This window comes from Triturus cristatus, chromosome 5_1 (genome assembly GCF_964204655.1).
Source record: "Triturus cristatus chromosome 5_1, aTriCri1.1, whole genome shotgun sequence".
Lineage (NCBI taxonomy): Eukaryota > Metazoa > Chordata > Amphibia > Caudata > Salamandridae > Triturus > Triturus cristatus.
The window spans coordinates 131,309,687-131,381,775 of NC_140587.1; positions in this window are offsets into that span (position 1 = coordinate 131,309,687).

Below are 72,089 nucleotides of genomic sequence, written 5' to 3' on the forward strand. Positions count from 1 at the left end.
GAAGGTGCAACTTCATCCTCTTGAAGCCTAACACCTACAAAAGTCACAAGTATCAATAAACTGGTGCCAGGAGGCTGGAAGTAGGCCCAAGGCCTTGCAGGCCTTATTCTGATACTGTAACGAGCTAAATACACTTTCCTGAGTATGTGAAGTGTGTTATTTCCACACCTCCAGCCTGGGGTGAAGCCTGAAATCTTACCCTGCGCGGAGTTCCATAACCCTGGGTAGAAGGTGCAACTTCACCACCTTGAAGCTTAACACATCCAAGTGTCACAAGAATCAGTAAAACTGGTGCCAGGACGCTGGATGTAGGCCCAAGGCCTTGCAGGTCTTATTCTGATACTGTAAAGGAGTTAAATACACTTTCTGGAGTATGTGAAGTGTTTTATTGTCACACCTCAAGCCTGGGGTGAACCCTGAAATCTCACCCTGCGCGGAGCTCCATGACCCTGGGTAGAAGGTGCGACTTCATCCCCTTGAAGCCTAACACCTGCAAATGTCACAAGTATCAGTAAAACTGGTGCCAGGAGGCTGGAAGTAGGCTCAAGGCCTTGCAGGCGTTATTCTGATACTGTAAAGGAGTTAAATACACTTTCCTGAGTATGTGAAGTGTTTTATTTTCACACCTGCAGCCAGGGGTGAACCCTGAAATCTCACCCTGCGCGGAGTTCCATAACCCTGGGTAGAAGGTGCGACTTCATCCCCTTGAAGCCTAACACCTACAAATGTCACAAGTATCAGTAAAACTGGTGCCAGGAGGCTGGAAGTAGGCCCAAGGCCTTGCAGGCCTTATTCTGATACTGTAAAGCAGCTAAATACACTTTCCTGAGTTAGTAAAGTGTTTTATGTTCACACTTCCATCCAGGGGTGAAACCTGAAATCTTACACTGCGCGGAGCTCCATGACCCTGGGTAGAAGGTGCAACTTCATCCCCTTGAAGCCTAACACCTGCAAATGTCACAAGTATCAGTAAAACTGGTGCCAGGAGGCTGGAAGTAGGCCCAAGGCCTTGCTGGCCTTATTGTGATACTGTAAAAGAGTTTAATAAACTTTCCTGAGTATGTGAAGTGTTTTATTTTCACACCTGCAGGCAGGGGTGAACCCTGAAATCTCACCCTGCGCGGAGCTCCATGACCCTGGGTAGAAGGTGCGACTTCATCCCCTTGAAGCCTATCACCTGCAAATGTCACAAGTATCAGTAAAACTGGTGCCAGGAGGCTGGATGTAGGCCCAAGGCCTTGCAGGCCTTATTCTGATACTGTAAAGGAGTTAAATACACTTTCCTGAGTATGAGAAGTGTTTTATTTTCACACCTCCAGCCAGGGGTGAACCCTGAAATCTCACCCTGCGCGGAGCTCCATCACCCTGGGTAGAAGGTGCGACTTCGTCCCCTTGAAGCCTAACACCTGCAAATGTCACAAGTATCAGTAAAACTGGTGCCAGGAGGCTGGAAGTAGGCCCAAGGCCTTGCAGGCCTTATTCTGATACTGTAAAGGAGCTAAATACACTTTCCTGAGTATGTGAAGTGTTTTATTTTCACACCTGCAGCCTGGGGTGAAGCCTGAAATCTTACCCTGCGCGGAGCTCCATGACCCTGGGTACAAGGTGCAACTTCATCCCCTTGAAGCTTAACACCTTAAAATGTCACAAAGTATCAGTAAAACTGGTGCCAGGAGGCTGGAAGTAGGCCCAAGGCCTTGCAGGCCTTATTCTGATACTGTAAAGGAGTTAAATACACTTTACTGAGTATGTGGAGTGTTTTGTTTTTACACCTCCAGCCATGGGTGAACCCTGAAATCTCACCCTGCGCGGAGCTCCATCACCCTGGGTAGAAGGTGCGACTTCGTCCCCTTGAAGCCTAACACCTGCAAATGTCACAAGTATCAGTAAAACTGGTGCCAGGAGGCTGGATGTAGGCCCCAGGCCTTGCAGGCCTTATTGTGATACTGTAAAGGAGTTAAATACACTTTCCGGAGTATGTGAAGTATTTTATTCTCACACTTCCATCCAGGGGTGAACCCTGAAATCTCACCCTGCGCGGAGCTCCATAAACCTGGGTAGAAGGTGCGAATTCATCCCCTTGAAGCCTAACACCTGCAAATGTCACAAGTATCAGTAAAACTGGTGCCAGGAGGCTGGATGTAGGCCCAAGGCCTTGCAGGCCTTATTCTGATACTGTAAAGGAGTTAAATACACTTTCCTGAGTATGAGAAGTGTTTTATTTTCACACCTCCAGCCAGGGGTGAACCCTGAAATCTCACCCTGCGCGGAGCTCCATCACCCTGGGTAGAAGGTGCGACTTCGTCCCCTTGAAGCCTAACACCTGCAAATGTCACAAGTATCAGTAAAACTGGTGCCAGGAGGCTGGATGTAGGCCCAAGGCCTTGCAGGCCTTATTCTGATACTGTAAAGGAGTTAAATACACTTTCCTGAGTATGTGGAGTGTTTTGTTTTTACACCTCCAGCCATGGGTGAACCCTGAAATCTCACCCTGCGCGGAGCTCCATCACCATGGGTAGAAGGTGCGACTTCGTCCCCTTGAAGCCTAACACCTGCAAATGTCACAAGTATCAGTAAAACTGGTGCCAGGAGGCTGGATGTAGGCCCCAGGCCTTGCAGGCCTTATTGTGATACTGTAAAGGAGTTAAATACACTTTCCGGAGTATGTGAAGTATTTTATTCTCACACTTCCAGCCTGGGTTGAAGCCTGAAATCTTACCCTGCGCGGAGCTCCATGACCCTGGGTAGAAGGTGCGACTTCATCCCCTTGAAGCCGAACACCTACAAATGTCACAAGTATCAGTAAAACTGGTGCCAGGAGGCTGGAAGTAGGCCTTAGGCCTTGCAGGCCTTATTCTGATACTGTAAAGGAGCTAAATACACTTTCCTGAGTATGTGAAGTGTTTTATTTTCACACCACCAGCCAGGGGTGAACCCTGATATCTCACCCTGCGCGGAGCTCCATAACCCCGGGTAGAAGGTGCGACTTCATCCCCTTGAAGCCTAACACCTACAAATGTCACAAGTATCAGTAAAACTGGTGCCAGGAGGCTGGAAGTAGGCCCAAGGCCTTGCAGGCCTTATTCTGATACTGTAAAGGAGTTAAATACACTTTCCTGAGTATGTGAAGTGTTTTATTTTCACTCCTCCAGCCTGGGGTGAAGCCTGAAATGTTACCCTGCGCGGAGCTCCATGACCCTGGGTACAAGGTGTGACTTCATCCCCTTGAAGCTTAACACCTACAAATGTCACAAGTATCAGTAAAACTGGTGCCAGGAGGCTGGAAGTAGGCCCAAGGCCTTGCAGGCCTTATTCTGATACTGTAAAGGAGCTAAATACACTTTCCTGAGTATGTGAAGTGTTTTATTTTCACACCACCAGCCAGGGGTGAACCCTGATATCTCACCCTGCGCGGAGCTCCATGACCCTGGGTAGAAAGTGCGACTTCATCCCCTTGAAGCCTAACACCTACAAATGTCACAAGAATCAGTAAAACTGGTGCCAGGACGCTGGATGTAGGCCCAAGGCCTTGCAGGTCTTATTCTGATACTGTAAAGGAGTTAAATACACTTTCTGGAGTATGTGAAGTGTTTTATTGTCACACCTCAAGCCTGGGGTGAACCCTGAAATCTCACCCTGCGCGGAGCTCCATGACCCTGGGTAGAAGGTGCGACTTCATCCCCTTGAAGCCTAACACCTGCAAATGTCACAAGTATCAGTAAAACTGGTGCCAGGAGGCTGGAAGTAGGCTCAAGGCCTTGCAGGCGTTATTCTGATACTGTAAAGGAGTTAAATACACTTTCCTGAGTATGTGAAGTGTTTTATTTCCACACCTCCAGCCTGGGGTGAAGCCTGAAATCTTACCCTGCGCGGAGTTCCATAACCCTGGGTAGAAGGTGCAACTTCACCACCTTGAAGCTTAACACATCCAAGTGTCACAAGAATCAGTAAAACTGGTGCCAGGACGCTGGATGTAGGCCCAAGGCCTTGCAGGTCTTATTCTGATACTGTAAAGGAGTTAAATACACTTTCTGGAGTATGTGAAGTGTTTTATTGTCACACCTCAAGCCTGGGGTGAACCCTGAAATCTCACCCTGCGCGGAGCTCCATGACCCTGGGTAGAAGGTGCGACTTCATCCCCTTGAAGCCTAACACCTGCAAATGTCACAAGTATCAGTAAAACTGGTGCCAGGAGGCTGGAAGTAGGCTCAAGGCCTTGCAGGCCTTATTCTGATACTGTAAAGCAGCTAAATACACTTTCCTGAGTTAGTAAAGTGTTTTATGTTCACACTTCCATCCAGGGGTGAAACCTGAAATCTTACACTGCGCGGAGCTCCATGACCCTGGGTAGAAGGTGCAACTTCATCCCCTTGAAGCCTAACACCTGCAAATGTCACAAGTATCAGTAAAACTGGTGCCAGGAGGCTGGAAGTAGGCCCAAGGCCTTGCTGGCCTTATTGTGATACTGTAAAAGAGTTTAATAAACTTTCCTGAGTATGTGAAGTGTTTTATTTTCACACCTGCAGGCAGGGGTGAACCCTGAAATCTCACCCTGCGCGGAGCTCCATGACCCTGGGTAGAAGGTGCGACTTCATCCCCTTGAAGCCTATCACCTGCAAATGTCACAAGTATCAGTAAAACTGGTGCCAGGAGGCTGGATGTAGGCCCAAGGCCTTGCAGGCCTTATTCTGATACTGTAAAGGAGTTAAATACACTTTCCTGAGTATGAGAAGTGTTTTATTTTCACACCTCCAGCCAGGGGTGAACCCTGAAATCTCACCCTGCGCGGAGCTCCATCACCCTGGGTAGAAGGTGCGACTTCGTCCCCTTGAAGCCTAACACCTGCAAATGTCACAAGTATCAGTAAAACTGGTGCCAGGAGGCTGGAAGTAGGCCCAAGGCCTTGAAGGCCTTATTCTGATACTGTAAAGGAGCTAAATACACTTTCCTGAGTATGTGAAGTGTTTTATTTTCACACCTCCAGCCAGGGGTGAACCCTGAAATCTCACCCTGCGCGGAGCTCCATCACCCTGGGTAGAAGGTGCGACTTCGTCCCCTTGAAGCCTAACACCTGCAAATGTCACAAGTATCAGTAAAACTGGTGCCAGGAGGCTGGAAGTAGGCCCAAGGCCTTGCAGGCCTTATTCTGATACTGTAAAGCAGCTAAATACACTTTCCTGAGTATGTGAAGTGTTTTATTTTCACACCTCCAGCCTGGGGTGAAGCCTGAAATCTTACCCTGCGCGGAGCTCCATGACCCTGGGTAGAAGGTGCGACTTCATCCCCTTGAAGCCTAACACCTGCAAATGTCACAAGTATCAGTAAAACTGGTGCCAGGAGGCTGGAAGTAGGCCCAAGGCCTTACAGGCCTTATTCTGATACTGTAAAGCAGCTAAATACACTTTCCTGAGTATGTGAAGTGTTGAATTTTCACACCTGCAGCCAGGGGTGAACCCTGAAATCTCACCCTGCGCGGAGCTCCATAATCCTGGGTAGAAGGTGCAACTTCATCCCCTTGAATCCTGACACCTACAAATGTCACAAGTATCAGTAAAACTGGTCCCAGGAGGCTGGAAGTAGACCCAAGGCCTTGCAGGCCTTATTCTGATACTGTAAAGGAGTTAAATACACTTTCCTGAGTATGTGAAGTGTTTTATGTTCACACTTCCATCCAGGGGTGAACCCTGAAATCTCACCCTGCGCGGAGCTCCATAACCCTGGGTAGAAGGTGCAACTTCATCCCCTTGAAGCCTAACACCTACAAAAGTCACAAGTATCAATAAACTGGTGCCAGGAGGCTGGAAGTAGGCCCAAGGCCTTGCAGGCCTTATTCTGATACTGTAACGAGCTAAATACACTTTCCTGAGTATGTGAAGTGTTTTATTTTCACACCTCCAGCCTGGGGTGAAGCCTGAAATCTTACCCTGCGCGGAGCTCCATGACCCTGGGTACAAGGTGCGACTTCATCCCCTTGAAGCCTAACACCTACAAATGTCACAAGTATCAGTAAAACTGGTGCCAGGAGGCTGGATGTAGGCCCAAGGCCTCGCAGGCCTTATTCTGATACTGTAAAGGAGTTAAATACACTTTCCTGAGTATGTGAAGTGTTTTATTGTCACACCTCAAGCCTGGGGTGAACCCTGAAATCTCACCCTGCGCGGAGCTCCATGACCCTGGGTAGAAGGTGCGACTTCATCCCCTTGAAGCCTAACACCTACAAATGTCACAAGTATCAGTACAACTGGTGCCAGGAGGCTGGATGTAGGCCCAAGGCCTTGCAGGCCTTATTCTGATACTGTAAAGCAGCTAAATACACTTTCCTGAGTGTGTAAAGTGTTTTATGTTCACACTTCCATCCAGGGGTGAACCCTGGAATCTCACCCTGCGCGGAGTTCTATAACCCTGGGTAGAAGGTGCGACTTCATCCCCTTGAAGCCTAACACCTACAAATGTCACAAGTATCAGTAAAACTGGTGCCAGGAGGCTGGAAGTAGGCCCAAGGCCTTGCTGGCCTTATTGTGATACTGTAAAAGAGTTTAATAAACTTTCCTGAGTATGTGAAGTGTTTTATTTTCACACCTGCAGGCAGGGGTGAACCCTGAAATCTCACCCTGCGCGGAGCTCCATGACCCTGGGTAGAAGGTGCGACTTCATCCCCTTGAAGCCTATCACCTGCAAATGTCACAAGTATCAGTAAAACTGGTGCCAGGAGGCTGGATGTAGGCCCAAGGCCTTGCAGGCCTTATTCTGATACTGTAAAGGAGTTAAATACACTTTCCTGAGTATGAGAAGTGTTTTATTTTCACACCTCCAGCCAGGGGTGAACCCTGAAATCTCACCCTGCGCGGAGCTCCATCACCCTGGGTAGAAGGTGCGACTTCGTCCCCTTGAAGCCTAACACCTGCAAATGTCACAAGTATCAGTAAAACTGGTGCCAGGAGGCTGGAAGTAGGCCCAAGGCCTTGAAGGCCTTATTCTGATACTGTAAAGGAGCTAAATACACTTTCCTGAGTATGTGAAGTGTTTTATTTTCACACCTCCAGCCAGGGGTGAACCCTGAAATCTCACCCTGCGCGGAGCTCCATCACCCTGGGTAGAAGGTGCGACTTCGTCCCCTTGAAGCCTAACACCTGCAAATGTCACAAGTATCAGTAAAACTGGTGCCAGGAGGCTGGAAGTAGGCCCAAGGCCTTGCAGGCCTTATTCTGATACTGTAAAGCAGCTAAATACACTTTCCTGAGTATGTGAAGTGTTTTATTTTCACACCTCCAGCCTGGGGTGAAGCCTGAAATCTTACCCTGCGCGGAGCTCCATGACCCTGGGTAGAAGGTGCGACTTCATCCCCTTGAAGCCTAACACCTGCAAATGTCACAAGTATCAGTAAAACTGGTGCCAGGAGGCTGGAAGTAGGCCCAAGGCCTTACAGGCCTTATTCTGATACTGTAAAGCAGCTAAATACACTTTCCTGAGTATGTGAAGTGTTGAATTTTCACACCTGCAGCCAGGGGTGAACCCTGAAATCTCACCCTGCGCGGAGCTCCATAATCCTGGGTAGAAGGTGCAACTTCATCCCCTTGAATCCTGACACCTACAAATGTCACAAGTATCAGTAAAACTGGTCCCAGGAGGCTGGAAGTAGACCCAAGGCCTTGCAGGCCTTATTCTGATACTGTAAAGGAGTTAAATACACTTTCCTGAGTATGTGAAGTGTTTTATGTTCACACTTCCATCCAGGGGTGAACCCTGAAATCTCACCCTGCGCGGAGCTCCATAACCCTGGGTAGAAGGTGCAACTTCATCCCCTTGAAGCCTAACACCTACAAAAGTCACAAGTATCAATAAACTGGTGCCAGGAGGCTGGAAGTAGGCCCAAGGCCTTGCAGGCCTTATTCTGATACTGTAACGAGCTAAATACACTTTCCTGAGTATGTGAAGTGTTTTATTTTCACACCTCCAGCCTGGGGTGAAGCCTGAAATCTTACCCTGCGCGGAGCTCCATGACCCTGGGTACAAGGTGCGACTTCATCCCCTTGAAGCCTAACACCTACAAATGTCACAAGTATCAGTAAAACTGGTGCCAGGAGGCTGGATGTAGGCCCAAGGCCTCGCAGGCCTTATTCTGATACTGTAAAGGAGTTAAATACACTTTCCTGAGTATGTGAAGTGTTTTATTGTCACACCTCAAGCCTGGGGTGAACCCTGAAATCTCACCCTGCGCGGAGCTCCATGACCCTGGGTAGAAGGTGCGACTTCATCCCCTTGAAGCCTAACACCTACAAATGTCACAAGTATCAGTACAACTGGTGCCAGGAGGCTGGATGTAGGCCCAAGGCCTTGCAGGCCTTATTCTGATACTGTAAAGCAGCTAAATACACTTTCCTGAGTGTGTAAAGTGTTTTATGTTCACACTTCCATCCAGGGGTGAACCCTGGAATCTCACCCTGCGCGGAGTTCTATAACCCTGGGTAGAAGGTGCGACTTCATCCCCTTGAAGCCTAACACCTACAAATGTCACAAGTATCAGTAAAACTGGTGCCAGGAGGCTGGAAGTAGGCCCAAGGCCTTGCAGGCCTTATTCTGATACTGTAAAGCAGCTAAATACACTTTCCTGAGTATGTAAAGTGTTTTATGTTCACACTTCCATCCAGGGGTGAAACCTGAAATCTTACCCTGCGCGGAGCTCCATGACCCTGGGTAGAAGGTGCGACTTCATCCCCTTGAAGCCTAACACCTGCAAATGTCACAAGTATCAGTAAAACTGGTGCCTGGAGGCTGGAAACACACGCAAGGCCATGCAGGCCTTATTCTGATACTGTAAAGGAGTTAAATACACTTTCCTGAGTATGTGAAGTGTTTTATTTTCACACCTGCATCCAGGGGTGAACCCTGAAATCTCACCCTGCGCGGAGCTCCATGACCCTGGGTAGAAGGTGCGACTTCATCCCCTTGAAGCCTAACAACTGTAAATGTCACAAGTATCAGTAAAACTGGTGCCAGGAGGCTGGATGTAGGCCCAAGGCCTTGCATGCCTTATTCTGATACTGTAAAGGAGTTAAATACACTTTCCTGAGTATCTGAAGTGTTTTATTCTCACACTTCCATCCAGGGGTGAACCCTGAAATCTCACCCTGCGCGGAGCTCCATAACCCTGGGTAGAAGGTGCGACTTCATCCCCTTGAAGCCTAACACCTGCAAATGTCACAAGTATCAGTAAAACTGGTGCCAGGAGGCTGGAAGTAGGCCCAAGGCCTTGCAGGTCTTATTCTGATACTGTAAAGGAGTTAAATACACTTTCCGGAGTATGTGAAGTGTTTTATTGTCACACCTCAAGCCTGGGGTGAACCCTGAAATCTCACCCTGCGCGGATCTCCATGACCCTGGATAGAAGGTGCGACTTCATCCCCTTGAAGCCTAACACCTGCAAATGTCACAAGTATCAGTAAAACTGGTGCCAGGAGGCTGGATGTAGGCCCAAGGCCTTGCAGGCCTTATTCTGATACTTTAAAGGAGTTAAATACACTTTCCTGAGTATGTGAAGTGTTTTATTTTCTTACCTGCAGCCAGGGGTGAACCCTGAAATCTCACCCTGCGCGGAGTTCCATAACCCTGGGTAGAAGGTGCGACTTCATCCCCTTGAAGCCTAACACCTACAAATGTCACAATTTTCAGTAAAACTGGTGCCAGGAGGCTGGAAGTAGGCCCAAGGCCTTGCAGGCCTTATTCTGATACTGTAAAGCAGCTAAATACACTTTCCTGAGTATGTAAAGTGTTTTATGTTCACACTTCCATCCAGTGGTGAAACCTGAAATCTTACCCTGCGCGGAGCTCCATGACCCTGGGTAGAAGGTGCGACTTCATCCCCTTGAAGCCTAACACCTGCAAATGTCACAAGTATCAGTAAAACTGGTGCCTGGAGGCTGGAAACACACCCAAGGCCTTGCAGGCCTTATTCTGATACTGTAAAGGAGTTAAATACACTTTCCTGAGTATGTGAAGTGTTTTATTTTCACACCTGCATCCAGGGGTGAAACCTGAAATCTCACCCTGCGCGGAGCTCTATGACCCTGGGTAGAAGGTGCAACTTCATCCCCTTGAAGCCTAACACCTGCAAATGTCACAAGTATCAGTAAAACTGGTGCCAGGAGGCTGGATGTAGGCCCAAGGCCTTGCATGCCTTATTCTGATACTGTAAAGGAGTTAAATACACTTTCCTGACTATCTGAAGTGTTTTATTCTCACACTTCCATCCAGGGGTGAACCCTGAAATCTCACCCTGCGCGGAGCTCCATAACCCTGGGTAGAAGGTGCGACTTCATCCCCTTGAAGCCTAACACCTGCAAATGTCACAAGTATCAGTAAAACTGGTGCCAGGACGCTGGAAGTAGGCCCAAGGCCTTGCAGGTCTTATTCTGATACTGTAAAGGAGTTAAATACACTTTCCGGAGTATGTGAAGTGTTTTATTGTCACACCTCAAGCCTGGGGTGAACCCTGAAATCTCACCCTGCGCGGATCTCCATGACCCTGGGTAGAAGGTGCGACTTCATCCCCTTGAAGCCTAACACCTGCAAATGTCACAAGTATCAGTAAAACTGGTGCCAGGAGGCTGGATGTAGGCCCAAGGCCTTGCAGGCCTTATTCTGATACTGTAAAGGAGTTAAATACACTTTCCTGAGTATGTGAAGTGTTTTATTCTCACACTTCCATCCAGGGGGGAACCCTGAAATCTCATCCTGCGCGGAGCTCCAGAACCCTATGTAGAAGGTGCGACTTCATCCCCTTGAAGCCCAACACCTGCAAATGTCACAAGTATCAGAAAAACTGGTGCCAGGAGGCTGGAAGTAGGCCCAAGGCCTTGCAGGCCTTATTCTGATACTGTAAAGCAGCTAAATACACTTTCCTGAGTATGTGAAGTGTTTTATTTTCACACCTCCAGCCTGGGCTGAAGCCTGAAATCTTACCCTGCGCGGAGCTCCATGACCCTGGGTAGAAGGTGCGACTTCATCCCCTTGAAGCCGAACACCTACTAATGTCACAAGTATCAGTAAAACTGGTGCCAGGAGGCTGGAAGTAGGCCTTAGGCCTTGCAGGCCTTATTCTGATACTGTAAAGGAGCTAAATACACTTTCCTGAGTATGTGAAGTGTTTTATTTTCACACCACCAGCCAGGGGTGAACACTGATATCTCACCCTGCGCGGAGCTCCATAACCCCGGGTAGAAGGTGCGACTTCATCCCCTTGAAGCCTAACACCTACAAATGTCACAAGTATCAGTAAAACTGGTGCCAGGAGGCTGGAAGTAGGCCCAATGCCTTGCAGGCCTTATTCTGATACTGTAAAGGAGTTAAATACACTTTCCTGAGTATGTGAAGTGTTTTATTTTCACTCCTCCAGCCTGGGGTGAAGCCTGAAATGTTACCCTGCGCGGAGCTCCATGACCCTGGGTACAAGGTGTGACTTCATCCCCTTGAAGCTTAACACCTACAAATGTCACAAGTATCAGTAAAACTGGTGCCAGGAGGCTGGAAGTAGGCCCAAGGCCTTGCAGGCCTTATTCTGATACTGTAAAGGAGCTAAATACACTTTCCTGAGTATGTGAAGTGTTTTATTTTCACACCACCAGCCAGGGGTGAACCCTGATATCTCACCCTGCGCGGAGCTCCATGACCCTGGGTAGAAAGTGCGACTTCATCCCCTTGAAGCCTAACACCTACAAATGTCACAAGTATCAGTAAAACTGGTGCCAGGAGGCTGGAAGTAGGCCCAAGGCCTTGCAGGCCTTATTCTGATACTGTAAAGGAGTTAAATACACTTTCCTGAGTATGTGAAGTGTTTTATTTTCACACCTGCAGCCAGGGGTGAACCCTGAAATCTCACCCTGCGCGGAGCTCCATGACCCCGGGTAGAAGGTGCTACTTCATCCCCTTGAAGCCTAACACCTGCAAATGTCACAAGTATCAGTAAAACTGGTGCCAGGAGGCTGGAAGTAGGCCCAAGCCCTTGCAGGCCTTATTCTGATACTGTAAAGCAGCTAAATACACTTTCCTGAGTATGTGAAGTGTTTTATGTTCACACTTGCATCCAGGGGTGAACCCTGAAATCTTACCCTGCGCGGAGCTCCATAACCCTGGGTAGAAGGTGCAACTTCATCCTCTTGAAGCCTAACACCTACAAAAGTCACAAGTATCAATAAACTGGTGCCAGGAGGCTGGAAGTAGGCCCAAGGCCTTGCAGGCCTTATTCTGATACTGTAACGAGCTAAATACACTTTCCTGAGTATGTGAAGTGTTTTATTTCCACACCTCCAGCCTGGGGTGAAGCCTGAAATCTTACCCTGCGCGGAGTTCCATAACCCTGGGTAGAAGGTGCAACTTCACCACCTTGAAGCTTAACACATCCAAGTGTCACAAGAATCAGTAAAACTGGTGCCAGGACGCTGGATGTAGGCCCAAGGCCTTGCAGGTCTTATTCTGATACTGTAAAGGAGTTAAATACACTTTCTGGAGTATGTGAAGTGTTTTATTGTCACACCTCAAGCCTGGGGTGAACCCTGAAATCTCACCCTGCGCGGAGCTCCATGACCCTGGGTAGAAGGTGCGACTTCATCCCCTTGAAGCCTAACACCTGCAAATGTCACAAGTATCAGTAAAACTGGTGCCAGGAGGCTGGAAGTAGGCTCAAGGCCTTGCAGGCGTTATTCTGATACTGTAAAGGAGTTAAATACACTTTCCTGAGTATGTGAAGTGTTTTATTTTCACACCTGCAGCCAGGGGTGAACCCTGAAATCTCACCCTGCGCGGAGTTCCATAACCCTGGGTAGAAGGTGCGACTTCATCCCCTTGAAGCCTAACACCTACAAATGTCACAAGTATCAGTAAAACTGGTGCCAGGAGGCTGGAAGTAGGCCCAAGGCCTTGCAGGCCTTATTCTGATACTGTAAAGCAGCTAAATACACTTTCCTGAGTTAGTAAAGTGTTTTATGTTCACACTTCCATCCAGGGGTGAAACCTGAAATCTTACCCTGCGCGGAGCTCCATGACCCTGGGTAGAAGGTGCAACTTCATCCCCTTGAAGCCTAACACCTGCAAATGTCACAAGTATCAGTAAAACTGGTGCCAGGAGGCTGGAAGTAGGCCCAAGGCCTTGCTGGCCTTATTGTGATACTGTAAAAGAGTTTAATAAACTTTCCTGAGTATGTGAAGTGTTTTATTTTCACACCTGCAGGCAGGGGTGAACCCTGAAATCTCACCCTGCGCGGAGCTCCATGACCCTGGGTAGAAGGTGCGACTTCATCCCCTTGAAGCCTATCACCTGCAAATGTCACAAGTATCAATAAAACTGGTGCCAGGAGGCTGGATGTAGGCCCAAGGCCTTGCAGGCCTTATTCTGATACTGTAAAGGAGTTAAATACACTTTCCTGAGTATGAGAAGTGTTTTATTTTCACACCTCCAGCCAGGGGTGAACCCTGAAATCTCACCCTGCGCGGAGCTCCATCACCCTGGGTAGAAGGTGCGACTTCGTCCCCTTAAAGCCTAACACCTGCAAATGTCACAAGTATCAGTAAAACTGGTGCCAGGAGGCTGGAAGTAGGCCCAAGGCCTTGCAGGCCTTATTCTGATACTGTAAAGGAGCTAAATACACTTTCCTGAGTATGTGAAGTGTTTTATTTTCACACCTGCAGCCTGGGGTGAAGCCTGAAATCTTACCCTGCGCCGAGCTCCATGACCCTGGGTACAAGGTGCAACTTCATCCCCTTGAAGCTTAACACCTTAAAATGTCACAAAGTATCAGTAAAACTGGTGCCAGGAGGCTGGCAGTAGGCCCAAGGCCTTGCAGGCCTTATTCTGATACTTTAAAGGAGTTAAATACACTTTACTGAGTATGTGGAGTGTTTTGTTTTTACACCTCCAGCCATGGGTGAACCCTGAAATCTCACCCTGCGCGGAGCTCCATCACCCTGGGTAGAAGGTGCGACTTCGTCCCCTTGAAGCCTAACACCTGCAAATGTCACAAGTATCAGTAAATTGGTGCCTGGAGGCTGGCAACACACCCAAGACCTTGCAGGCCTTGTTCTGATGCTGTGAAGGAGTTAAATACACTTTACTGAGTCTGTGAAGTGTTTTGTTTTCACCCCTGCAGCCAGGGGTGAACCCTGAAATCTCACCCTGCGCGGAGCTCCATGACCCCGGGTAGAAGGTGCTACTTCATCCCCTTGAAGCCTAACACCTGCAAATGTCACAAGTATCAGTAAAACTGGTGCCAGGAGGCTGGAAGTAGGCCCAAGCCCTTGCAGGCCTTATTCTGATACTGTAAAGCAGCTAAATACACTTTCCTGAGTATGTGAAGTGTTTTATGTTCACACTTGCATCCAGGGGTGAACCCTGAAATCTTACCCTGCGCGGAGCTCCATAACCCTGGGTAGAAGGTGCAACTTCATCCTCTTGAAGCCTAACACCTACAAAAGTCACAAGTATCAATAAACTGGTGCCAGGAGGCTGGAAGTAGGCCCAAGGCCTTGCAGGCCTTATTCTGATACTGTAACGAGCTAAATACACTTTCCTGAGTATGTGAAGTGTTTTATTTCCACACCTCCAGCCTGGGGTGAAGCCTGAAATCTTACCCTGCGCGGAGTTCCATAACCCTGGGTAGAAGGTGCAACTTCACCACCTTGAAGCTTAACACATCCAAGTGTCACAAGAATCAGTAAAACTGGTGCCAGGACGCTGGATGTAGGCCCAAGGCCTTGCAGGTCTTATTCTGATACTGTAAAGGAGTTAAATACACTTTCTGGAGTATGTGAAGTGTTTTATTGTCACACCTCAAGCCTGGGGTGAACCCTGAAATCTCACCCTGCGCGGAGCTCCATGACCCTGGGTAGAAGGTGCGACTTCATCCCCTTGAAGCCTAACACCTGCAAATGTCACAAGTATCAGTAAAACTGGTGCCAGGAGGCTGGAAGTAGGCTCAAGGCCTTGCAGGCGTTATTCTGATACTGTAAAGGAGTTAAATACACTTTCCTGAGTATGTGAAGTGTTTTATTTTCACACCTGCAGCCAGGGGTGAACCCTGAAATCTCACCCTGCGCGGAGTTCCATAACCCTGGGTAGAAGGTGCGACTTCATCCCCTTGAAGCCTAACACCTACAAATGTCACAAGTATCAGTAAAACTGGTGCCAGGAGGCTGGAAGTAGGCCCAAGGCCTTGCAGGCCTTATTCTGATACTGTAAAGCAGCTAAATACACTTTCCTGAGTTAGTAAAGTGTTTTATGTTCACACTTCCATCCAGGGGTGAAACCTGAAATCTTACCCTGCGCGGAGCTCCATGACCCTGGGTAGAAGGTGCAACTTCATCCCCTTGAAGCCTAACACCTGCAAATGTCACAAGTATCAGTAAAACTGGTGCCAGGAGGCTGGAAGTAGGCCCAAGGCCTTGCTGGCCTTATTGTGATACTGTAAAAGAGTTTAATAAACTTTCCTGAGTATGTGAAGTGTTTTATTTTCACACCTGCAGGCAGGGGTGAACCCTGAAATCTCACCCTGCGCGGAGCTCCATGACCCTGGGTAGAAGGTGCGACTTCATCCCCTTGAAGCCTATCACCTGCAAATGTCACAAGTATCAATAAAACTGGTGCCAGGAGGCTGGATGTAGGCCCAAGGCCTTGCAGGCCTTATTCTGATACTGTAAAGGAGTTAAATACACTTTCCTGAGTATGAGAAGTGTTTTATTTTCACACCTCCAGCCAGGGGTGAACCCTGAAATCTCACCCTGCGCGGAGCTCCATCACCCTGGGTAGAAGGTGCGACTTCGTCCCCTTAAAGCCTAACACCTGCAAATGTCACAAGTATCAGTAAAACTGGTGCCAGGAGGCTGGAAGTAGGCCCAAGGCCTTGCAGGCCTTATTCTGATACTGTAAAGGAGCTAAATACACTTTCCTGAGTATGTGAAGTGTTTTATTTTCACACCTGCAGCCTGGGGTGAAGCCTGAAATCTTACCCTGCGCCGAGCTCCATGACCCTGGGTACAAGGTGCAACTTCATCCCCTTGAAGCTTAACACCTTAAAATGTCACAAAGTATCAGTAAAACTGGTGCCAGGAGGCTGGCAGTAGGCCCAAGGCCTTGCAGGCCTTATTCTGATACTTTAAAGGAGTTAAATACACTTTACTGAGTATGTGGAGTGTTTTGTTTTTACACCTCCAGCCATGGGTGAACCCTGAAATCTCACCCTGCGCGGAGCTCCATCACCCTGGGTAGAAGGTGCGACTTCGTCCCCTTGAAGCCTAACACCTGCAAATGTCACAAGTATCAGTAAAACTGGTGCCAGGAGGCTGGATGTAGGCCCAAGGCCTTGCAGGCCTTATTCTGATACTGTAAAGGAGTTAAATACACTTTCCTGAGTATGAGAAGTGTTTTATTTTCACACCTCCAGCCAGGGGTGAACCCTGAAATCTCACCCTGCGCGGAGCTCCATCACCCAGGGTAGAAGGTGCGACTTCGTCCCCTTGAAGCCTAACACCTGCAAATGTCACAAGTATCAGTAAAACTGGTGCCAGGAGGCTGGATGTAGGCCCAAGGCCTTGCAGGCCTTATTCTGATACTGTAAAGGAGTTAAATACACTTTCCTGAGTATGAGAAGTGTTTTATTTTCACACCTCCAGCCAGGGGTGAACCCTGAAATCTCACCCTGCGCGGAGCTCCATCACCCTGGGTAGAAGGTGCGACTTCGTCCCCTTGAAGCCTAACACCTGCAAATGTCACAAGTATCAGTAAAACTGGTGCCAGGAGGCTGGAAACACACCCAAGGCCATGCAGGCCTTATTCTGATACTGTAAAGGAGTTAAATACACTTTCCTGAGTATGTGAAGTGTTTTATTTTCACACCTGCATCCAGGGGTGAACCCTGAAATCTCACCCTGCGCGGAGCTCCATGACCCTGGGTAGAAGGTGCGACTTCATCCCCTTGAAGCCTAACAACTGTAAATGTCACAAGTATCAGTAAAACTGGTGCCAGGAGGCTGGATGTAGGCCCAAGGCCTTGCATGCCTTATTCTGATACTGTAAAGGAGTTAAATACACTTTCCTGAGTATCTGAAGTGTTTTATTCTCACACTTCCATCCAGGGGTGAACCCTGAAATCTCACCCTGCGCGGAGCTCCATAACCCTGGGTAGAAGGTGCGACTTCATCCCCTTGAAGCCTAACACCTGCAAATGTCACAAGTATCAGTAAAACTGGTGCCAGGAGGCTGGAAGTAGGCCCAAGGCCTTGCAGGTCTTATTCTGATACTGTAAAGGAGTTAAATACACTTTCCGGAGTATGTGAAGTGTTTTATTGTCACACCTCAAGCCTGGGGTGAACCCTGAAATCTCACCCTGCGCGGATCTCCATGACCCTGGATAGAAGGTGCGACTTCATCCCCTTGAAGCCTAACACCTGCAAATGTCACAAGTATCAGTAAAACTGGTGCCAGGAGGCTGGATGTAGGCCCAAGGCCTTGCAGGCCTTATTCTGATACTTTAAAGGAGTTAAATACACTTTCCTGAGTATGTGAAGTGTTTTATTTTCTTACCTGCAGCCAGGGGTGAACCCTGAAATCTCACCCTGCGCGGAGTTCCATAACCCTGGGTAGAAGGTGCGACTTCATCCCCTTGAAGCCTAACACCTACAAATGTCACAATTTTCAGTAAAACTGGTGCCAGGAGGCTGGAAGTAGGCCCAAGGCCTTGCAGGCCTTATTCTGATACTGTAAAGCAGCTAAATACACTTTCCTGAGTATGTAAAGTGTTTTATGTTCACACTTCCATCCAGTGGTGAAACCTGAAATCTTACCCTGCGCGGAGCTCCATGACCCTGGGTAGAAGGTGCGACTTCATCCCCTTGAAGCCTAACACCTGCAAATGTCACAAGTATCAGTAAAACTGGTGCCTGGAGGCTGGAAACACACCCAAGGCCTTGCAGGCCTTATTCTGATACTGTAAAGGAGTTAAATACACTTTCCTGAGTATGTGAAGTGTTTTATTTTCACACCTGCATCCAGGGGTGAAACCTGAAATCTCACCCTGCGCGGAGCTCTATGACCCTGGGTAGAAGGTGCAACTTCATCCCCTTGAAGCCTAACACCTGCAAATGTCACAAGTATCAGTAAAACTGGTGCCAGGAGGCTGGATGTAGGCCCAAGGCCTTGCATGCCTTATTCTGATACTGTAAAGGAGTTAAATACACTTTCCTGACTATCTGAAGTGTTTTATTCTCACACTTCCATCCAGGGGTGAACCCTGAAATCTCACCCTGCGCGGAGCTCCATAACCCTGGGTGGAAGGTGCGACTTCATCCCCTTGAAGCCTAACACCTGCAAATGTCACAAGTATCAGTAAAACTGGTGCCAGGACGCTGGAAGTAGGCCCAAGGCCTTGCAGGTCTTATTCTGATACTGTAAAGGAGTTAAATACACTTTCCGGAGTATGTGAAGTGTTTTATTGTCACACCTCAAGCCTGGGGTGAACCCTGAAATCTCACCCTGCGCGGATCTCCATGACCCTGGGTAGAAGGTGCGACTTCATCCCCTTGAAGCCTAACACCTGCAAATGTCACAAGTATCAGTAAAACTGGTGCCAGGAGGCTGGATGTAGGCCCAAGGCCTTGCAGGCCTTATTCTGATACTGTAAAGGAGTTAAATACACTTTCCTGAGTATGTGAAGTGTTTTATTCTCACACTTCCATCCAGGGGTGAACCCTGAAATCTCATCCTGCGCGGAGCTCCAGAACCCTATGTAGAAGGTGCGACTTCATCCCCTTGAAGCCCAACACCTGCAAATGTCACAAGTATCAGAAAAACTGGTGCCAGGAGGCTGGAAGTAGGCCCAAGGCCTTGCAGGCCTTATTCTGATACTGTAAAGCAGCTAAATACACTTTCCTGAGTATGTGAAGTGTTTTATTTTCACACCTCCAGCCTGGGCTGAAGCCTGAAATCTTACCCTGCGCGGAGCTCCATGACCCTAGGTAGAAGGTGCGACTTCATCCCCTTGAAGCCGAACACCTACTAATGTCACAAGTATCAGTAAAACTGGTGCCAGGAGGCTGGAAGTAGGCCTTAGGCCTTGCAGGCCTTATTCTGATACTGTAAAGGAGCTAAATACACTTTCCTGAGTATGTGAAGTGTTTTATTTTCACACCACCAGCCAGGGGTGAACACTGATATCTCACCCTGCGCGGAGCTCCATAACCCCGGGTAGAAGGTGCGACTTCATCCCCTTGAAGCCTAACACCTACAAATGTCACAAGTATCAGTAAAACTGGTGCCAGGAGGCTGGAAGTAGGCCCAATGCCTTGCAGGCCTTATTCTGATACTGTAAAGGAGTTAAATACACTTTCCTGAGTATGTGAAGTGTTTTATTTTCACTCCTCCAGCCTGGGGTGAAGCCTGAAATGTTACCCTGCGCGGAGCTCCATGACCCTGGGTACAAGGTGTGACTTCATCCCCTTGAAGCTTAACACCTACAAATGTCACAAGTATCAGTAAAACTGGTGCCAGGAGGCTGGAAGTAGGCCCAAGGCCTTGCAGGCCTTATTCTGATACTGTAAAGGAGCTAAATACACTTTCCTGAGTATGTGAAGTGTTTTATTTTCACACCACCAGCCAGGGGTGAACCCTGATATCTCACCCTGCGCGGAGCTCCATGACCCTGGGTAGAAAGTGCGACTTCATCCCCTTGAAGCCTAACACCTACAAATGTCACAAGTATCAGTAAAACTGGTGCCAGGAGGCTGGAAGTAGGCCCAAGGCCTTGCAGGCCTTATTCTGATACTGTAAAGGAGTTAAATACACTTTCCTGAGTATGTGAAGTGTTTTATTTTCACACCTGCAGCCAGGGGTGAACCCTGAAATCTCACCCTGCGCGGAGCTCCATGACCCCGGGTAGAAGGTGCTACTTCATCCCCTTGAAGCCTAACACCTGCAAATGTCACAAGTATCAGTAAAACTGGTGCCAGGAGGCTGGAAGTAGGCCCAAGCCCTTGCAGGCCTTATTCTGATACTGTAAAGCAGCTAAATACACTTTCCTGAGTATGTGAAGTGTTTTATGTTCACACTTGCATCCAGGGGTGAACCCTGAAATCTTACCCTGCGCGGAGCTCCATAACCCTGGGTAGAAGGTGCAACTTCATCCTCTTGAAGCCTAACACCTACAAAAGTCACAAGTATCAATAAACTGGTGCCAGGAGGCTGGAAGTAGGCCCAAGGCCTTGCAGGCCTTATTCTGATACTGTAACGAGCTAAATACACTTTCCTGAGTATGTGAAGTGTTTTATTTCCACACCTCCAGCCTGGGGTGAAGCCTGAAATCTTACCCTGCGCGGAGTTCCATAACCCTGGGTAGAAGGTGCAACTTCACCACCTTGAAGCTTAACACATCCAAGTGTCACAAGAATCAGTAAAACTGGTGCCAGGACGCTGGATGTAGGCCCAAGGCCTTGCAGGTCTTATTCTGATACTGTAAAGGAGTTAAATACACTTTCTGGAGTATGTGAAGTGTTTTATTGTCACACCTCAAGCCTGGGGTGAACCCTGAAATCTCACCCTGCGCGGAGCTCCATGACCCTGGGTAGAAGGTGCGACTTCATCCCCTTGAAGCCTAACACCTGCAAATGTCACAAGTATCAGTAAAACTGGTGCCAGGAGGCTGGAAGTAGGCTCAAGGCCTTGCAGGCGTTATTCTGATACTGTAAAGGAGTTAAATACACTTTCCTGAGTATGTGAAGTGTTTTATTTTCACACCTGCAGCCAGGGGTGAACCCTGAAATCTCACCCTGCGCGGAGTTCCATAACCCTGGGTAGAAGGTGCGACTTCATCCCCTTGAAGCCTAACACCTACAAATGTCACAAGTATCAGTAAAACTGGTGCCAGGAGGCTGGAAGTAGGCCCAAGGCCTTGCAGGCCTTATTCTGATACTGTAAAGCAGCTAAATACACTTTCCTGAGTTAGTAAAGTGTTTTATGTTCACACTTCCATCCAGGGGTGAAACCTGAAATCTTACCCTGCGCGGAGCTCCATGACCCTGGGTAGAAGGTGCAACTTTATCCCCTTGAAGCCTAACACCTGCAAATGTCACAAGTATCAGTAAAACTGGTGCCAGGAGGCTGGAAGTAGGCCCAAGGCCTTGCTGGCCTTATTGTGATACTGTAAAAGAGTTTAATAAACTTTCCTGAGTATGTGAAGTGTTTTATTTTCACACCTGCAGGCAGGGGTGAACCCTGAAATCTCACCCTGCGCGGAGCTCCATGACCCTGGGTAGAAGGTGTGACTTCATCCCCTTGAAGCCTATCACCTGCAAATGTCACAAGTATCAATAAAACTGGTGCCAGGAGGCTGGATGTAGGCCCAAGGCCTTGCAGGCCTTATTCTGATACTGTAAAGGAGTTAAATACACTTTCCTGAGTATGAGAAGTGTTTTATTTTCACACCTCCAGCCAGGGGTGAACCCTGAAATCTCACCCTGCGCGGAGCTCCATCACCCTGGGTAGAAGGTGCAACTTCATCCCCTTGAAGCCTGACACCTACAAATGTCACAAGTATCAGTAAAACTGGTGCCAGGAGGCTGGAAGTAGGCCCAAGGCCTTGCAGGCCTTATTCTGATACTGTAAAGCAGCTAAATACACTTTCCTGAGTATGTGAAGTGTTTTATTTTCACACCTCCAGCCTGGGCTGAAGCCTGAAATCTTACCCTGCGCGGAGCTCCATGACCCTGGGTAGAAGGTGCGACTTCATCCCCTTGAAGCCGAACACCTACTAATGTCACAAGTATCAGTAAAACTGGTGCCAGGAGGCTGGAAGTAGGCCTTAGGCCTTGCAGGCCTTATTCTGATACTGTAAAGGAGCTAAATACACTTTCCTGAGTATGTGAAGTGTTTTATTTTCACACCACCAGCCAGGGGTGAACACTGATATCTCACCCTGCGCGGAGCTCCATAACCCCGGGTAGAAGGTGCGACTTCATCCCCTTGAAGCCTAACACCTACAAATGTCACAAGTATCAGTAAAACTGGTGCCAGGAGGCTGGAAGTAGGCCCAATGCCTTGCAGGCCTTATTCTGATACTGTAAAGGAGTTAAATACACTTTCCTGAGTATGTGAAGTGTTTTATTTTCACTCCTCCAGCCTGGGGTGAAGCCTGAAATGTTACCCTGCGCGGAGCTCCATGACCCTGGGTACAAGGTGTGACTTCATCCCCTTGAAGCTTAACACCTACAAATGTCACAAGTATCAGTAAAACTGGTGCCAGGAGGCTGGAAGTAGGCCCAAGGCCTTGCAGGCCTTATTCTGATACTGTAAAGGAGCTAAATACACTTTCCTGAGTATGTGAAGTGTTTTATTTTCACACCACCAGCCAGGGGTGAACCCTGATATCTCACCCTGCGCGGAGCTCCATGACCCTGGGTAGAAAGTGCGACTTCATCCCCTTGAAGCCTAACACCTACAAATGTCACAAGTATCAGTAAAACTGGTGCCAGGAGGCTGGAAGTAGGCCCAAGGCCTTGCAGGCCTTATTCTGATACTGTAAAGGAGTTAAATACACTTTCCTGAGTATGTGAAGTGTTTTATTTTCACACCTGCAGCCAGGGGTGAACCCTGAAATCTCACCCTGCGCGGAGCTCCATGACCCCGGGTAGAAGGTGCTACTTCATCCCCTTGAAGCCTAACACCTGCAAATGTCACAAGTATCAGTAAAACTGGTGCCAGGAGGCTGGAAGTAGGCCCAAGCCCTTGCAGGCCTTATTCTGATACTGTAAAGCAGCTAAATACACTTTCCTGAGTATGTGAAGTGTTTTATGTTCACACTTGCATCCAGGGGTGAACCCTGAAATCTTACCCTGCGCGGAGCTCCATAACCCTGGGTAGAAGGTGCAACTTCATCCTCTTGAAGCCTAACACCTACAAAAGTCACAAGTATCAATAAACTGGTGCCAGGAGGCTGGAAGTAGGCCCAAGGCCTTGCAGGCCTTATTCTGATACTGTAACGAGCTAAATACACTTTCCTGAGTATGTGAAGTGTTTTATTTCCACACCTCCAGCCTGGGGTGAAGCCTGAAATCTTACCCTGCGCGGAGTTCCATAACCCTGGGTAGAAGGTGCAACTTCACCACCTTGAAGCTTAACACATCCAAGTGTCACAAGAATCAGTAAAACTGGTGCCAGGACGCTGGATGTAGGCCCAAGGCCTTGCAGGTCTTATTCTGATACTGTAAAGGAGTTAAATACACTTTCTGGAGTATGTGAAGTGTTTTATTGTCACACCTCAAGCCTGGGGTGAACCCTGAAATCTCACCCTGCGCGGAGCTCCATGACCCTGGGTAGAAGGTGCGACTTCATCCCCTTGAAGCCTAACACCTGCAAATGTCACAAGTATCAGTAAAACTGGTGCCAGGAGGCTGGAAGTAGGCTCAAGGCCTTGCAGGCGTTATTCTGATACTGTAAAGGAGTTAAATACACTTTCCTGAGTATGTGAAGTGTTTTATTTTCACACCTGCAGCCAGGGGTGAACCCTGAAATCTCACCCTGCGCGGAGTTCCATAACCCTGGGTAGAAGGTGCGACTTCATCCCCTTGAAGCCTAACACCTACAAATGTCACAAGTATCAGTAAAACTGGTGCCAGGAGGCTGGAAGTAGGCCCAAGGCCTTGCAGGCCTTATTCTGATACTGTAAAGCAGCTAAATACACTTTCCTGAGTTAGTAAAGTGTTTTATGTTCACACTTCCATCCAGGGGTGAAACCTGAAATCTTACCCTGCGCGGAGCTCCATGACCCTGGGTAGAAGGTGCAACTTCATCCCCTTGAAGCCTAACACCTGCAAATGTCACAAGTATCAGTAAAACTGGTGCCAGGAGGCTGGAAGTAGGCCCAAGGCCTTGCTGGCCTTATTGTGATACTGTAAAAGAGTTTAATAAACTTTCCTGAGTATGTGAAGTGTTTTATTTTCACACCTGCAGGCAGGGGTGAACCCTGAAATCTAACCCTGCGCGGAGCTCCATGACCCTGGGTAGAAGGTGCGACTTCATCCCCTTGAAGCCTATCACCTGCAAATGTCACAAGTATCAATAAAACTGGTGCCAGGAGGCTGGATGTAGGCCCAAGGCCTTGCAGGCCTTATTCTGATACTGTAAAGGAGTTAAATACACTTTCCTGAGTATGAGAAGTGTTTCATTTTCACACCTCCAGCCAGGGGTGAACCCTGAAATCTCACCCTGCGCGGAGCTCCATCACCCTGGGTAGAAGGTGCGACTTCGTCCCCTTAAAGCCTAACACCTGCAAATGTCACAAGTATCAGTAAAACTGGTGCCAGGAGGCTGGAAGTAGGCCCAAGGCCTTGCAGGCCTTATTCTGATACTGTAAAGGAGCTAAATACACTTTCCTGAGTATGTGAAGTGTTTTATTTTCACACCTGCAGCCTGGGGTGAAGCCTGAAATCTTACCCTGCGCCGAGCTCCATGACCCTGGGTACAAGGTGCAACTTCATCCCCTTGAAGCTTAACACCTTAAAATGTCACAAAGTATCAGTAAAACTGGTGCCAGGAGGCTGGCAGTAGGCCCAAGGCCTTGCAGGCCTTATTCTGATACTTTAAAGGAGTTAAATACACTTTACTGAGTATGTGGAGTGTTTTGTTTTTACACCTCCAGCCATGGGTGAACCCTGAAATCTCACCCTGCGCGGAGCTCCATCACCCTGGGTAGAAGGTGCGTCTTCGTCCCCTTGAAGCCTAACACCTGCAAATGTCACAAGTATCAGTAAAACTGGTGCCAGGAGGCTGGATGTAGGCCCAAGGCCTTGCAGGCCTTATTCTGATACTGTAAAGGAGTAAAATACACTTTCCTGAGTATGAGAAGTGTTTTATTTTCACACCTCCAGCCAGGGGTGAACCCTGAAATCTCACCCTGCGCGGAGCTCCATCACCCTGGGTAGAAGGTGCGACTTCGTCCCCTTGAAGCCTAACACCTGCAAATGTCACAAGTATCAGTAAAACTGGTGCCAGGAGGCTGGATGTAGGCCCAAGGCCTTGCAGTCCTTATTCTGATACTGTAAAGGAGTTAAATACACTTTCCTGAGTATGAGAAGTGTTTTATTTTCACACCTCCAGCCAGGGGTGAACCCTGAAATCTCACCCTGCGCGGAGCTCCATCACCCTGGGTAGAAGGTGCGACTTCGTCCCCTTGAAGCCTAACACCTGCAAATGTCACAAGTATCAGTAAAACTGGTGCCAGGAGGCTGGAAGTAGGCCCACGGCCTTGCAGGCCTTATTCTGATACTGTAAAGCAGCTAAATACACTTTCCTGAGTATGTGAAGTGTTTTATTTTCACACCTCCAGCCTGGGGTGAAGCCTGAAATCTTACCCTGCGCGGAGCTCCATGACCCTGGGTAGAAGGTGCGACTTCATCCCCTTGAAGCCTAACACCTGCAAAAGTCACAAGTATCAGTAAAACTGGTGCCAGGAGGCTGGAAGTAGGCCCAAGGCCTTACAGGCCTTATTCTGATACTGTAAAGCAGCTAAATACACTTTCCTGAGTGTGTGAAGTGTTTTATTTTCACACCTGCAGCCAGGGGTGAACCCTGAAATCTCACCCTGCGCGGAGCTCCATAATCCTGGGTAGAAGGTGCAACTTCATCCCCTTGAATCCTGACACCTACAAATGTCACAAGTATCAGTAAAACTGGTGCCAGGAGGCTGGAAGTAGACCCAAGGCTTTGCAGGCCTTATTCTGATACTGTAAAGGAGTTAAATACACTTTCCTGAGTATGTGAAGTGTTTTATGTTCACACTTCCATCCAAGGGTGAACCCTGAAATCTCACCCTGCGCGGAGCTCCATAACCCTGGGTAGAAGGTGCAACTTCATCCCCTTGAAGCCTAACCCCTACAAAAGTCACAAGTATCAATAAACTGGTGCCAGGAGGCTGGAAGTAGGCCCAAGGCCTTGCAGGCCTTATTCTGATACTGTAACGAGCTAAATACACTTTCCTGAGTATGTGAAGTGTTTTATTTTCACACCTCCAGCCTGGGGTGAAGCCTGAAATCTTACCCTGCGCGGAGCTCCATGACCCTGGGTACAAGGTGCGACTTCATCCCCTTGAAGCCTAACACCTACAAATGTCACAAGTATCAGTAAAACTGGTGCCAGGAGGCTGGATGTAGGCCCAAGGCCTCGCAGGCCTTATTCTGATACTGTAAAGGAGTTAAATACACTTTCCTGAGTATGTGAAGTGTTTTATTGTCACACCTCAAGCCTGGGGTGAACCCTGAAATCTCACCCTGCGCGGAGCTCCATGACCCTGGGTAGAAGGTGCGACTTCATCCCCTTGAAGCCTAACACCTGCAAATGTCACAAGTATCAGTAAAACTGGTGCCAGGAGGCTGGATGTAGGCCCAAGGCCTTGCAGGCCTTATTCTGATACTGTAAAGCAGCTAAATACACTTTCCTGAGAATGTAAAGTGTTTTATGTTCACACTTCCATCCAGGGGTGAACCCTGGAATCTCACCCTGCGCGGAGTTCTATAACCCTGGGTAGAAGGTGCGACTTCATCCCCTTGAAGCCTAACACCTACAAATGTCACAAGTATCAGTAAAACTGGTGCCAGGAGGCTGGAAGTAGGCCCAAGGCCTTGCAGGACTTATTCTGATACTGTAAAGCAGCTAAATACACTTTCCTGAGTGTGTAAAGTGTTTTATGTTCACACTTCCATCCAGGGGTGAAACCTGAAATCTTACCCTTCGCGGAGCTCCATGACCCTGGGTAGAAGGTGCGACTTCATCCCCTTGAAGCCTAACACCTGCAAATATCACAAGTATCAGTAAAACTGGTGCCTGGAGGCTGGAAACACACCCAAGGCCATGCAGGCCTTATTCTGATACTGTAAAGGAGTTAAATACACTTTCCTGAGTATGTGAAGTGTTTTATTTTCACACCTGCATCCAGGGGTGAACCCTGAAATCTCACCCTGCGCGGAGCTCCATGACCCTGGGTAGAAGGTGCGACTTCATCCCCTTGAAGCCTAACAACTGTAAATGTCACAAGTATCAGTAAAACTGGTGCCAGGAGGCTGGATGCAGGCCCAAGGCCTTGCATGCCTTATTCTGATACTGTAAAGGAGTTAAATACACTTTCCTGAGTATCTGAAGTGTTTTATTCTCACACTTCCATCCAGGGGTGAACCCTGAAATCTCACCCTGCGCGGAGCTCCATAACCCTGGGTAGAAGGTGCGACTTCATCCCCTTGAAGCCTAACACCTGCAAATGTCACAAGTATCAGTAAAACTGGTGCCAGGAGGCTGGAAGGAGGCCCAAGGCCTTGCAGGTCTTATTCTGATACTGTAAAGGAGTTAAATACACTTTCCGGAGTATGTGAAGTGTTTTATTGTCACACCTCAAGCCTGGGGTGAACCCTGAAATCTCACCCTGCGCGGATCTCCATGACCCTGGATAGAAGGTGCGACTTCATCCCCTTGAAGCCTAACACCTGCAAATGTCACAAGTATCAGTAAAACTGGTGCCAGGAGGCTGGATGTAGGCCCAAGGCCTTGCAGGCCTTATTCTGATACTTTAAAGGAGTTAAATACACTTTCCTGAGTATGTGAAGTGTTTTATTTTCTTACCTGCAGCCAGGGGTGAACCCTGAAATCTCACCCTGCGCGGAGTTCCATAACCCTGGGTAGAAGGTGCGACTTCATCCCCTTGAAGCCTAACACCTGCAAATGTCACAAGTATCAGTAAAACTGGTGCCAGGAGGCTGGAAGTAGGCCCAATGCCTTGCAGGCCTTATTCTGATACTGTAAAGGAGTTAAATACACTTTCCTGAGTATGTGAAGTGTTTTATTTTCACTCCTCCAGCCTGGGGTGAAGCCTGAAATGTTACCCTGCGCGGAGCTCCATGACCCTGGGTACAAGGTGTGACTTCATCCCCTTGAAGCTTAACACCTACAAATGTCACAAGTATCAGTAAAACTGGTGCCAGGAGGCTGGAAGTAGGCCCAAGGCCTTGCAGGCCTTATTCTGATACTGTAAAGGAGCTAAATACACTTTCCTGAGTATGTGAAGTGTTTTATTTTCACACCACCAGCCAGGGGTGAACCCTGATATCTCACCCTGCGCGGAGCTCCATGACCCTGGGTAGAAAGTGCGACTTCATCCCCTTGAAGCCTAACACCTACAAATGTCACAAGTATCAGTAAAACTGGTGCCAGGAGGCTGGAAGTAGGCCCAAGGCCTTGCAGGCCTTATTCTGATACTGTAAAGGAGTTAAATACACTTTCCTGAGTATGTGAAGTGTTTTATTTTCACACCTGCAGCCAGGGGTGAACCCTGAAATCTCACCCTGCGCGGAGCTCCATGACCCCGGGTAGAAGGTGCTACTTCATCCCCTTGAAGCCTAACACCTGCAAATGTCACAAGTATCAGTAAAACTGGTGCCAGGAGGCTGGAAGTAGGCCCAAGCCCTTGCAGGCCTTATTCTGATACTGTAAAGCAGCTAAATACACTTTCCTGAGTATGTGAAGTGTTTTATGTTCACACTTGCATCCAGGGGTGAACCCTGAAATCTTACCCTGCGCGGAGCTCCATAACCCTGGGTAGAAGGTGCGACTTCATCCCCTTGATGCCTAACACCTACAAAAGTCACAAGTATCAATAAACTGGTGCCAGGAGGCTGGAAGTAGGCCCAAGGCCTTGCAGGCCTTATTCTGATACTGTAACGAGCTAAATACACTTTCCTGAGTATGTGAAGTGTTTTATTTCCACACCTCCAGCCTGGGGTGAAGCCTGAAATCTTACCCTGCGCGGAGTTCCATAACCCTGGGTAGAAGGTGCAACTTCACCACCTTGAAGCTTAACAGATCCAAGTGTCACAAGAATCAGTAAAACTGGTGCCAGGACGCTGGATGTAGGCCCAAGGCCTTGCAGGTCTTATTCTGATACTGTAAAGGAGTTAAATACACTTTCTGGAGTATGTGAAGTGTTTTATTGTCACACCTCAAGCCTGGGGTGAACCCTGAAATCTCACCCTGCGCGGAGCTCCATGACCCTGGGTAGAAGGTGCGACTTCATCCCCTTGAAGCCTAACACCTGCAAATGTCACAAGTATCAGTAAAACTGGTGCCAGGAGGCTGGAAGTAGGCTCAAGGCCTTGCAGGCGTTATTCTGATACTGTAAAGGAGTTAAATACACTTTCCTGAGTATGTGAAGTGTTTTATTTTCACACCTGCAGCCAGGGGTGAACCCTGAAATCTCACCCTGCGCGGAGTTCCATAACCCTGGGTAGAAGGTGCGACTTCATCCCCTTGAAGCCTAACACCTACAAATGTCACAAGTATCAGTAAAACTGGTGCCAGGAGGCTGGAAGTAGGCCCAAGGCCTTGCAGGCCTTATTCTGATACTGTAAAGCAGCTAAATACACTTTCCTGAGTTAGTAAAGTGTTTTATGTTCACACTTCCATCCAGGGGTGAAACCTGAAATCTTACCCTGCGCGGAGCTCCATGACCCTGGGTAGAAGGTGCAACTTCATCCCCTTGAAGCCTAACACCTGCAAATGTCACAAGTATCAGTAAAACTGGTGCCAGGAGGCTGGAAGTAGGCCCAAGGCCTTGCTGGCCTTATTGTGATACTGTAAAAGAGTTTAATAAACTTTCCTGAGTATGTGAAGTGTTTTATTTTCACACCTGCAGGCAGGGGTGAACCCTGAAATCTCACCCTGCGCGGAGCTCCATGACCCTGGGTAGAAGGTGCGACTTCATCCCCTTGAAGGCTATCACCTGCAAATGTCACAAGTATCAATAAAACTGGTGCCAGGAGGCTGGATGTAGGCCCAAGGCCTTGCAGGCCTTATTCTGATACTGTAAAGGAGTTAAATACACTTTCCTGAGTATGAGAAGTGTTTTATTTTCACACCTCCAGCCAGGGGTGAACCCTGAAATCTCACCCTGCGCGGAGCTCCATCACCCTGGGTAGAAGGTGCGACTTCGTCCCCTTGAAGCCTAACACCTGCAAATGTCTCAAGTATCAGTAAAACTGGTGCCAGGAGGCTGGAAGTAGGCCCAAGGCCTTGCAGGCCTTATTCTGATACTGTAAAGGAGCTAAATACACTTTCCTGAGTATGTGAAGTGTTTTATTTTCACACCTGCAGCCTGGGGTGAAGCCTGAAATCTTACCCTGCGCCGAGCTCCATGACCCTGGGTACAAGGTGCAACTTCATCCCCTTGAAGCTTAACACCTTAAAATGTCACAAAGTATCAGTAAAACTGGTGCCAGGAGGCTGGAAGTAGGCCCAAGGCCTTGCAGGCCTTATTCTGATACTTTAAAGGAGTTAAATACACTTTACTGAGTATGTGGAGTGTTTTGTTTTTACACCTCCAGCCATGGGTGAACCCTGAAATCTCACCCTGCGCGGAGCTCCATCACCCTGGGTAGAAGGTGCGACTTCGTCCCCTTGAAGCCTAACACCTGCAAATGTCACAAGTATCACTAAAACTGGTGCCAGGAGGCTGGATGTAGGCCCAAGGCCTTGCAGGCCTTATTCTGATACTGTAAAGGAGTTAAATACACTTTCCTGAGTATGAGAAGTGTTTTATTTTCACACCTCCAGCCAGGGGTGAACCCTGAAATCTCACCCTGCGCGGAGCTCCATCACCCTGGGTAGAAGGTGCGACTTTGTCCCCTTGAAGCCTAACACCTGCAAATGTCACAAGTATCAGTAAAACTGGTGCCAGGAGGCTGGAAGTAGGCCCACGGCCTTGCAGGCCTTATTCTGATACTGTAAAGCAGCTAAATACACTTTCCTGAGTATGTGAAGTGTTTTATTTTCACACCTCCAGCCTGGGGTGAAGCCTGAAATCTTACCCTGCGCGGAGCTCCATGACCCTGGGTAGAAGGTGCGACTTGATCCCCTTGAAGCCTAACACCTGCAAAAGTCACAAGTATCAGTAAAACTGGTGCCAGGAGGCTGGAAGTAGGCCCAAGACCTTACAGGCCTTATTCTGATACTGTAAAGCAGCTAAATACACTTTCCTGAGTATGTGAAGTGTTTTATTTTCACACCTGCAGCCAGGGGTGAACCCTGAAATCTCACCCTGCGCGGAGCTCCATAATCCTGGGTAGAAGGTGCAACTTCATCCCCTTGAATCCTGACACCTACAAATGTCACAAGTATCAGTAAAACTGGTGCCAGGAGGCTGGAAGTAGACCCAAGGCTTTGCAGGCCTTATTCTGATACTGTAAAGGAGTTAAATACACTTTCCTGAGTATGTGAAGTGTTTTATGTTCACACTTCCATCCAGGGGTGAACCCTGAAATCTCACCCTGCGCGGAGCTCCATAACCCTGGGTAGAAGGTGCAACTTCATCCCCTTGAAGCCTAACCCCTACAAAAGTCACAAGTATCAATAAACTGGTGCCAGGAGGCTGGAAGTAGGCCCAAGGCCTTGCAGGCCTTATTCTGATACTGTAAAGCAGCTAAATACTCTTTCCTGAGTATGTGAAGTGTTTTATTTTCACACCTCCAGCCTGGGGTGAAGCCTGAAATCTTACCCTGCGCGGAGCTCCATGACCCTGGGTACAAGGTGCGACTTCATCCCCTTGAAGCCTAACACCTACAAATGTCACAAGTATCAGTAAAACTGGTGCCAGGAGGCTGGATGTAGGCCCAAGGCCTCGCAGGCCTTATTCTGATACTGTAAAGGAGTTAAATACACTTTCCTGAGTATGTGAAGTGTTTTATTGTCACACCTCAAGCCTGGGGTGAACCCTGAAATCTCACCCTGCGTGGAGCTCCATGACCCTGGGTAGAAGGTGCGACTTCATCCCCTTGAAGCCTAACACCTACAAATGTCACAAGTATCAGTAAAACTGGTGCCAGGAGGCTGGATGTAGGCCCAAGGCCTTGCAGGCCTTATTCTGATACTGTAAAGCAGCTAAATACACTTTCCTGAGTATGTAAAGTGTTTTATGTTCACACTTCCATCCAGGGGTGAACCCTGGAATCTCACCCTGCGCGGAGTTCTATAACCCTGGGTAGAAGGTGCGACTTCATCCCCTTGAAGCCTAACACCTACAAATGTCACAAGTATCAGTAAAACTGGTGCCAGGAGGCTGGAAGTAGGCCCAAGGCCTTGCAGGCCTTATTCTGATACTGTAAAGCAACTAAATACACTTTCCTGAGTATGTAAAGTGTTTTATGTTCACACTTCCATCCAGGGGTGAAACCTGAAATCTTACCCTTCGCGGAGCTCCATGACCCTGGGTAGAAGGTGCGACTTCATCCCCTTGAAGCCTAACACCTGCAAATGTCACAAGTATCAGTAAAACTGGTGCCTGGAGGCTGGAAACACACCCAAGGCCATGCAGGCCTTATTCTGATACTGTAAAGGAGTTAAATACACTTTCCTGAGTATGTGAAGTGTTTTATTTTCACACCTGCATCCAGGGGTGAACCCTGAAATCTCACCCTGCGCGGAGCTCCATGACCCTGGGTAGAAGGTGCGACTTCATCCCCTTGAAGCCTAACAACTGTAAATGTCACAAGTATCAGTAAAACTGGTGCCAGGAGGCTGGATGCAGGCCCAAGGCCTTGCATGCCTTATTCTGATACTGTAAAGGAGTTAAATACACTTTCCTGAGTATCTGAAGTGTTTTATTCTCACACTTCCATCCAGGGGTGAACCCTGAAATCTCACCCTGCGCGGAGCTCCATAACCCTGGGTAGAAGGTGCGACTTCATCCCCTTGAAGCCTAACACCTGCAAATGTCACAAGTATCAGTAAAACTGGTGCCAGGAGGCTGGAAGGAGGCCCAAGGCCTTGCAGGTCTTATTCTGATACTGTAAAGGAGTTAAATACACTTTCCGGAGTATGTGAAGTGTTTTATTGTCACACCTCAAGCCTGGGGTGAACCCTGAAATCTCACCCTGCGCGGATCTCCATGACCCTGGATAGAAGGTGCGACTTCATCCCCTTGAAGCCTAACACCTGCAAATGTCTCAAGTATCAGTAAAACTGGTGCCAGGAGGCTGGATGTAGGCCCAAGGCCTTGCAGGCCTTATTCTGATACTTTAAAGGAGTTAAATACACTTTCCTGAGTATGTGAAGTGTTTTATTTTCTTACCTGCAGCCAGGGGTGAACCCTGAAATCTCACCCTGCGCGGAGTTCCATAACCCTGGGTAGAAGGTGCGACTTCATCCCCTTGAAGCCTAACACCTGCAAATGTCACAAGTATCAGTAAAACTGGTGCCAGGAGGCTGGAAGTAGGCCCAAGGCCTTGCAGGCCTTATTCTGATACTGTAAAGGAGTTAAATACACTTTACTGAGTATGTGGAGTGTTTTGTTTTTACACCTCCAGCCATGGGTGAAACCTGAAATCTTACCCTGCGCGGATGTTGTAATCTAGGAAGTTTATAATGCATCTACTCTCTGTTGCTGTCCTTGCCTTGCTGCTCAGTCTGTGTGATGTCATCGGAATGTTGAGTGTGTTTGAGTGGTAGGAAAGATCAGTTGGTGAGATGGGCTGAGCAGCAGGGAGGCTGCTCCTGGTGGGGCATTGTTGGATATTAATCAAGGCCTAATCTGAACCTGTTGTGGATCCTATCTAAGAAATAAAGCTAAGATCTTGGACCACATCTATGGACTACCTAGCTTTCTTTAATTGTAACACTGGCGACGAGTTAGAAGAACCTGCGTGCTGATTGGACTTTTAAAAGTGAATCATCTGGACTGGAAGAAACATGGCATACCTAGTGCCCCACCAGTGACCCTGTCAACGGTCGCCCACGACGTGCCAGTTTCTGTTTGCCTGTCTACCCTCTTCTATGTTGGTCTGCTGTGATGTACCACACTCTCTCAAAGGTTGCTGTGGAAGACTAACTCTCCTGTTTACTTGCAGTGATGCAGATGTTGGCGTAATCTCTAAAGCTTAGTATAGTGTGGAGGAGCTCTGCTAATGTTTTTCTACATTCTGCCTCGATGTACTTCAGATGTACTGAACCTGTAGCTGTAGCGTGGCACTGCGGTTTTTGAGAGACAGCATGATTTGGAGAGCTGCTTGGTTTGCTGTCCTACACACAACTGGGGTGTATTTGAAGGAGATAATTGTGAGTTATTACTGCTCCGGCAAGTGACAGGATAGAGGAGTTTCACATTTTTTTTTTTTATCAACAACGAACGAACCAGCGTGTGTCTAATGGAGGATGGTTGGCTTTACTATGGTACTGGGATCGTGACTTAGCAGAGGAGGTATTTTCAAAATATCTTAAACTTAGTTTAAGCGTTACTTAGACTAATCTGTTGGCTGTGGCGTTAAAGTTTGAAAACGACGCGCGTGCAGCAGTACCTGTTTCTCGGAGAGGTTGCCATGGATCCTTTGCGATGCGTCATGGGTCATTATTGTAGCCTGCATGCAACAACGTGCCGAGAGCCACCCGACGCGTCGTCACCTACGTGCCACCATCTTTGATTCAAGGCTCCAATTGGAGGAGCGGAGACTTTTCCCTGGTTTCCGGGGGTAACACGGAGTCGCATTCAAGGAGCGGCGATTGTGTAAGACGCGGAGTGACATGGTAGATTTCCTTTTGTTTGGTCTTGCATGCGATTTTCCATGAGTTCTGAAGGGAACGCTGAAGTCACTTGGAGGAGGAGTTTCTTTGGTTTGCTGTCTGAAGGCACCTGTGTGCCTCGGGTGTCTCTTCCATGGTTACCAAGAGAGAGGCAAAGTCGGATGGAAGGTTTCCTTTGGAACTGTGCACCTCGGGTGAGAAGTCGCTCACCGGTCATTTTTTGACTGTTTTGATTCACTGTTCTCATGCGAAGTCTGTGTTATGCTTTATATCTAATGTCATATTTATACTCTCTTAATTATTTCTCATGCTTATGAAGTCTTACTATGTTCTCTGATTGATATATTGGAGTAATAAGTAAATGTGTTTTTTTGTATGGCATCGCTGGCTTATGGTGTTAGGTGTGTGCAGTTGTAGTCTTATAGGTGCAGAAGAGGGGGGGGTGTTTGTGTTACCTTCTAAGTCCTGCAAATGCTACTGCACTGTAGTGCGTAAATGGGTGATGTAGGGGTGGTGTCTTGTGTTCCCGGTCCTGTGAGTTGATGGTTATGAGGGTTGTTTGTGTTGTGTGTTTGTATGGATAAGAGGGAGAAAGAGTGTATAGTGTGTGTTTAATTAAACTTTACCTCGTGTGAGGTGTTGGTCTGTGTGTTTGAGTACGCATGTCAGAAGATTCTTAATTTGAGTCTTCTCAGACTTACCTGTCTGGTTTTACCATTTGTTAGTGGTTACCTCGAGTGAGGTCTCGGTCTGTGTGTTATGGGTGCGCACGTAAGAAGACTAAGTCTTCTCAGACTTGCCTGTCTGGTTTTACCCATGAGTTGGTGGTTGCCTCGTGTGAGGTGACGGTCTGTGTGTTATGGGTGCGCACGTTAGAAGATCCTTACTAAGGCTTCTCGGACTTACCTGTCTGGTTTTACCCATGAGTGTTGGTTACTTGTGTGAAGTGTTGGCCTGTGCGTGGTGGATGTGCACGTTAGAAGACCTTTGTCATGGCTTCTCAGACTTTACTGTCTGGTTTTACCTTTGGGTTAGTGGTACCTCGAGTGAGGTGTTGGACTGCGTGTTATCAGTATGCACGTTAGAAGACTCCTAATGTGAGCCTTCTCAGACGTATGTCTGGTTGTACCCTTAATAGGTTTCTTGGTGTGATTGGTTGGTCTGTGCGTCATGGGAGCGCACGCGTAGATATTGTTTATCTTAAACTTAGTTTAAGCGTTACTTAGACTAATCTGTTGGCTGTGGCGTTAAAGTTTGAAAACGACGCGCGTGCAGCAGTACCTGTTTCTCGGAGAGGTTGCCATGGATCCTTTGCGATGCGTCATGGGTCATTATTGTAGCCTGCATGCAACAACGTGCCGAGAGCCACCCGACACGTCGTCACCTACGTGCCACCATCTTTGATTCAAGGCTCCAATTGAAGGAGCGGAGACTTTTCCCTGGTTTCCGGGGGTAACACGGAGTCGCATTCAAGGAGCGGCGATTGTGTAAGACGCGGAGTGACATGGTAGATTTCCTTTTGTTTGGTCTTGCATGCGATTTTCCATGAGTTCTGAAGGGAACGCTGAAGTCACTTGGAGGAGGAGTTTCTTTGGTTTGCTGTCTGAAGGCACCTGTGTGCCTCGGGTGTCTCTTCCATGGTTACCAAGAGAGAGGCAAAGTCGGATGGAAGGTTTCCTTTGGAACTGTGCACCTCGGGTGAGAAGTCGCTCACCGGTCATTTTTTGACTGTTTTGATTCACTGTTCTCATGCGAAGTCTGTGTTATGCTTTATATCTAATGCCATATTTATACTCTCTTAATTATTTCTCATGCTTATGAAGTCTTACTATGTTCTCTGATTGATATATTGGAGTAATAAGTAAATGTGTTTTTTTGTATGGCATCGCTGGCTTATGGTGTTAGGTGTGTGCAGTTGTAGTCTTATAGGTGCAGAAGAGGGGGGGGTGTTTGTGTTACCTTCTAAGTCCTGCAAATGCTACTGCACTGTAGTGCGTAAATGGGTGATGTAGGGGTGGTGTCTTGTGTTCCCGGTCCTGTGAGTTGATGGTTATGAGGGTTGTTTGTGTTGTGTGTTTGTATGGATAAGAGGGAGAAAGAGTGTATAGTGTGTGTTTAATTAAACTTTACCTCGTGTGAGGTGTTGGTCTGTGTGTTTGAGTACGCATGTCAGAAGAATCTTAATTTGAGTCTTCTGAGACTTACCTGTCTGGTTTTACCATTTGTTAGTGGTTACCTCGAGTGAGGTCTCGGTCTGTGTGTTATGGGTGCGCACGTAAGAAGACTAAGTCTTCTCAGACTTGCCTGTCTGGTTTTACCCATGAGTTGGTGGTTGCCTCGTGTGAGGTGACGGTCTGTGTGTTATGGGTGCGCACGTTAGAAGATCCTTACTAAGGCTTCTCGGACTTACCTGTCTGGTTTTACCCATGAGTGTTGGTTACTTGTGTGAAGTGTTGGCCTGTGCGTGGTGGATGTGCACGTTAGAAGACCTTTGTCATGGCTTCTCAGACTTTACTGTCTGGTTTTACCTTTGGGTTAGTGGTACCTCGAGTGAGGTGTTGGACTGCGTGTTATCAGTATGCACGTTAGAAGACTCCTAATGTGAGCCTTCTCAGACGTATGTCTGGTTGTACCCTTAATAGGTTTCTTGGTGTGATTGGTTGGTCTGTGCGTCATGGGAGCGCACGCGTAGATATTGTTTATCTTTTTATCATCTTGATTTGTTGTCAGCAATGTTAATCTTTTCAAGTTTTTACTTGAAGGTCATTGGTTTTTGGAATGTGTGTTTTTCTATCTTCGCACAGTTTATTTATTTGGCCTTGTTGCATAATGTACTTTGTTTTTGCATTTTACTATCTTCACAATTTGCACTATAGTACATTGTTTTTGCATGTTCATATTTTCATTAATTTGATGAGGGGGGGATGTGTTGTAATCTAGGAAGTTTATAATGCATCTACTCTCTGTTGCTGTCCTTGCCTTGCTGCTCAGTCTGTGTGATGTCATCGGAATGTTGAGTGTGTTTGAGTGGTAGGAAAGATCAGTTGGTGAGATGGGCTGAGCAGCAGGGAGGCTGCTCCTGGTGGGGCATTGTTGGATATTAATCAAGGCCTAATCTGAACTTGTTGTGGATCCTATCTAAGAAATAAAGCTAAGATCTTGGACCACATCTATGGACTACCTAGCTTTCTTTAATTGTAACAGCGGAGCTCCATAACCCTGGGTAGAAGGTGCAACTTTACCACCTTGAAGCTTAACACATCCAAGTGTCACAAGAATCAGTAAAACTGGTGCCAGGACGCTGGAAGTAGGCCCAAGGCCTTGCAGACTTATTCTGATACTGTAAAGGAGTTAAATACACTTTCCTGAGTATGTGAAGTGTTTTATTCTCACACTTCCATCCAGGGGTGAACCCTGAAATCTCACCCTGCGCGGAGCTCCATGACCCTGGGTAGAAGGTGCGACTTCATCCCCTTGAAGCCTAACACCTGCAAATGTCACAAGTATCAGTAAAACTGGTGCCAGGAGGCTGGAAGTAGGCCCAAGGCCTTGCAGGCCTTGTTCTGATATTGTAAAGTAGCTAAATACACTTTCCTGAGTATGTGAAGTGTTTTATTTTCACACTTCCATCCAGGGGTGGTCCCTGAAATCTCACTCTGCGCGAAGTTCCATAACCCTGGGTAGAAGGTGCGACTTCATCCCCTTGAAGCCTAACACCTGCAAATGTCACAAGTATCAGTAAAACTGGTGCCAGGAGGCTGGAAGTAGGCCCAAGGCCTTGCTGGCCTTATTGTGATACTGTAAAAGAGTTTAATAAACTTTCCTGAGTATTTGAAGTGTTTTATTTTCACACCTGCAGGCAGGGGTGAACCCTGAAATCTCACCCTGCGCGGAGCTCCATGACCCTGGGTAGAAGGTGCGACTTCATCCCCTTGAAGCCTATCACCTGCAAATGTCACAAGTATCAGTAAAACTGGTGCCAGGAGGCTGGATGTAGGCCCAAGGCCTTGCAGGCCTTATTCTGATACTGTAAAGGAGTTAAATACACTTTCCTGAGTATGAGAAGTGTTTTATTTTCACACCTCCAGCCAGGGGTGAACCCTGAAATCTCACCCTGCGCGGAGCTCCATCACCCTGGGTAGAAGGTGCGACTTCGTCCCCTTGAAGCCTAACACCTGCAAATGTCACAAGTATCAGTAAAACTGGTGCCAGGAGGCTGGAAGTAGGCCCAAGGCCTTGCAGGCCTTATTCTGATACTGTAAAGGAGCTAAATACACTTTCCTGAGTATGTGAAGTGTTTTATTTTCACACCTGCAGCCTGGGGTGAAGCCTGAAATCTTACCCTGCGCGGAGCTCCATGACCCTGGGTACAAGGTGCAACTTCATCCCCTTGAAGCTTAACACCTTAAAATGTCACAAAGTATCAGTAAAACTGGTGCCAGGAGGCTGGAAGTAGGCCCAAGGCCTTGCAGGCCTTATTCTGATACTGTAAAGGAGTTAAATACACTTTACTGAGTATGTGGAGTGTTTTATTTTCACACCTCCAGCCAGGGGTGAACCCTGAAATCTCACCCTGCGCGGAGCTCCATCACCCTGGGTAGAAGGTGCGACTTCGTCCCCTTGAAGCCTAACACCTGCAAATGTCACAAGTATCAGTAAAACTGGTGCCAGGAGGCTGGAAGTAGGCCCAAGGCCTTGCAGGCCTTATTCTGATACTGTAAAGCAGCTAAATACACTTTCCTGAGTATGTGAAGTGTTTTATTTTCACACCTCCAGCCTGGGGTGAAGCCTGAAATCTTACCCTGCGCGGAGCTCCATGACCCTGGGTAGAAGGTGCGACTTCATCCCCTTGAAGCCGAACACCTACAAATGTCACAAGTATCAGTAAAACTGGTGCCAGGAGGCTGGAAGTAGACCTTAGGCCTTGCAGGCCTTATTCTGATACTGTAAAGGAGCTAAATACACTTTCCTGAGTATGTGAAGTGTTTTATTTTCACACCACCAGCCAGGGGTGAACCCGGATATCTCACCCTGCGCGGAGCTCCATAACCCCGGGTAGAAGGTGCGACTTCATCCCCTTGAAGCCTAACACCTACAAATGTCACAAGTATCAGTAAAACTGGTGCCAGGAGGCTGGAAGTAGGCCCAAGGCCTTGCAGGCCTTATTCTGATACTGTAAAGGAGTTAAATACACTTTCCTGAGTATGTGAAGTGTTTTATTTTCACTCCTCCAGCCTGGGGTGAAGCCTGAAATGTTACCCTGCGCGGAGCTCCATGACCCTGGGTACAAGGTGTGACATCATCCCCTTGAAGCTTAACACCTTAACATGTCACAAAGTATCAGTAATACTGGTGCCTGGAGGCTGGAAACACACCCAAGGCCTTGCAAGCCTTATTGTGATACTGTAAATGAGCTAAATACACTTTCCTGAGTATGTGAAGTGTTTTATTTTCACACCTGCAGCCAGGGGTGAACCCTGAAATCTCACTCTGCGCGGAGCTCCATGACCCTGGGTAGAAGGTGCGACTTCATCCCCTTGAAGCCTAACACCTGCAAATGTCACAAGTATCAGTAAAACTGGTGCCAGGAGGCTGGAAGTAGGCCCAAGGCCTTGCAGGCCTTATTCTGATACTGTAAAGGAGCTAAATACACTTTCCTGAGTATGTGAAGTGTTTTATTTTCACACCTGCAGCCAGGGGTGAACCCTGAAATCTCACCCTGCGCGGAGCTCCATGACCCTGGGTAGAAGGTGCGACTTCATCCCCTTAAAGCCTAACACCTGCAAATGTCACAAGTATCAGTAAAACTGGTGCCAGGAGGCTGGAAGTAGGCCCAAGGCCTTGCAGGCCTTATTCTGATACTGTAAAGCAGCTAAATACACTTTCCTGAGTATGTGAAGTGTTTTATTTTCACACATCCAGCCTGGGGTGAAGCCTGAAATCTTACCCTGTGCGGAGCTCCATGACCCTGGGTAGAAGGTGCGACTTCATCCCCTTGAAGCCTAACACCTACAAATGTCACAAGTATCAGTAAAACTGGTGCCAGGAGGCTGGAAGTAGGCCCAAGGCCTTGCAGGCCTTATTCTGATACTGTAAAGGAGTTAAATACACTTTCCTGAGTATGTGAAGTGTTTTATTTTCACACCTGCAGCCAGGGGTGAACCCTGAAATCTCACCCTGCGCGGAGCTCCATGACCCCGGGTAGAAGGTGCTACTTCATCCCCTTGAAGCCTAACACCTGCAAATGTCACAAGTATCAGTAAAACTGGTGCCAGGAGGCTGGAAGTAGGCCCAAGCCCTTGCAGGCCTTATTCTGATACTGTAAAGCAGCTAAATACACTTTCCTGAGTATGTAAAGTGTTTTATGTTCACACTTCCATCCAGGGGTGAACCCTGGAATCTCACCCTGCGTGGAGTTCTATAACCCTGGGTAGAAGGTGCGACTTCATCCCCTTGAAGCCTAACACCTACAAATGTCACAAGTATCAGTAAAACTGGTGCCAGGAGGCTGGCAGTAGGCCCAAGGCCTTGCAGGCCTTATTCTGATACTGTAAAGCAGCTAAATACACTTTCCTGAGTATGTAAAGTGTTTTATGTTCACACTTCCATCCAGGGGTGAAACCTGAAATCTTACCCTGCGCGGAGCTCCATGACCCTGGGTAGAAGGTGCGACTTCATCCCCTTGAAGCCTAACACCTGCAAATGTCACAAGTATCAGTAAAACTGGTGCCTGGAGGCTGGAAACACACCCAAGGCCATGCAGGCCTTATTCTGATACTGTAAAGGAGTTAAATACACTTTCCTGAGTATGTGAAGTGTTTTATTTTCACACCTGCATCCAGGGGTGAACCCTGAAATCTCACCCTGCGCGGAGCTCCATGACCCTGGGTAAAAGGTGCGACTTCATCCCCTTGAAGCCTAACAACTGTAAATGTCACAAGTATCAGTAAAACTGGTGCCAGGAGGCTGGAAGTAGGCCCAAGGCCTTGCAGGTCTTATTCTGATACTGTAAAGGAGTTAAATACACTTTCCGGAGTATGTGAAGTGTTTTATTTTCACACCTCAAGCCTGGGGTGAACCCTGAAATCTTACCCTGCGAGGAGCTCCATAATCCTGGGTAGAAGGTGCGACTTCATCCCCTTGAAGCCTAACACCTGCACATGTCACAAGTATCAGTAAAACTGGTGCCAGGAGGCTGGATGTAGGCCCAAGGCCTTGCAGGCCTTATTCTGATACTTTAAAGGAGTTAAATACACTTTCCTGAGTATGTGAAGTGTTTTATTTTCTTACCTGCAGCCAGGGGTGAACCCTGAAATCTCACCCCGCGCGGAGTTCCATAACCCTGGGTAGAAGGTGCGACTTCATCCCCTTGAAGCCTAACACCTGCAAATGTCACAAGTATCAGTAAAACTGGTGCCAGGAGGCTGGAAGTAGGCCCAAGGCCTTGCAGGCCTTATTCTGATACTGTAAAGGAGTTAAATACACTTTACTGAGTATGTGGAGTGTTTTGTTTTTACACCTCCAGCCATGGGTGAAACCTGAAATCTTACCCTGCGCGGAGCTCCATAACCCTGGGTAGAAGGTGCAACTTTACCACCTTGAAGCTTAACACATCCAAGTATCACAAGAATCAGTAAAACTGGTGCCAGGACGCTGGAAGTAGGCCCAAGGCCTTGCAGGTCTTATTCTGATACTGTAAAGGAGTTAAATACACTTTCTGGAGTATGTGAAGTGTTTTATTGTCACACCTCAAGCCTGGGGTGAACCCTGAAATCTCACCCTGCGCGGATCTCCATGACCCTGGGTAGAAGGTGCGACTTCATCCCCTTGAAGCCTAACACCTGCAAATGTCACAAGTATCAGTAAAACTGGTGCCAGGAGGCTGGCAGTAGGCCCAAGGCCTTGCAGGCTTATTCTGATACTGTAAAGGAGTTAAATACACTTTCCTGAGTATGTGAAGTGTTTTATTCTCACACTTCCATCCAGGGGTGAACCCTGAAATCTCACCCTGCGCGGAGCTCCATGACCCTGGGTAGAAGGTGCGACTTCATCCCCTTGAAGCCTAACACCTGCAAATGTCACAAGTATCAGTAAAACTGGTTCCAGGAGGCTGGAAGTAGGCCCAAGGCCTTGCAGGCCTTGTTCTGATATTGTAAAGTAGCTAAATACACTTTCCTGAGTATGTGAAGTGTTTTATTTTCACACTTCCATCCAGGGGTGGTCCCTGAAATCTCACCCTGCGCGGAGTTCCATAACCCTGGGTAGAAGGTGCGACTTCATCCCCTTGAAGCCTAACACCTGCAAATGTCACAATTATCAGTAAAACTGGTGCCAGGAGGCTGGAAGTAGGCCCAAGGCCTTGCAGGCCTTATTCTGATACTGTAAAGGAGTTAAATACACTTTCCTGAGTATGTGAAGTGTTTTATTTTCACACCTCAAGCCTGGGGTGAACCCTGAAATCTTACCCTGCGCGGAGCTCCATAATCCTGGGTAGAAGGTGCGACTTCATCCCCTTGAAGCCAAACACCTGCACATGTCACAAGTATCAGTAAAACTGGTGCCAGGAGGCTGGAAGTAGGCCCAATGCCTTGCAGGCCTTATTCTGATACTGTAAAGGAGCTAAATACACTTTCCTGAGTATGTGAAGTGTTTTATTTTCACACCTGCAGCCAGGGGTAAACCCTGAAATCTCACCCTGCGCGGAGCTCCATGACCCTGGGTAGAAGGTGCGACTTCATCCCCTTGAAGCCTAACACCTGCAAATGTCACAAGTATCAGTAAAACTGGTGCCAGGAGGCTGGAAGTAGGCCCAAGGCCTTGCAGGCCTTGTTCTGATACTGTTAGGGCTTAAATACACTTTACTGAGTATGTGAAGTGATTTGTTTTCACACCTCCAGCCAGGGGTGAAACCTGAAATTGTTCACTGCGCGGAGCTCCATAACCCTGGGTAGAAGGTTTGACTTTGTTCCCTTGAAGCTTGACACCTCCAAGTGTCACAAGTATCAGTAAAACTGGTGCCTGGAGGCTGGAAACACACCCATGGCCTGGCAGGCCTTGTTCTGATACTGTAAAGGAGTTAAATACACTTTACTGAGTCTGTGAAGTGTTTTGATTTCACACCTCCAGCCAGGGTTGAAACCTGAAATCATACCCTGCGCGAAGGTCCATAACCCTGGGTAGAAAGTGCAACTTCATCCCCTTGAAGCCTATCACCTGCAAATGTCACAAGTATCAGTAAAACTGGTGCCAGGAGGCTGGAAGTAGGCCCAAGGCTTTGCAGGCCTTTTTCTGGTGCTGTAAAGGAGTGAAATGCACTTTACTGAGTATGTGAAGTGTTTTGTTTTCACCCCTGCAGCCAGGGGTGAAACCTGAAATCTTACCCTGCGCAGGAGCTCCATAACCCTGGGTAGAAGGTGCGACTTCATCCCCTTGAAGCCTAACACCTGCAAATGTAACAAGTATCAGTAAATTGGTGCCAGGAGGCTGGAAGTAGGCCCAAGGCCTGTCAGGAGTTGTTCTGATACTGTAAAGGAGGTAAATACACTTTCCTGAGTATGTAAAGTGTTATGTTTTCACACCTCAAGCCAGGGGTGAACCCTGAAATCTCACCCTGCGCGGAGCTTCACAACCCTGGGTAGAAGGTTTGACTTTGTTCCGTTGAAGCTTAACACCTGCAAATGTCACAAGTATCAGTAAAACTGGTGCCAGGAGGCTGGAAGTAGGCCCAAGGCTTTGCAGGCCTTTTTCTGATGCTGTAAAGGAGTGAAATGCACTTTACTGAGTATGTGAAGTGTTTTGTTTTCACACCTCCAGCCAGGGTTGAAACCTGAAATCATACCCTGCGCGAAGGTCCATAACCCTGGGTAGAAAGTGCAACTTCATCCCCTTGAAGCCTATCACCTGCAAATGTCACAAGTATCAGTAAAACTGGTGCCAGGAGGCTGGCAGTAGGCCCAAGGCCTTGCAGGCTTATTCTGATACTGTAAAGGAGTTAAATACACTTTCCGGAGTATGTGAAGTGTTTTATTTTCACTCCTCCAGCCTGGGGTGAACCCTGAAATCTCACCCTGCGCGGAGCTCCATAAACCTGGGTAGAAGGTGCGACTTCATTCCCTTGAAGCCTAACACCTGCAAATGTCACAAGTATCGTTAAAACTGGTGCCAGGAGGCTGGAAGTAGGCCCAAGGCCTTGCAGGCCTTGTTCTGATACTGTAAAGTAGCTAAATACACTTTCCTGAGTATGTGAAGTGTTTTATTTTCACACATCCATCCAGGGGTGGTCCCTGAAATCTCACCCTGCGCGGAGTTCCATAACCCTGGGTAGAAGGTGCGACTTCATCCCCTTGAAGCCTAACACCTGCAAATGTCACAAGTATCAGTAAAACTGGTGCCAGGAGGCTGGAAGTAGGCCCACGGCCTTGCAGGCCTTATTCTGATACTGTAAAGGAGTTAAATACACTTTCCTGAGTATGTGAAGTGTTTTATTTTCACACCTCAAGCCTGGGGTGAACCCTGAAATCTTACCCTGCGCGGAGCTCCATAATCCTGGGTAGAAGGTGCGACTTCATCCCCTTGAAGCCTAACACCTGCAAATGTCACAAGTATCAGTAAAACTGGTGCCAGGAGGCTGGAAGTAGGCCCAAGGCCGTGCTGGCCTTATTCTGATACTGTAAATGAGTTAAATACACTTTCCTGAGTATGTGAAGTGTTTTATGTTCACACTTGCATCCAGGGGTGAACCCTGAAATCTCACCCTGCGCGGAGTTCCATAACCCTGGGTAGAAGGTGCGACTTCATCCCCTTGAAGCCTAACACCTGCAAATGTCACAAGTATCAGTAAAACTGGTGCCAGGAGGCTGGAAGTAGGCCCAAGGCCTTGCTGGCCTTATTGTGATACTGTAAAAGAGTTAAATAAACTTTCCTGAGTATGTGAAGTGTTTTATTTTCACACCTGCAGGCAGGGGTGAACCCTGAAATCTCACCCTGCGCGGAGCTCCATGACCCTGGGTAGAAGGTGCGACTTAATCCCCTTGAAGCCTATCACCTGCAAATGTCACAAGTATCAGTAAAACTGGTGCCAGGAGGCTAGATGTAGGCCCAAGGCCTTGCAGGCCTTATTCTGATACTGTAAAGGAGTTAAATACACTTTCCTGAGTATGAGAAGTGTTTTATTTTCACAACTCCAGCCAGGGGTGAACCCTGAAATCTCACCCTGCGCGGAGCTCCATCACCCTGGGTAGAAGGTGCGACTTCGTCCCCTTGAAGCCTAACACCTGCAAATGTCACAAGTATCAGTAAAACTGGTGCCAGGAGGCTGGAAGTAGGCCCAAGGCCTTGCGGGCCTTATTCTGATACTGTAAAGGAGCTAAATACACTTTCCTGAGTATGTGAAGTGTTTTATTTTCACACCTGCAGCCTGGGGTGAAGCCTGAAATCTTACCCTGCGCGGAGCTCCATGACCCTGGGTACAAGGTGCAACTTCATCCCCTTGAAGCTTAACACCTTAAAATGTCACAAAGTATCAGTAAAACTGGTGGCAGGAGGCTGGAAGTAGGCCCAAGGCCTTGCAGGCCTTATTCTGATACTGTAAAGGAGTTAAATACACTTTACTGAGTATGTGGAGTGTTTTGTTTTTACACCTCCAGCCATGGGTGAAACCTGAAATCTTACCCTACGCGGAGCTCCAAAACCCTGGGTAGAAGGTGCAACTTTACCACCTTGAAGCTTAACACATCCAAGTGTCACAAGAATCAGTAAAACTGGTGCCAGGACGCTGGAAGTAGGCCCATTCCTTGCAGGTCTTATTCTGATACTGTAAAGGAGTTAAATACACTTTCTGGAGTATGTGAAGTGTTTTATTGTCACACCTCAAGCCTGGGGTGAACCCTGAAATCTCACCCTGCGCGGATCTCCATGACCCTGGGTAGAAGGTGCGACTTCATCCCCTTGAAGCCTAACACCTGCAAATGTCACAAGTATCAGTAAAACTGGTGCCAGGAGGCTGGATGTAGGCCCAAGGCCTTGCAGGCCTTATTCTGATACTGTAAAGGAGTTAAATACACTTTCCTGAGTATGAGAAGTGTTTTATTTTCACACCTCCAGCCAGGGGTGAACCCTGAAATCTCACCCTGCGCGGAGCTCCATCACCCTGGGTAGAAGGTGCGACTTCGTCCCCTTGAAGCCTAACACCTGCAAATGTCACAAGTATCAGTAAAACTGGTGCCAGGAGGCTGGATGTAGGCCCAAGGCCTTGCAGGCCTTATTCTGATACTGTAAAGGAGTTAAATACACTTTCCTGAGTATGAGAAGTGTTTTATTTTCACACCTCCAGCCAGGGGTGAACCCTGAAATCTCACCCTGCGCGGAGCTCCATCACCCTGGGTAGAAGGTGCGACTTCGTCCCCTTGAAGCCTAACACCTGCAAATGTCACAAGTATCAGTAAAACTGGTGCCAGGAGGCTGGAAGTAGGCCCAAGGCTGTGCAGGCCTTATTCTGATACTGTAAAGGAGTTAAATACACTTTACTGAGTATGTGGAGTGTTTTGTTTTTACACCTCCAGCCATGGGTGAAACCTGAAATCTTACCCTGCGCGGAGCTCCATAACCCTGGGTAGAAGGTGCAACTTTACCACCTTGAAGCTTAACACATCCAAGCGTCACAAGAATCAGTAAAACTGGTGCCAGGACGCTGGAAGTAGGCCCAAGGCCTTGCAGGTCTTATTCTGATACTGTAAAGGAGTTAAATACACTTTCTGGAGTATGTGAAGTGTTTTATTGTCACACCTCAAGCCTGGGGTGAACCCTGAAATCTCACCCTTCGCGGATCTCCATAAACCTGGGTAGAAGGTGCGACTTCATCCCCTTGAAGCCTAACACCTGCAAATGTCACAAGTATCAGTAAAACTGGTGCCAGGAGGCTGGATGTAGGCCCAAGGCCTTGCAGGCCTTATTCTGATACTGTAAAGGAGTTAAATACACTTTCCTGAGTATGTGAAGTGTTTTATTCTCACACTTCCATCCAGGGGTGAACCCTGAAATCTCACCCTGCGCGGAGCTCCATAAACCTGGGTAGAAGGTGCGAATTCATCCCCTTGAAGCCTAACACCTGCAAATGTCACAAGTATCAGTAAAACTGGTGCCAGGAGGCTGGAAGTAGGCCCAAGGCCTTGCAGGCCTTATTCTGATACTGTAAAGCAGCTAAATACACTTTCCTGAGTATGTGAAGTGTTTTATTTTCACACCTCCAGCCTGGGGTGAAGCCTGAAATCTTACCCTGCGCGGAGCTCCATGACCCTGGGAAGAAGGTGCGACTTCATCCCCTTGAAGCCTAACACCTACAAATGTCACAAGAATCAGTAAAATTGGTGCCAGGAGGCTGGAAGTAGGCCCAAGGCCTTGCAGGCCTTATTCTGATACTGTAAAGGAGCTAAATACACTTTCCTGAGTATGTGAAGTGTTTTATTTTCACACCACCAGCCAGGGGTGAACCCTGATATCTCACCCTGCGCGGAGCTCCATGACCCTGGGTAGAACGTGCGACTTCATCCCCTTGAAGCCTAACACCTGCAAATGTCACAAGTATCAGTAAAACTGGTGCCAGGAGGCTGGAAGTAGGCCCAAGGCCTTACAGGCCTTATTCTGATACTGTAAAGCACTTAAATACACTTTCCTGAGTATGTGAAGTGTTTTATTTTCACACCTGCAGCCAGGGGTGAACCCTGAAATCTCACCCTGCACGGAGCTCCATAATCCTGGGTAGAAGGAGCAACTTCATCCCCTTGAAGCCTGACACCTACAAATGTCACAAGTATCAGTAAAACTGGTGCCAGGAGGCTGGAAGTAGACCCAAGGCCTTGCAGGCCTTATTCTGATACTGTAAAGGAGTTAAATACACTTTCCTGAGTATGTGAAGTGTTTTATTTTCACACCTCCAGCCTGGGGTGAAGCCTGAAATCTTACCCTGCGCGGAGCTCCATGACCCTGGGTACAAGGTGCGACTTCATCCCCTTGAAGCCTAACACCTACAAATGTCACAAGTATCAGTAAAACTGGTGCCAGGAGGCTGGAAGTAGGCCCAAGGCCGTGCTGGCCTTATTCTGATACTGTAAAGGAGTTAAATACACTTTCCTGAGTATGTGAAGTGTTTTATGTTCACACATGCATCCAGGGGTGAACCCTGAAATCTCACCCTGCGCGGAGTTCCATAACCCTGGGTAGAAGGTGAGACTTCATCTCCTTGAAGCCTAACACCTGCAAATGTCACAAGTATCAGTAAAACTGGTGCCAGGAGGCTGGAAGTAGGCCCAAGGCCTTGCTGGCCTTATTGTGATACTGTAAAGGAGTTAAATAAACTTTCCTGAGTATGTGAAGTGTTTTATTTTCAGAGATGCAGGCCGGGGTGAACCCTGAAATCTCACCCTGCGCGGAGCTCCATGACCCTGGGTAGAAGGTGCGACTTCATCCCCTTGAAGCCTAACACCTGCAAATGTCACAAGTATCAGTAAAACTGGTGCCAGGAGGCTGGATGTAGGCCCAAGGCCTTGCAGGCCTTATTCTGATACTGTAAAGGAGTTAAATACACTTTCCTGAGTATGAGAAGTGTTTTATTTTCACACCTCCAGCCAGGGGTGAACCCTGAAATCTCACCCTGCGCGGAGCTCCATCACCCTGGGTAGAAGGAGCGACTTCGTCCCCTTGAAGCCTAACACCTGCAAATGTCACAAGTATCAGTAAAACTGGTGCCAGGAGGCTGGAAGTAGGCCCAAGGCCTTGCAGGCCTTATTCTGATACTGTAAAGGAGCTAAATACACTTTCCTGAGTATGTGAAGTGTTTTATTTTCACACCTGCAGCCTGGGGTTAAGCCTGAAATCTTACCCTGCGCGGAGCTCCATGACCCTGGGTACAAGGTGCAACTTCATCCCCTTGAAGCTTAACACCTTAAAATGTCACAAAGTATCAGTAAAACTGGTGCCTGGAGGCTGTAAACACACCCAAGGCCTTGCAGGCCTTATTGTGATACTGTAAAGCAGTTAAATACACTTTCCTGAGTATGTGAAGTGTTTTATTTTCACACCTCCAGCCATGGGTGAAACCTGAAATCTTACCCTGCGCGGAGCTCCATAACCCTGGGTAGAAGGTTCAACTTCACCACCTTGAAGCTTAACACATCCAAGTGTCACAAGAATCAGTAAAACTGGTGCCAGGACGCTGGAAGTATGCCCAAGGCCTTGCAGGTCTTATTTTGATACTGTAAAGGAGCTAAATACACTTTCCTGAGTATGTGAAGTGTTTTATTTTCACACCACCAGCCAGGGGTGAACCCTGATATCTCACCCTGCGCGAGCTCCATGCCCCTAGGTAGAAAGTGCGACTTCATCCCCTTGAAGCCTAACACCTGCAAATGTCACAAGTATCAGTAAAACTGGTGCCAGGAGGCTGGAAGTAGGCCCAAGGCCTTACAGGCCTTATTCTGATACTGTAAAGGAGTTAAATACACTTTCCTGAGTATGTGAAGTGTTTTATTGTCACACCTCAAGCCTGGGGTGAACCCTGAAATCTCACCCTGCGCGGAGCTCCATGACCCTGGGTAGAAGGTGCGACTTCATCCCCTTGAAGCCTAACACCTACAAATGTCACAAGTATCAGTAAAACTGGTGCCAGGAGGCTGGATGTAGGCCCAAGGCCTTGCAGGCCTTATTCTGATACTGTAAAGCAGCTAAATACACTTTCCTGAGTATGTAAAGTGTTTTATGTTCACACTTCCATCCAGGGGTGAACCCTGGAATCTCACCCTGCGCGGAGTTCTATAACCCTGGGTAGAAGGTGCGACTTCATCCCCTTGAAGCCTAACACCTACAAATGTCACAAGTATCAGTAAAACTGGTGCCAGGAGGCTGGAAGTAGGCCCAAGGCCTTGCAGGCCTTATTCTGATACTGTAAAGCAGCTAAATACACTTTCCTGAGTATGTAAAGTGTTTTATGTTCACACTTCCATCCAGGGGTGAAACCTGAAATCTTACCCTGCGCGGAGCTCCATGACCCTGTGTAGAAGGTGCGACTTCATCCCCTTGAAGCCTAACACCTGCAAATGTCACAAGTATCAGTAAAACTGGTGCCTGGAGGCTGGAAACACACCCAAGGCCATGCAGGCCTTATTCTGATACTGTAAAGGAGTTAAATACACTTTCCTGAGTATGTGAAGTGTTTTATTTTCACACCTGCATCCAGGGGTGAACCCTGAAATCTCACCCTGCGCGGAGCTCCATGACCCTGGGTAGAAGGTGCGACTTCATCCCCTTGAAGCCTAACACCTGTAAATGTCACAAGTATCAGTAAAACTGGTGCCAGGAGGCTGGATGTAGGCCCAAGGCCTTGCATGCCTTATTCTGATACTGTAAAGGAGTTAAATACACTTTCCTGAGTATCTGAAGTGTTTTATTCTCACACTTCCATCCAGGGGTGAACCCTGAAATCTCACCCTGCGCGGAGCTCCATAACCCTGGGTAGAAGGTGCGACTTCATCCCCTTGACGCCTAACACCTGCAAATGTCACAAGTATCAGTAAAACTGGTGCCAGGAGGCTGGAAGTAGGCCCAAGGCCTTGCAGGTCTTATTCTGATACTGTAAAGGAGTTAAATACACTTTCCGGAGTATGTGAAGTGTTTTATTGTCACACCTCAAGCCTGGGGTGAACCCTGAAATCTCACCCTGCGCGGATCTCCATGACCCTGGATAGAAGGTGCGACTTCATCCCCTTGAAGCCTAACACCTGCAAATGTCACAAGTATCAGTAAAACTGCTTCCTGGAGCCTGGAAACACACCCAAGGCCTTGCAGGCGTTATTCTGATACTGTAAAGGAGTTAAATACACTTTCCTGAGTATGTGAAGTATTTTATTTTCACACCTGCAGCCAGGGGTGAACCCTGAAATCTCACCCTGCGCGGAGTTCCATAACCCTGGGTAGAAGGTGCGACTTCATCCCCTTGAAGCCTAACACCTACAAATGTCACAAGTATCAGTAAAACTGGTGCCAGGAGGCTGGAAGTAGGCCCAAGGCCTTGCAGGCCTTATTCTGATACTGTAAAGCAGCTAAATACACTTTCCTGAGTATGTAAAGTGTTTTATGTTCACACTTCCATCCAGGGGTGAAACCTGAAATGTTACCCTGCGCGGAGCTCCATGACCCTGGGTAGAAGGTGCGACTTCATCCCCTTGAAGCCTAACACCTGCAAATGTCACAAGTATCAGTAAAACTGGTGCCTGGAGGCTGGAAACACACCCAAGGCCTTGCAGGCCTTATTCTGATACTGTAAAGGAGTTAAATACACTTCCCTGAGTATGTGAAGTGTTTTATTTTCACACCTGCATCCAGGGGTGAACCCTGAAATCTCACCCTGCGCGGAGCTCCATGACCCTGGGTAGAAGGTGCGACTTCATCCCCTTGAAGCCTAACACCTGCAAATGTCACAAGTATCAGTAAAACTGGTGCCAGGAGGCTGGATGTAGGCCCAAGGCCTTGCAGGCCTTATTCTGATACTGTAAAGGAGTTAAATACACTTTCCTGAGTATGTAAAGTGTTTTATTCTCACACTTCCATCCAGGGGTGAACCCTGAAATCTCACCCTGCGCGGAGCTCCATAACCCTGGGTAGAAGGTGCGACGTCATCCCCTTGAAGCCTAACACCTTCAAATGTCACAAGTATCAGTAAAACTGGTGCCAGGAGGCTGGAAGTAGGCCCAAGGCCGTGCTGGCCTTATTCTGATACTGTAAAGGAGTTAAATACACTTTCCTGAGTATGTGAAGTGTTTTATGTTCACACATGCATCCAGGGGTGAACCCTGAAATCTCACCCTGCGCGGAGTTCCATAACCCTGGGTAGAAGGTGAGACTTCATCCCCTTGAAGCCTAACACCTGCAAATGTCACAAGTATCAGTAAAACTGGTGCCAGGAGGCTGGAAGTAGGCCCAAGGCCTTGCTGGCCTTATTGTGATACTGTAAAGGAGTTAAATAAACTTTCCTGAGTATGTGAAGTGTTTTATTTTCAGAGATGCAGGCCGGGGTGAACCCTGAAATCTCACCCTGCGCGGAGCTCCATGACCCTGGGTAGAAGGTGCGACTTCATCCCCTTGAAGCCTAACACCTGCAAATGTCACAAGTATCAGTAAAACTGGTGCCAGGAGGCTGGATGTAGGCCCAAGGCCTTGCAGGCCTTATTCTGATACTGTAAAGGAGTTAAATACACTTTCCTGAGTATGAGAAGTGTTTTATTTTCACACCTCCAGCCAGGGGTGAACCCTGAAATCTCACCCTGCGCGGAGCTCCATCACCCTGGGTAGAAGGAGCGACTTCGTCCCCTTGAAGCCTAACACCTGCAAATGTCACAAGTATCAGTAAAACTGGTGCCAGGAGGCTGTAAGTAGGCCCAAGGCCTTGCAGGCCTTATTCTGATACTGTAAAGGAGCTAAATACACTTTCCTGAGTATGTGAAGTGTTTTATTTTCACACCTGCAGCCTGGGGTTAAGCCTGAAATCTTACCCTGCGCGGAGCTCCATGACCCTGGGTACAAGGTGCAACTTCATCCCCTTGAAGCTTAACACCTTAAAATGTCACAAAGTATCAGTAAAACTGGTGCCTGGAGGCTGGAAACACACCCAAGGCCTTGCAGGCCTTATTGTGATACTGTAAAGCAGTTAAATACACTTTCCTGAGTATGTGAAGTGTTTTATTTTCACACCTCCAGCCATGGGTGAAACCTGAAATCTTACCCTGCGCAGAGCTCCATAACCCTGGGTAGAAGGTTCAACTTCACCACCTTGAAGCTTAACACATCCAAGTGTCACAAGAATCAGTAAAACTGGTGCCAGGACGCTGGAAGTATGCCCAAGGCCTTGCAGGTCTTATTTTGATACTGTAAAGGAGCTAAATACACTTTCCTGAGTATGTGAAGTGTTTTATTTTCACACCACCAGCCAGGGGTGAACCCTGATATCTCACCCTGCGCGAGCTCCATGACCCTAGGTAGAAAGTGCGACTTCATCCCCTTGAAGCCTAACACCTGCAAATGTCACAAGTATCAGTAAAACTGGTGCCAGGAGGCTGGAAGTAGGCCCAAGGCCTTACAGGCCTTATTCTGATACTGTAAAGCAGCTAAATACACTTTCCTGAGTATGTGAAGTGTTTTATTTTCACACCTGCAGCCAGGGGTGAACCCTGAAATCTCACCCTGCGCGGAGCTCCATAATCCTGGGTAGAAGGTGCAACTTCATCCCCTTGAAGCCTGACACCTACAAATGTCACAAGTATCAGTAAAACTGGTGCCAGGAGGCTGGAAGTAGGCCCAAGGCCTTGCAGGCCTTATTCTGATACTGTAAATGAGTTAAATACACTTTCCTGAGTATGTGAAGTGTTTTATTTTCACACCTGCAGCCAGGGGTGAACCCTAAAATCTCACCCTGCGCGGAATGCCATAACCCTGGGTAGAAGGTGCGACTTCATCCCCTTGAAGCCTAACACCTGCAAATAACACAAGTATCAGTAAAACTGGTGCCAGGAGGCTGGAAGTAGGCCAAAGGCCTTGCAGGCCTTATTCTGATACTGTAAAGGAGTTAAATACACTTTACTGAGTATGTGGAGTGTTTTGTTTTTACACCTCCAGCCATGGGTGAAACCTGAAATCTTACCCTGCGCGGAGCTCCATAACCCTGGGTAGAAGGTGCAACTTCACAACCGTGAAGCTTAACACATCCAAGTGTCACAAGAATCAGTAAAACTGGTGCCAGGACGCTGGAAGTATGCCCAAGGCCTTGCAGGTCTTATTTTGATACTGTAAAGGAGCTAAATACACTTTCCTGAGTATGTGAAGTGTTTTATTTTCACACCACCAGCCAGGGGTGAACCCTGAAATCTCACCCTGCGCGGGGCTCCATGACCCTGGGTAGAAGGTGCTACTTCATCCCCTTGAAGCCTAACACCTGCAAATGTCACAAGTATCAGTAAAACTGGTGCCAGGAGGCTGAAAGTAGGCCCAAGGCCTTGCAGGCCTTATTCACATACTGTAAAGCAGCTAAATACACTTTCCTGAGTATGTGAAGTGTTTTATGTTCACACTTGCATCCAGGGGTGAACCCTGAAATCTTACCCTGCGCGGAGCTCCATAACCCTGGGTAGAAGGTGCAACTTCATCCCCTTGAAGCCTGACACCTACAAATGTCACAAGTATCAGTAAAACTGGTGCCAGGAGGCTGGAAGTAGGCCCAAGGCCTTGCAGGCCTTATTCTGATACTGTAACGAGCTAAATACACTTTCCTGAGTATGTGAAGTGTTTTATTTTCACACCTCCAGCCTGGGTTGGAGCCTGAAATCTTACCCTGCGCGGAGCTCCATGACCCTGGGTACAAGGTGCGACTTAATCCCCTTGAAGCCTAACACCTATTAATGTCACAAGTATCAGTAAAACTGGTGCCAGGAGGCTGGAAGTAGGCCCAAGGCCTTGCAGGCCTTATTCTGATACTGTAAAGGAGTGAAATCAACTTTACTGAGTATGTGAAGTGTTTTATTGTCACACCTCAAGCCTGGGGTGAACCCTGAAATCTCACCCTGCGCGGAGCTCCATGACCCTGGGTAGAAGGTGCGACTTCATCCCCTTGAAGCCTAACAACTGTAAATGTCACAAGTATCAGTAAAACTGGTGCCAGGAGGCTGGATGTAGGCCCAAGGCCTTGCATGCCTTATTCTGATACTGTAAAGGAGTTAAATACACTTTCCTGAGTATCTGAAGTGTTTTATTCTCAAACTTCCATCCAGGGGTGAACCCTGAAATCTCACCCTGCGCGGAGCTCCATAACCCTGGGTAGAAGGTGCGACTTCATCCCCTTGAAGCCTAACACCTGCAAATGTCACAAGTATCAGTAAAACTGGTGCCAGGAGGCTGGATGTAGGCCCAAGGCCTTGCAGGCCTTATTCTGATACTTTAAAGGAGTTAAATACACTTTCCTGAGTATGTGAAGTGTTTTATTTTCTTACCTGCAGCCAGGGGTGAACCCTGAAATCTCACCCTGCGCGGAGTTCCATAACCCTGGGTAGAAGGTGCGACTTCATCCCCTTGAAGCCTAACACCTGCAAATGTCACAAGTATCAGTAAAACTGGTGCCAGGAGGCTGGAAGTAAGCCCAAGGCCTTGCAGGCCTTATTCTGATACTGTAAAGGAGTTAAATACACTTTACTGAGTATGTGGAGTGTTTTGTTTTTACACCTCCAGCCATGGGTGAAACCTGAAATCTTACCCTTCGCGGAGCTCCATAACCCTGGGTAGAAGGTGCAACTTTACCACCTTGAAGCTTAACACATCCAAGTGTCACAAGAATCAGTAAAACTGGTGCCAGGACGCTGGAAGTAGGCCCAAGGCCTTGCAGGTCTTATTCTGATACTGTAAAGGAGTTAAATACACTTTCTGGAGTATGTGAAGTGTTTTATTGTCACACCTCAAGCCTGGGGTGAACCCTGAAATCTCACCCTGCGCGGATCTCCATGACCCTGGGTAGAAGGTGCGACTTCATCCCCTTGAAGCCTAACACCTGCAAATGTCACAAGTATCAGTAAAACTGGTGCCAGGAGGCTGGCAGTAGGCCCAAGGCCTTGCAGACTTATTCTGATACTGTAAAGGAGTTAAATACACTTTCCTGAGTATGTGAAGTGTTTTATTCTCACACTTCCATCCAGGGGTGAACCCTGAAATCTCACCCTGCGCGGAGCTCCATGACCCTGGGTAGAAGGTGCGACTTCATCCCCTTGAAGCCTAACACCTGCAAATGTCACAAGTATCAGTAAAACTGGTGCCAGGAGGCTGGATGTAGGCCCAAGGCCTTGCAGGCCTTATTCTGATACTGTAAAGGAGTTAAATACACTTTCCTGAGTATGTGAAGTGTTTTATTCTCACACTTCCATCCAGGGGTGAACCCTGAAATCTCACCCTGCGCGGAGTTCCATAACCCTGGGTAGAAGGTGCGACTTCATCCCCTTGAAGCCTAACACCTGCAAATGTCACAAGTATCAGTAAAACTGGTGCCAGGAGGCTGGAAGTAGGCCCAAGGCCTTGCTGGCCTTATTGTGATACTGTAAAGGAGTTAAATAAACTTTCCTGAGTATGTGAAGTGTTTTATTTTCAGAGATGCAGGCCGGGGTGAACCCTGAAATCTCACCCTGCGCGGAGTTCCATAACCCTGGGTAGAAGGTGCGACTTCATCCCCTTGAAGCCTAACACCTGCAAATGTCACAAGTATCAGTAAAACTGGTGCCAGGAGGCTGGATGTAGGCCCAAGGCCTTGCAGGCCTTATTCTGATACTGTAAAGGAGTTAAATACACTTTCCTGAGTATGAGAAGTGTTTTATTTTCACACCTCCAGCCAGGGGTGAACCCTGAAATCTCACCCTGCGCGGAGCTCCATCACCCTGGGTAGAAGGTGCGACTTCGTCCCCTTGAAGCCTAACACCTGCAAATGTCACAAGTATCAGTAAAACTGGTGCCAGGAGGCTGGAAGTAGGCCCAAGGCCTTGCAGGCCTTATTCTGATACTGTAAAGGAGCTAAATACACTTTCCTGAGAATGTGAAGTGTTTTATTTTCACACCTGCAGCCTGGGGTTAAGCCTGAAATCTTACCCTGCGCGGAGCTCCATGACCCTGGGTACAAGGTGCAACTTCATCCCCTTGAAGCTTAACACCTTAAAATGTCACAAAGTATCAGTAAAACTGGTGCCTGGAGGCTGGAAACACACCCAAGGCCTTGCAGGCCTTATTGTGATACTGTAAAGCAGTTAAATACACTTTCCTGAGTATGTGAAGTGTTTTATTTTCACACCTCCAGCCATGGGTGAAACCTGAAATCTTACCCTGCGCGGAGCTCCATAACCCTGGGTAGAAGGTTCAACTTCACCACCTTGAAGCTTAACACATCCAAGTGTCACAAGAATCAGTAAAACTGGTGCCAGGACGCTGGAAGTATGCCCAAGGCCTTGCAGGTCTTATTTTGATACTGTAAAGGAGCTAAATACACTTTCCTGAGTATGTGAAGTGTTTTATTTTCACACCACCAGCCAGGGGTGAACCCTGATATCTCACCCTGCGCGAGCTCCATGACCCTAGGTAGAAAGTGCGACTTCATCCCCTTGAAGCCTAACACCTGCAAATGTCACAAGTATCAGTAAAACTGGTGCCAGGAGGCTGGAAGTAGGCCCAAGGCCTTACAGGCCTTATTCTGATACTGTAAAGCAGCTAAATACACTTTCCTGAGTATGTGAAGTGTTTTATTTTCACACCTGCAGCCAGGGGTGAACCCTGAAATCTCACCCTGCGCGGAGCTCCATAATCCTGGGTAGAAGGTGCAACTTCATCCCCTTGAAGCCTGACACCTACAAATGTCACAAGTATCAGTAAAACTGGTGCCAGGAGGCTGGAAGTAGGCCCAAGGCCTTGCAGGCCTTATTCTGATACTGTAAAGGAGTTAAATACACTTTCCTGAGTATGTGAAGTGTTTTATTTTCACACCTGCAGCCAGGGGTGAACCCTAAAATCTCACCCTGCGCGGAATGCCATAACCCTGGGTAGAAGGTGCGACTTCATCCCCTTGAAGCCTAACACCTGCAAATAACACAAGTATCAGTAAAACTGGTGCCAGGAGGCTGGAAGTAGGCCCAAGGCCTTGCAGGCCTTATTCTGATACTGTAAAGGAGTTAAATACACTTTACTGAGTATGTGGAGTGTTTTGTTTTTACACCTCCAGCCATGGGTGAAACCTGAAATCTTACCCTGCGCGGAGCTCCATAACCCTGGGTAGAAGGTGCAACTTCACAACCGTGAAGCTTAACACATCCAAGTGTCACAAGAATCAGTAAAACTGGTGCCAGGACGCTGGAAGTATGCCCACGGCCTTGCAGGTCTTATTTTGATACTGTAAAGGAGCTAAATACACTTTCCTGAGTATGTGAAGTGTTTTATTTTCACACCACCAGCCAGGGGTGAACCCTGAAATCTCACCCTGCGCGGGGCTCCATGACCCCGGGTAGAAGGTGCTACTTCATCCCCTTGAAGCCTAACACCTGCAAATGTCACAAGTATCAGTAAAACTGGTGCCAGGAGGCTGAAAGTAGGCCCAAGGCCTTGCAGGCCTTATTCACATACTGTAAAGCAGCTAAATACACTTTCCTGAGTATGTGAAGTGTTTTATGTTCACACTTGCATCCAGGGGTGAACCCTGAAATCTTACCCTGCGCGGAGCTCCATAACCCTGGGTAGAAGGTGCAACTTCATCCCCTTGAAGCCTGACACGTACAAATGTCACAAGTATCAGTAAAACTGGTGCCAGGAGGCTGGAAGTAGGCCCAAGGCCTTGCAGGCCTTATTCTGATACTGTAAAGGAGTGAAATCAACTTTACTGAGTATGTGAAGTGTTTTATTGTCACACCTCAAGCCTGGGGTGAACCCTGAAATCTCACCCTGCGCGGAGCTCCATGACCCTGGGTAGAAGGTGTGACTTCATCCCCTTGAAGCCTAACAACTGTAAATGTCACAAGTATCAGTAAAACTGGTGCCAGGAGGCTGGATGTAGGCCCAAGGCCTTGCATGCCTTATTCTGATACTGTAAAGGAGTTAAATACACTTTCCTGAGTATCTGAAGTGTTTTATTCTCACACTTCCATCCAGGGGTGAACCCTGAAATCTCACCCTGCGCGGAGCTCCATAACCCTGGGTAGAAGGTGCGACTTCATCCCCTTGAAGCCTAACACCTGCAAATGTCACAAGTATCAGTAAAACTGGTGCCAGGAGGCTGGAAGTAGGCCCAAGGCCTTGCAGGCCTTATTCTGATACTGTAAAGGAGTTAAATACACTTTCCTGAGTATGTGAAGTGTTTTATTTTCACACCTGCAGCCAGGGGTGAACCCTAAAATCTCACCCTGCGCGGAATGCCATAACCCTGGGTAGAAGGTGCGACTTCATTCCCTTGAAGCCTAACACCTGCAAATAACACAAGTATCAGTAAAACTGGTGCCAGGAGGCTGGAAGTAGGCACAAGGCCTTGCAGGCCTTATTCTGATACTGTAAAGGAGTTAAATACACTTTACTGAGTATGTGGAGTGTTTTGTTTTTACACCTCCAGCCATGGGTGAAACCTGAAATCTTACCCTGCGCGGAGCTCCATAACCCTGGGTAGAAGGTGCAACTTCACAACCGTGAAGCTTAACACATCCAAGTGTCACAAGAATCAGTAAAACTGGTGCCAGGACGCTGGAAGTATGCCCAAGGCCTTGCAGGTCTTATTTTGATACTGTAAAGGAGCTAAATACACTTTCCTGAGTATGTGAAGTGTTTTATTTTCACACCACCAGCCAGGGGTGAACCCTGAAATCTCACCCTGCGCGGGGCTCCATGACCCCGGGTAGAAGGTGCTACTTCATCCCCTTGAAGCCTAACACCTGCAAATGTCACAAGTATCAGTAAAACTGGTGCCAGGAGGCTGAAAGTAGGCCCAAGGCCTTGCAGGCCTTATTCACATACTGTAAAGCAGCTAAATACACTTTCCTGAGTATGTGAAGTGTTTTATGTTCACACTTGCATCCAGGGGTGAACCCTGAAATCTTACCCTGCGCGGAGCTCCATAACCCTGGGTAGAAGGTGCAACTTCATCCCCTTGAAGCCTGACACCTACAAATGTCACAAGTATCAGTAAAACTGGTGCCAGGAGGCTGGAAGTAGGCCCAAGGCCTTGCAGGCCTTATTCTGATACTGTAACGAGCTAAATACACTTTCCTGAGTATGTGAAGTGTTTTATTTTCACACCTCCAGCCTGGGTTGGAGCCTGAAATCTTACCCTGCGCGGAGCTCCATGACCCTGGGTACAAGGTGCGACTTAATCCCCTTGAAGCCTAACACCTATTAATGTCACAAGTATCAGTAAAACTGGTGCCAGGAGGCTGGAAGTAGGCCCAAGGCCTTGCAGGCCTTTTTCTGATACTGTAAAGGAGTGAAATCAACTTTACTGAGTATGTGAAGTGTTTTATTGTCACACCTCAAGCCTGGGGTGAACCCTGAAATCTCACCCTGCGCGGAGCTCCATGACCCTGGGTAGAAGGTGCGACTTCATCCCCTTGAAGCCTAACAACTGTAAATGTCACAAGTATCAGTAAAACTGGTGCCAGGAGGCTGGATGTAGGCCCAAGGCCTTGCATGCCTTATTCTGATACTGTAAAGGAGTTAAATACACTTTCCTGAGTATCTGAAGTGTTTTATTCTCAAACTTCCATCCAGGGGTGAACCCTGAAATCTCACCCTGCGCGGAGCTCCATAACCCTGGGTAGAAGGTGCGACTTCATCCCCTTGAAGCCTAACACCTGCAAATGTCACAAGTATCAGTAAAACTGGTGCCAGGAGGCTGGATGTAGGCCCAAGGCCTTGCAGGCCTTATTCTGATACTTTAAAGGAGTTAAATACACTTTCCTGAGTATGTGAAGTGTTTTATTTTCTTACCTGCAGCCAGGGGTGAACCCTGAAATCTCACCCTGCGCGGAGTTCCATAACCCTGGGTAGAAGGTGCGACTTCATCCCCTTGAAGCCTAACACCTGCAAATGTCACAAGTATCAGTAAAACTGGTGCCAGGAGGCTGGACGTAAGCCCAAGGCCTTGCAGGCCTTATTCTGATACTGTAAAGGAGTTAAATACACTTTACTGAGTATGTGGAGTGTTTTGTTTTTACACCTCCAGCCATGGGTTCAACCTGAAATCTTACCCTTCGCGGAGCTCCATAACCCTGGGTAGAAGGTGCAACTTTACCACCTTGAAGCTTAACACATCCAAGTGTCACAAGAATCAGTAAAACTGGTGCCAGGACGCTGGAAGTAGGCCCAAGGCCTTGCAGGTCTTATTCTGATACTGTAAAGGAGTTAAATACACTTTCTGGAGTATGTGAAGTGTTTTATTGTCACACCTCAAGCCTGGGGTGAACCCTGAAATCTCACCCTGCGCGGATCTCCATGACCCTGGGTAGAAGGTGCGACTTCATCCCCTTGAAGCCTAACACCTGCAAATGTCACAAGTATCAGTAAAACTGGTGCCAGGAGGCTGGCAGTAGGCCCAAGGCCTTGCAGACTTATTCTGATACTGTAAAGGAGTTAAATACACTTTCCTGAGTATGTGAAGTGTTTTATTCTCACACTTCCATCCAGGGGTGAACCCTGAAATCTCACCCTGCGCGGAGCTCCATGACCCTGGGTAGAAGGTGCGACTTCATCCCCTTGAAGCCTAACACCTGCAAATGTCACAAGTATCAGTGAAACTGGTGCCAGGAGGCTGGATGTAGGCCCAAGGCCTTGCAGGCCTTATTCTGATACTGTAAAGGAGTTAAATACACTTTCCTGAGTATGTGAAGTGTTTTATTCTCACACTTCCATCCAGGGGTGAACCCTGAAATCTCACCCTGCGCGGAGTTCCATAACCCTGGGTAGAAGGTGCGACTTCATCCCCTTGAAGCCTAACACCTGCAAATGTCACAAGTATCAGTAAAACTGGTGCCAGGAGGCTGGAAGTAGGCCCAAGGCCTTGCTGGCCTTATTGTGATACTGTAAAGGAGTTAAATAAACTTTCCTGAGTATGTGAAGTGTTTTATTTTCAGAGATGCAGGCCGGGGTGAACCCTGAAATCTCACCCTGCGCGGAGTTCCATAACCCTGGGTAGAAGGTGCGACTTCATCCCCTTGAAGCCTAACACCTGCAAATGTCACAAGTATCAGTAAAACTGGTGCCAGGAGGCTGGATGTAGGCCCAAGGCCTTGCAGGCCTTATTCTGATACTGTAAAGGAGTTAAATACACTTTCCTGAGTATGAGAAGTGTTTTATTTTCACACCTCCAGCCAGGGGTGAACCCTGAAATCTCACCCTGCGCGGAGCTCCATCACCCTGGGTAGAAGGTGCGACTTCGTCCCCTTGAAGCCTAACACCTGCAAATGTCACAAGTATCAGTAAAACTGGTGCCAGGAGGCTGGAAGTAGGCCCAAGGCCTTGCAGGCCTTATTCTGATACTGTAAAGGAGCTAAATACACTTTCCTGAGAATGTGAAGTGTTTTATTTTCACACCTGCAGCCTGGGGTTAAGCCTGAAATCTTACCCTGCGCGGAGCTCCATGACCCTGGGTACAAGGTGCAACTTCATCCCCTTGAAGCTTAACACCTTAAAATGTCACAAAGTATCAGTAAAACTGGTGCCTGGAGGCTGGAAACACACCCAAGGCCTTGCAGGCCTTATTGTGATACTGTAAAGCAGTTAAATACACTTTCCTGAGTATGTGAAGTGTTTTATTTTCACACCTCCAGCCATGGGTGAAACCTGAAATCTTACCCTGCGCGGAGCTCCATAACCCTGGGTAGAAGGTTCAACTTCACCACCTTGAAGCTTAACACATCCAAGTGTCACAAGAATCAGTAAAACTGGTGCCAGGACGCTGGAAGTATGCCCAAGGCCTTGCAGGTCTTATTTTGATACTGTAAAGGAGCTAAATACACTTTCCTGAGTATGTGAAGTGTTTTATTTTCACACCACCAGCCAGGGGTGAACCCTGATATCTCACCCTGCGCGAGCTCCATGACCCTAGGTAGAAAGTGCGACTTCATCCCCTTGAAGCCTAACACCTGCAAATGTCACAAGTATCAGTAAAACTGGTGCCAGGAGGCTGGATGTAGGCCCAAGGCCTTGCAGGCCTTATTCTGATACTTTAAAGGAGTTAAATACACTTTCCTGAGTATGTGAAGTGTTTTATTTTCTTACCTGCAGCCAGGGGTGAACCCTGAAATCTCACCCTGCGCGGAGTTCCATAACCCTGGGTAGAAGGTGCGACTTCATCCCCTTGAAGCCTAACACCTGCAAATGTCACAAGTATCAGTAAAACTGGTGCCAGGAGGCTGGAAGTAAGCCCAAGGCCTTGCAGGCCTTATTCTGATACTGTAAAGGAGTTAAATACACTTTACTGAGTATGTGGAGTGTTTTGTTTTTACACCTCCAGCCATGGGTTCAACCTGAAATCTTACCCTTCGCGGAGCTCCATAACCCTGGGTAGAAGGTGCAACTTTACCACCTTGAAGCTTAACACATCCAAGTGTCACAAGAATCAGTAAAACTGGTGCCAGGACGCTGGAAGTAGGCCCAAGGCCTTGCAGGTCTTATTCTGATACTGTAAAGGAGTTAAATACACTTTCTGGAGTATGTGAAGTGTTTTATTGTCACACCTCAAGCCTGGGGTGAACCCTGAAATCTCACCCTGCGCGGATCTCCATGACCCTGGGTAGAAGGTGCGACTTCATCCCCTTGAAGCCTAACACCTGCAAATGTCACAAGTATCAGTAAAACTGGTGCCAGGAGGCTGGCAGTAGGCCCAAGGCCTTGCAGACTTATTCTGATACTGTAAAGGAGTTAAATACACTTTCCTGAGTATGTGAAGTGTTTTATTCTCACACTTCCATCCAGGGGTGAACCCTGAAATCTCACCTTGCGCGGAGCTCCATGACCCTGGGTAGAATGTGCGACTTCATCCCCTTGAAGCCTAACACCTGCAAATGTCACAAGTATCAGTGAAACTGGTGCCAGGAGGCTGGATGTAGGCCCAAGGCCTTGCAGGCCTTATTCTGATACTGTAAAGGAGTTAAATACACTTTCCTGAGTATGTGAAGTGTTTTATTCTCACACTTCCATCCAGGGGTGAACCCTGAAATCTCACCCTGCGCGGAGTTCCATAACCCTGGGTAGAAGGTGCGACTTCATCCCCTTGAAGCCTAACACCTGCAAATGTCACAAGTATCAGTAAAACTGGTGCCAGGAGGCTGGAAGTAGGCCCAAGGCCTTGCTGGCCTTATTGTGATACTGTAAAGGAGTTAAATAAACTTTCCTGAGTATGTGAAGTGTTTTATTTTCAGAGATGCAGGCCGGGGTGAACCCTGAAATCTCACCCTGCGCGGAGTTCCATAACCCTGGGTAGAAGGTGCGACTTCATCCCCTTGAAGCCTAACACCTGCAAATGTCACAAGTATCAGTAAAACTGGTGCCAGGAGGCTGGATGTAGGCCCAAGGCCTTGCAGGCCTTATTCTGATACTGTAAAGGAGTTAAATACACTTTCCTGAGTATGAGAAGTGTTTTATTTTCACACCTCCAGCCAGGGGTGAACCCTGAAATCTCACCCTGCGCGGAGCTCCATCACCCTGGGTAGAAGGTGCGACTTCGTCCCCTTGAAGCCTAACACCTGCAAATGTCACAAGTATCAGTAAAACTGGTGCCAGGAGGCTGGAAGTAGGCCCAAGGCCTTGCAGGCCTTATTCTGATACTGTAAAGGAGCTAAATACACTTTCCTGAGAATGTGAAGTGTTTTATTTTCACACCTGCAGCCTGGGGTTAAGCCTGAAATCTTACCCTGCGCGGAGCTCCATGACCCTGGGTACAAGGTGCAACTTCATCCCCTTGAAGCTTAACACCTTAAAATGTCACAAAGTATCAGTAAAACTGGTGCCTGGAGGCTGGAAACACACCCAAGGCCTTGCAGGCCTTATTGTGATACTGTAAAGCAGTTAAATACACTTTCCTGAGTATGTGAAGTGTTTTATTTTCACACCTCCAGCCATGGGTGAAACCTGAAATCTTACCCTGCGCGGAGCTCCATAACCCTGGGTAGAAGGTTCAACTTCACCACCTTGAAGCTTAACACATCCAAGTGTCACAAGAATCAGTAAAACTGGTGCCAGGACGCTGGAAGTATGCCCAAGGCCTTGCAGGTCTTATTTTGATACTGTAAAGGAGCTAAATACACTTTCCTGAGTATGTGAAGTGTTTTATTTTCACACCACCAGCCAGGGGTGAACCCTGATATCTCACCCTGCGCGAGCTCCATGACCCTAGGTAGAAAGTGCGACTTCATCCCCTTGAAGCCTAACACCTGCAAATGTCACAAGTATCAGTAAAACTGGTGCCAGGAGGCTGGAAGTAGGCCCAAGGCCTTACAGGCCTTATTCTGATACTGTAAAGCAGCTAAATACACTTTCCTGAGTATGTGAAGTGTTTTATTTTCACACCTGCAGCCAGGGGTGAACCCTGAAATCTCACCCTGCGCGGAGCTCCATAATCCTGGGTAGAAGGTGCAACTTCATCCCCTTGAAGCCTGACACCTACAAATGTCACAAGTATCAGTAAAACTGGTGCCAGGAGGCTGGAAGTAGGCCCAAGGCCTTGCAGGCCTTATTCTGATACTGTAAAGGAGTTAAATACACTTTCCTGAGTATGTGAAGTGTTTTATTTTCACACCTGCAGCCAGGGGTGAACCCTAAAATCTCACCCTGCGCGGAATGCCATAACCCTGGGTAGAAGGTGCGACTTCATCCCCTTGAAGCCTAACACCTGCAAATAACACAAGTATCAGTAAAACTGGTGCCAGGAGGCTGGAAGTAGGCCCAAGGCCTTGCAGGCCTTATTCTGATACTGTAAAGGAGTTAAATACACTTTACTGAGTATGTGGAGTGTTTTGTTTTTACACCTCCAGCCATGGGTGAAACCTGAAATCTTACCCTGCGCGGAGCTCCATAACCCTGGGTAGAAGGTGCAACTTCACAACCGTGAAGCTTAACACATCCAAGTGTCACAAGAATCAGTAAAACTGGTGCCAGGACGCTGGAAGTATGCCCAAGGCCTTGCAGGTCTTATTTTGATACTGTAAAGGAGCTAAATACACTTTCCTGAGTATGTGAAGTGTTTTATTTTCACACCACCAGCCAGGGGTGAACCCTGAAATCTCACCCTGCGCGGGGCTCCATGACCCCGGGTAGAAGGTGCTACTTCATCCCCTTGAAGCCTAACACCTGCAAATGTCACAAGTATCAGTAAAACTGGTGCCAGGAGGCTGAAAGTAGGCCCAAGGCCTTGCAGGCCTTATTCACATACTGTAAAGCAGCTAAATACACTTTCCTGAGTATGTGAAGTGTTTTATGTTCACACTTGCATCCAGGGGTGAACCCTGAAATCTTACCCTGCGCGGAGCTCCATAACCCTGGGTAGAAGGTGCAACTTCATCCCCTTGAAGCCTGACACGTACAAATGTCACAAGTATCAGTAAAACTGGTGCCAGGAGGCTGGAAGTAGGCCCAAGGCCTTGCAGGCCTTATTCTGATACTGTAACGAGCTAAATACACTTTCCTGAGTATGTGAAGTGTTTTATTTTCACACCTCCAGCCTGGGTTGGAGCCTGAAATCTTACCCTGCGCGGAGCTCCATGACCCTGGGTACAAGGTGCGACTTAATCCCCTTGAAGCCTAACACCTATTAATGTCACAAGTATCAGTAAAACTGGTGCCAGGAGGCTGGAAGTAGGCCCAAGGCCTTGCAGGCCTTATTCTGATACTGTAAAGGAGTGAAATCAACTTTACTGAGTATGTGAAGTGTTTTATTGTCACACCTCAAGCCTGGGGTGAACCCTGAAATCTCACCCTGCGCGGAGCTCCATGACCCTGGGTAGAAGGTGTGACTTCATCCCCTTGAAGCCTAACAACTGTAAATGTCACAAGTATCAGTAAAACTGGTGCCAGGAGGCTGGATGTAGGCCCAAGGCCTTGCATGCCTTATTCTGATACTGTAAAGGAGTTAAATACACTTTCCTGAGTATCTGAAGTGTTTTATTCTCACACTTCCATCCAGGGGTGAACCCTGAAATCTCACCCTGCGCGGAGCTCCATAACCCTGGGTAGAAGGTGCGACTTCATCCCCTTGAAGCCTAACACCTGCAAATGTCACAAGTATCAGTAAAACTGGTGCCAGGAGGCTGGATGTAGGCCCAAGGCCTTGCAGGCCTTATTCTGATACTTTAAAGGAGTTAAATACACTTTCCTGAGTATGTGAAGTGTTTTATTTTCTTACCTGCAGCCAGGGGTGAACCCTGAAATCTCACCCTGCGCGGAGTTCCATAACCCTGGGTAGAAGGTGCGACTTCATCCCCTTGAAGCCTAACACCTGCAAATGTCACAAGTATCAGTAAAACTGGTGCCAGGAGGCTGGAAGTAAGCCCAAGGCCTTGCAGGCCTTATTCTGATACTGTAAAGGAGTTAAATACACTTTACTGAGTATGTGGAGTGTTTTGTTTTTACACCTCCAGCCATGGGTGAAACCTGAAATCTTACCCTTCGCGGAGCTCCATAACCCTGGGTAGAAGGTGCAACTTTACCACCTTGAAGCTTAACACATCCAAGTGTCACAAGAATCAGTAAAACTGGTGCCAGGACGCTGGAAGTAGGCCCAAGGCCTTGCAGGTCTTATTCTGATATTGTAAAGGAGTTAAATACACTTTCTGGAGTATGTGAAGTGTTTTATTGTCACACCTCAAGCCTGGGGTGAACCCTGAAATCTCACCCTGCGCGGATCTCCATGACCCTGGGTAGAAGGTGCGACTTCATCCCCTTGAAGCCTAACACCTGCAAATGTCACAAGTATCAGTAAAACTGGTGCCAGGAGGCTGGCAGTAGGCCCAAGGCCTTGCAGACTTATTCTGATACTGTAAAGGAGTTAAATACACTTTCCTGAGTATGTGAAGTGTTTTATTCTCACACTTCCATCCAGGGGTGAACCCTGAAATCTCACCCTGCGCGGAGCTCCATGACCCTGGGTAGAAGGTGCGACTTCATCCCCTTGAAGCCTAACACCTGCAAATGTCACAAGTATCAGTAAAACTGGTGCCAGGAGGCTGGATGTAGGCCCAAGGCCTTGCAGGCCTTATTCTGATACTGTAAAGGAGTTAAATACACTTTCCTGAGTATGTGAAGTGTTTTATTCTCACACTTCCATCCAGGGGTGAACCCTGAAATCTCACCCTGCGCGGAGCTCCATAACCCTGGGTAGAAGGTGAGACGTCATCCCCTTGAAGCCTAACACCTGCAAATGTCACAAGTATCAGTAAAACTGGTGCCAGGAGGCTGGAAGTAGGCCCAAGGCCGTGCTGGCCTTATTCTGATACTGTAAAGGAGTTAAATACACTTTCCTGAGTATGTGAAGTGTTTTATGTTCACACATGCATCCAGGGGTGAACCCTGAAATCTCACCCTGCGCGGAGTTCCATAACCCTGGGTAGAAGGTGCGACTTCATCCCCTTGAAGCCTAACACCTGCAAATGTCACAAGTATCAGTAAAACTGGTGCCAGGAGGCTGGATGTAGGCCCAAGGCCTTGCAGGCCTTATTCTGATACTGTAAAGGAGTTAAATACACTTTCCGGAGTATGTGAAGTGTTTTATTGTCACACCTCAAGCCTGGGGTGAACCCTGAAATCTCACCCTGCGCGGATCTCCATGACCCTGGATAAAAGGTGCGACTTCATCCCCTTGAAGCCTAACACCTGCAAATGTCACAAGTATCAGTAAAACTGGTGCCAGGAGGCTGGATGTAGGCCCAAGGCCTTGCAGGCCTTATTCTGATACTTTAAAGGAGTTAAATACACTTTCCTGAGTATGTGAAGTGTTTTATTTTCTTACCTGCAGCCAGGGGTGTACCCTGAAATCTCACCCTGCGCGGAGTTCCATAACCCTGGGTAGAAGGTGCGACTTCATCCCCTTGAAGCCTAACACCTGCAAATGTCACAAGTATCAGTAAAACTGGTGCCAGGAGGCTGGATGTAGGCCCAAGGCCTTGCAGGCCTTATTCTGATACTGTAAAGGAGTTAAATACACTTTCCTGAGTATGAGAAGTGTTTTATTTTCACACCTCCAGCCAGGGGTGAACCCTGAAATCTCACCCTGCGCGGAGCTCCATCACCCTGGGTAGAAGGTGCGACTTCGTCCCCTTGAAGCCTAACACCTGCAAATGTCACAAGTATCAGTAAAACTGGTGCCAGGAGGCTGGAAGTAGGCCCAAGGCCTTGCAGGCCTTATTCTGATACTGTAAAGGAGCTAAATACACTTTCCTGAGAATGTGAAGTGTTTTATTTTCACACCTGCAGCCTGGGGTTAAGCCTGAAATCTTACCCTGCGCGGAGCTCCATGACCCTGGGTACAAGGTGCAACTTCATCCCCTTGAAGCTTAACACCTTAAAATGTCACAAAGTATCAGTAAAACTGGTGCCTGGAGGCTGGAAACACACCCAAGGCCTTGCAGGCCTTATTGTGATACTGTAAAGCAGTTAAATACACTTTCCTGAGTATGTGAAGTGTTTTATTTTCACACCTCCAGCCATGGGTGAAACCTGAAATCTTACCCTGCGCGGAGCTCCATAACCCTGGGTAGAAGGTTCAACTTCACCACCTTGAAGCTTAACACATCCAAGTGTCACAAGAATCAGTAAAACTGGTGCCAGGACGCTGGAAGTATGCCCAAGGCCTTGCAGGTCTTATTTTGATACTGTAAAGGAGCTAAATACACTTTCCTGAGTATGTGAAGTGTTTTATTTTCACACCACCAGCCAGGGGTGAACCCTGATATCTCACCCTGCGCGAGCTCCATGACCCTAGGTAGAAAGTGCGACTTCATCCCCTTGAAGCCTAACACCTGCAAATGTCACAAGTATCAGTAAAACTGGTGCCAGGAGGCTGGAAGTAGGCCCAAGGCCTTACAGGCCTTATTCTGATACTGTAAAGCAGCTAAATACACTTTCCTGAGTATGTGAAGTGTTTTATTTTCACACCTGCAGCCAGGGGTGAACCCTGAAATCTCACCCTGCGCGGAGCTCCATAATCCTGGGTAGAAGGTGCAACTTCATCCCCTTGAAGCCTGACACCTACAAATGTCACAAGTATCAGTAAAACTGGTGCCAGGAGGCTGGAAGTAGGCCCAAGGCCTTGCAGGCCTTATTCTGATACTGTAAAGGAGTTAAATACACTTTCCTGAGTATGTGAAGTGTTTTATTTTCACACCTGCAGCCAGGGGTGAACCCTGAAATCTCACCCTGCGCGGAATGCCATAACCCTGGGTAGAAGGTGCGACTTCATCCCCTTGAAGCCTAACACCTGCAAATGTCACAAGTATCAGTAAAACTGGTGCCAGGAGGCTGGAAGTAGGCCCAAGGCCTTGCTGGCCTTATTGTGATACTGTAAAGGAGTTAAATAAACTTTCCTGAGTATGTGAAGTGTTTTATTTTCAGAGATGCAGGCCGGGGTGAACCCTGAAATCTCACCCTGCGCGGAGTTCCATAACCCTGGGTAGAAGGTGCGACTTCATCCCCTTGAAGCCTAACACCTGCAAATGTCACAAGTATCAGTAAAACTGGTGCCAGGAGGCTGGATGTAGGCCCAAGGCCTTGCAGGCCTTATTCTGATACTGTAAAGGAGTTAAATACACTTTCCTGAGTATGAGAAGTGTTTTATTTTCACACCTCCAGCCAGGGGTGAACCCTGAAATCTCACCCTGCGCGGAGCTCCATCACCCTGGGTAGAAGGTGCGACTTCGTCCCCTTGAAGCCTAACACCTGCAAATGTCACAAGTATCAGTAAAACTGGTGCCAGGAGGCTGGAAGTAGGCCCAAGGCCTTGCAGGCCTTATTCTGATACTGTAAAGGAGCTAAATACACTTTCCTGAGAATGTGAAGTGTTTTATTTTCACACCTGCAGCCTGGGGTTAAGCCTGAAATCTTACCCTGCGCGGAGCTCCATGACCCTGGGTACAAGGTGCAACTTCATCCCCTTGAAGCTTAACACCTTAAAATGTCACAAAGTATCAGTAAAACTGGTGCCTGGAGGCTGGAAACACACCCAAGGCCTTGCAGGCCTTATTGTGATACTGTAAAGCAGTTAAATACACTTTCCTGAGTATGTGAAGTGTTTTATTTTCACACCTCCAGCCATGGGTGAAACCTGAAATCTTACCCTGCGCGGAGCTCCATAACCCTGGGTAGAAGGTTCAACTTCACCACCTTGAAGCTTAACACATCCAAGTGTCACAAGAATCAGTAAAACTGGTGCCAGGACGCTGGAAGTATGCCCAAGGCCTTGCAGGTCTTATTTTGATACTGTAAAGGAGCTAAATACACTTTCCTGAGTATGTGAAGTGTTTTATTTTCACACCACCAGCCAGGGGTGAACCCTGATATCTCACCCTGCGCGAGCTCCATGACCCTAGGTAGAAAGTGCGACTTCATCCCCTTGAAGCCTAACACCTGCAAATGTCACAAGTATCAGTAAAACTGGTGCCAGGAGGCTGGAAGTAGGCCCAAGGCCTTACAGGCCTTATTCTGATACTGTAAAGCAGCTAAATACACTTTCCTGAGTATGTGAAGTGTTTTATTTTCACACCTGCAGCCAGGGGTGAACCCTGAAATCTCACCCTGCGCGGAGCTCCATAATCCTGGGTAGAAGGTGCAACTTCATCCCCTTGAAGCCTGACACCTACAAATGTCACAAGTATCAGTAAAACTGGTGCCAGGAGGCTGGAAGTAGGCCCAAGGCCTTGCAGGCCTTATTCTGATACTGTAAAGGAGTTAAATACACTTTCCTGAGTATGTGAAGTGTTTTATTTTCACACCTGCA